Source organism: Protopterus annectens, chromosome 3.part1 (assembly GCF_019279795.1).
Source record: "Protopterus annectens isolate FY-2018-M chromosome 3.part1, PAN1.0, whole genome shotgun sequence".
Lineage (NCBI taxonomy): Eukaryota > Metazoa > Chordata > Ceratodontiformes > Protopteridae > Protopterus > Protopterus annectens.
The window spans coordinates 1,522,153,066-1,522,225,154 of record NC_056732.1 but is presented as its reverse complement, the minus strand read 5'-3'; positions in this window follow the sequence as shown (position 1 = coordinate 1,522,225,154).

Here is a 72,089-nt window from a genome sequence, read left to right as displayed (position 1 = left end):
GTCGAGTGGTAGAGTACTGGTGTCCGCTCCAGTTCAGCTGGTTAATCTGGGTATCTTGAGACAATGCTACAATTGTCTCATGTACACAGACAACCCTCTCCTCCTCCCAACAAACACAAATACATGTGAGAGATGCAACTATATAGACAAACTGGAGGCTGAACTCTCTCAACTCAGGTCTGGCATGACCAGACAGGAGGAGATGGTAACCACACACACAGCAAACCCAGTCCCACATAGCCCTACCACAACTGCAAACCAAACACATAAAAACACAAAGACATACTCGGAGGTTCTAATAAAAAACTTACCAAAACAACAGAGGCCCCCTAAGCAGACATCCATAAATCCACCACCTCAAAACAAAACACATGCAACACATACTTCAATAAATCAGTGTGTCAATCAATCACAGCCCTTAAGGCCAAACACCATGCCTGATACACTAGTAATAGGTGACTCTATAGTCAGACACACTGATGTCCCGCTTACCAGGCTGAGCAAGGAGAGGGTGACTGTGAGCTGCCTATTGGGAGCTAGGATCCGCCACATAACACACGCACTCAGGTCACTCCAAAGCAAGTACAAATATGACTCCGTCATTGTCCATGCTGGCGTGAATGACCTGAGACGTACCTCCCTGGACTACATGAAAAGAGACATAGAGGAGCTCTCTGATTATGTAGCCCAGGTTGGTGTGACCCTGACCCTGAGCAGCATCTTGCCCTCACCAAGAATGATGCCACAATACAAAGACAAGATGATCAGCTTTAATAACTGGCTCAAGTACTGGTGTCATTCTAAGGGGATCCAATGTCTGTCTGCCTGGGATGACATGTTGGACAAGCCACGCTGCTTCACAAGGGACGGCTTGCACCTGTCACCACTGGGCTTCCGGATATTGGCTAAGGCTCTTGCCACCCCCATAGTGCCTTTTTTAGGCAAGGCTCAAAAGACAAACCCACCTCCTTAGATAACAAAAATGGAAAAAAACTAAGGGTAATTCTGCTCAACGCCAGAAGTCTAAATCTCAAGATGCAGGCACTCGATGCACTCCTCAGTATGGAGAACATTGACGTCTGTGCAGTAACTGAAACCTGGTTCAAGGTTCCTGAGATCACCCCAGCGCTACCAGGCTATACCTCGTATCATGCTTTTTGGCCCCAAAACCCGGGCCGAACCACAAAGGGAGGGGGAGTGTCCATATTCATCAAGGACACCCACACCTCCAGGTTAGTAGCAACACATGAAGCATCGGAGACCATACAGGTGCAACTAACCATAGGCAAAACTGCTATACAACTGTTAGCATGTTACAGACCACCCTCCCAATCTCAGGAAACCCACTCAGCCTTCCTGAAGACATTGGAGGATATGAATGTATCACAAAATACCATCATACTGGGAGACTTCAACTACCCTAACATAGATTGGGTACATTATTCTAGCCGTAACACCCTAGCCCAAAGGTTCCTGGAATTCATAAATTCAAATACACTGGAACAACTAGTCACTTCTCCCACTAGGGGAGATAATATACTAGACCTGATCATCACAAACATGGGGACAAAATGCTCCACACTGGAGGTATACCCCTCACTAGTGAGATCTGACCACAAACTAATCACCCTGGATATACATATCCCACCTCCACCCCCAGCACAAAAGACCACAGTGAAAAAATTCTCAGAAGCAGACTTCACTCTTCTTAAGACTGAGATGGTACCCTTTAAGCCCACTGGACCAGTGGATACCACATCCCACAATGCTGAATCCTTCACAAATGCTTTCTATGGACATCTCCAAGAATGCATGGATCATGCAATCCCAAATAAATCCAATCCCCTCTCCACCAAAGGCAAGCGTCCTGTCTGGTGGACCTCAGCCATAAACAAATTGTATAACAAAAGAAGGAAGCTACTGCACGACAGAGCAAAATCCCATAAAGGGAAGACATCTCTGATCAACACTAGCAGAAAACTACGTTCTCTCATAAAAACATCCAAGGCCAACTTTGAGAGAAAAATCGTTAAGGACACTAAAGATAACCACAAAGCCTTCTTCAGCTATGTTAGAAACCTGGGCGGAAACCCTCAGATATGCTCAGAGTTAGTTCACAACAATAAAAAATACACTGAACCCACAGATATTGCCAACATTCTGAGTGACAGGTTCAGTGCAAATTTCTCCCCTCCCTCACCCCAATAGAAGAAATACTTATCCCAGCTGAATGTAATCTCCCTGTCATCTCAGATGTCCAGGTGAGAGCCGCCCTCAGCAAAGCTAAAACACAGCATCAATGGGACCTGACGGTATCCGGGTTGTGCTACGTGAACTCCAAGAGGAGCTAAACCCGCACATAAAAATGCTATTTAACCTTAGCCTTACTACAGGATATGTACCTGAACACTGGTGTACAGCAACAGTGGTCCCACTCCACAAAGGGGGTACCTCTACAGACCCTGGGAACTACCGCCCCATAAGCTTAACCAGCCTGGTCTGCAAAGCTATGGAAAGAATCATTATGGAACTCATAAACAGAGACATTGGGGACCTACGGACACTTGACCCCACCCAGTTCGGCTTTGTAAAGGGCAGATCCTGCCTTTTGAACCTGGTTGACTTTTTCAAAACAGTCACTAGAGCCATTGATGAGGGCAAAGCAGTCCATACAGCCTACCTGGACTTGCCTAAGGCCTTCGACACAATACCCCACTCAGGCATCATAGATAAGCTCAACAGCTTAAATGTAAACCCTTATGTCACTAGATGGGTTGCAAACTGGCTAAAGGACAGAACCCATAAAGTTAAAATTGCTGGAGCAATGTCAGACTCAAAGCCAGTCACAAGTGGTGTCCCACAGGGATCTGTCCTGGGACCCCTCTTGTTCGGCATTTATTTCTCAGATGTTAAAGCAAACATGGGAGGGTTGTGGCTGACAAAATTCGCAGATGACTGCAAACTAGGCGCCATAGTCGATACACCAGTGGACACATACATCCTACAAAAAGGCCTCACAGAAACGGCCAACTGGTGCCGGAGTCATGGCCTTAAACTAAATGCCAAAAAATGTATAGTCATCCCCTTTGGGAAAAACAAAGTACCCACAAATTATCACATAGACTGCAACCCACTGAGTATGGAAAAAATAATCAGAGACCTAGGGACCCAAGTCGACAGCGACCTCTCATTTGACACCCACGTTGCCAAACTGGTTAGAAAAACATTCTACCTTGCACACTTTATCATGAAGGGATTCACATCCAGATCCAAGGATGTCATTGTACCCCTATACTCCTCCCTCATCAGACCCATGATTGAGTACAATGCCCCATTTGGTATGTACCTCACCTGGCATTTGCAACAGCTGGAGAGACCACAAAAGTACCTCACCAAGAGGATCAAGGGTCTCCAACATATGTCTTATTCTGCCAGACTAAAGAAACTCCAGCTCTATTCAGTAGCATACCGCCTGCTCAGAGGTGATCTCTGCCTGACGTACAAGGCCATGTCCAGTCAGGAACTGATGGGCATGCTCCACGTCAAAAAATCCAAATCCATCAGAACCATGAGAGCTAAAGACTTAAACCTTGGCACAAGTATGAATAGGACACGCTGGAGGGGTAGATTCATAACCCAGAGGCTTCCCATGCTCTGGAACAAGATCACAGTTCATGTTAGGCAGAGCCCCTCACTGGCTCTCTTCAAGAGAAATCTTGATGAGTGGATGGGAGATCGTAAGTTTACCCCAGGGGTCACATCTGTGTCACTACTAGACAGGGGCACAGTAAACTAATTATATTATATATGGGGACCTTCACTGTGTTACTACTAGACAGAGGCACAGTATTCTAAATCTATTCTGTGCATTTTGTACCATTTTATGGGGTGGCGAAAGCCACATCACTATGGCTAGGCTTACAAATGCCCCAGGGCAGATAGCCTAGTACTAAACTATGAAACTATGAAACATGCAAGCACCAGTGTCAGTGCATGTGCAAGTGAGGGAGCGAGTGGGTATAAGCGTGTTTGGCTGCCAGTATGCGAGTATTGCACTGGTAAAGAAATGTGGAAGCTAACCAAGTGTAAGAAGCTGTAACCAGAGGTCAGCAGTGCTTAACACCGTGCAAACCCATGCACAGCCACAATGTGCCTTACTCCCTCCGTATCCAATGGGCTTGTTCTGCCCGCAGACAAATAACCGTCCTTTGCAAGTGTTGGTAGCAACACCCTGCACACACAGCTAATGTGAATTATCAATACACCATGGCAAATATACTGGCAATAGACAGTACCACACACATACCATACAGCGCAGTCATCCAACAGTATAGCAATGTACCGGCAGATATGTCCGGACCACTGGTGTTTGCAGACCTGGCCTTCTTGTGTTTGCGTGCTTAAGCATGCCCAGTATGGCCAACTGTATCACATGTGTTACATGTCCAGGTAGTCTGTAATGTGGTGCCGACCTCTTCGTTGTACACTGACAAGTGGTGTGCTGTGTCTGTAGGGTATACATTGGTCATGTGGCATTGACTGTTGCTACATTTCTGCACAGCATGGGAGGACATCCGACTCTATCCACATTCCTACACAGCACTGGGGGGGGTGCACCTGACTGTTGCTATATGTGTACATTGGAAGGGGGGCACACCTGACACTTTTACACTTTTGTTACTATTGTACTGGTATGTCAGGTACTCCATTTCAGTGTGTAGACCTAACTATTGTGCTGGCTAGAGGCATACCAGTGTACTCCAAATCTTAGCTTTAATTACCAACATATTAGTTTCAGACATCCTAGCCTTCACAACCTACATCCGACTGCAAGGCCTGCTGTAGTCTGTCTGTGTGGGTCTGGGGGGGGGGGGGAGTCATCCATAGGGCATACTCAGAGGCCATAGTACAGCATTTGTCTGTGTTGGCCTACACCTGTCCAGCTGGTTGAGACGTGTGTGGGCTGTATGGACACACATGATGCTCATCCCATTACCCAAAGTGGGTTATGACACCCTGTGTACTACTGGCTACTATGGTGACCCCCGTATGTGCTACAAATGTCATGGTACCACTATGGACATCTACTGTCTGCTGCCTTAACAGTCAGCCACCAAATTCCCTTGCATGCTCACATCCATACCATAGCTACAGGTACCAACACATTCTAATACAACTGCCAATTGGTAGGTTGATTGACTTACCTTGAGGGTGTGCCAGACCTGAGGATGGTGCTGGAAGGCTGCCTATGTCAGATGCACATAGTGCACTTCCTATACATGGCTGAGCACAGGTAGTGTCATGTATGGTATCCGTTTTACTGTCTGTGCGAGTCAAAGAGGGTGACATTCCCTGTGTCCCTACTGTGTCAGTGCATATGCTATGCATTGCCTCTTTGCCAAGGTCAGGTCATACTGGGCACACCTCCTTCCACCTACTGGGTCCAGCTCAGGTTGTTCCTCCTCTGAGTCACTTTGTGCCTGTACAGGCCTTGGCATTGGTGGGGGGCTGTGTGGCCCTGCCCCATGCTGTTCCTGCTGCAGCTGTTTCTGCAGGATCATATTGTGTAGCATAGCACATACCATAACAATTTGGGTGCATGTAGCTGGTGAATAATGTAAGGCTCCACCGGATGTGTCCAGACACCGGAACCGTGACCTGAGAATACCAAACACATGCTCTATTATATGTCTGGCCTGTGCTTGTGCCTCATTATGGCGTTGTTGTTCAGGTGTGTGTTCATTTCTGATGGGTGTCATCAGCAACAGCTCCAGTGGGTACCCAGCATCCCCCACTAGGTGACCGTAGGGGATGTCCATATTGGCAAAGCTGTGATACAGCTGCATCAAATGCCATATATCAGAATCATCATAGCTTCCAGGGCAGCCAGCGCACACATTCAGTATAATGCCTTGGGCATCGCATACAACCTGGCAGTCAATGGAGGGGATGCCCCTGTGGTTAATGTAGGCCCTACCCTGCTAACCGGGTGGTGCTTTGATGCATACATGCATGCAGGCTATAGCACCCACTACCCCAGAGTAGTCTGCCATTTGGTGGAAGGGACGCATATTGCTGGTCAACACCTCACGTGTGTTGAGGAAATGTACATGCTCACTGGCATGTGGTAACATGGCATCCAGGAACTGGTGGAATACCCTGGATGCAGATGCCTGTGAGATCCCCATGATATCCCCAGTTGTGCTTTGGGAGGTACCTGTGGCTAGTATACCTAGGCCTACACATACCTTGGTATCCACTGGGATGGGTTCCCCCTCAGCTTGTTTGATGTGTCAGGTGTGGCCGGCACAACTCAACAATCTGCTGTAGGAGGTCTCTGTCCACCCCATAGTGCTCCACCATCTCCAGCTCATGTAGCCCCTGGTAGGTTACCCTGGGTCTGTGCAGTCTTCTCTGTCTCCTCACTGAGGGTTGTTTGGCAGCATTCACATCCTCACCACCCTCAGCCTCCTGCACATGTTGGTCTGTGTTGCCTGCTGCAGCCCTTCTCATTTCGTAGGACTGTTTGTTAAAATGTCCCCGCATGTATACACCGGTGGTGTAGAGTGTGGAAAAACCCGAGGGGATGGTGCTTGCTCACCTTATCATAGTGTTCTGGGCCAGGCTGGTCTGCTGGGCCTGTAATCTGCTGATTTTGATAAATATCACCTGTTTGCCCAGCTTGTTCACCTTGACTACTCTCCTACTGCTGTTGTCCCTCCCAATTGCACTAGGCAGGTATAGACACACCCCTAGCTTAGGCGTGCTAAGCTAGGAGCAATCCCGAGACACAGGGCTCCAATCTACGTACAGTATGCCTGACACACCCCACACATGCTTTCACCTATATTCGAGTCCTGCACCCGGCTAGCTATACGCACACACTCTTGGGACCTGCATCACACCCTGGGGATAAACGGGATTCACTATTTTCCACCTCGTTTGCATAGTATTGTCTTCTAATGCATAATTACATGACCCATGTCATTCTATGAACACCTTCAGGAATGCATGGATCTTGCAATCCCAAATAAAACCAAGACCCGATCCTCCAAAGGCAGACATCCTGTCTGGTGGACCCAGCCATAAACAAACTATACAATAGAAGGAGGAAGCTACTACATGATAGAGCAAAATCCCAAAAAGGGAAGGCATCTCTGATCAGTATTAGCAAAAAACTATGGGCACTCATAAAATCGTCTAAGTCCAGCTTCGAGAGAAAAATTGCACAGGACACTAAGGATAATCACAAGGCTTTCTTTAGTTATGTTAGGAACTTGGGTGGGAATTCCCAGATATGCTCAGAATTAGTCCAAAATGACAAAAAATACACAGAACCCACAGACACTGCCAACATCCTAGCTGACAGGTTCAGCGCAAACTCCCCCCCTCCCCACCAAAAGGGCAAATATCTATCCCAGCAGAGTGCTGCCCCCCCTGACATCTCAGATGCTCAGGTAATAGCCGCCCTCTCCAAAGCAAAAAACACAGCATCAATGGGACCAGACGGTGTCCCAGGCTGCGTCTTACATGAACTCCAAGAAGAGCTAAACCCAAACATAAAACTACTGTTCAGTCTCAGCCTTACTACAGGATATGTACCCAAAGAGTGGCATACAGCAACAGTGGTGCCTCTCCACAAAGGTGGTGCCTCAATGGATCCTGGAAACTATCGCCCCATAAGCCTGACTAGCTTGGTCTGCAAAGCTATGGAAAGGATCATCATGGACCTCATAAATAAAGATATTGGGGACCTACAGACACTGGATCCTACCCAGTTTGGCTTTGTTAAGGGCAGATCCTGCCTCTTAAACCTGGTCGATTTCTTTGAAACAGTCACCAAGGCCATTTACGAGGAGAAGGTGGTCCACACAGCCTACCTGGACCTCGCAAAAGCCTTCGATACAATACCCCACTCGGGCATTATAGATAAGCTCACCAGCTTAAATATAAACCCCTATGTCACTAGATGGGTTGCAAACTGGCTCAAGGACAGAACCCACATGGTTAGAATTGCTGGAGCCATGTCAGACTCCAAACCAGTTACAATTGGTGTCCCACAAGGCTCAGTCCTGGGACCTCTCTTGTTTGGTATATATTTCTTGGAGGTACAGGCCAACACGGAAGGACTGTGGCTGACCAAGTTGCAGATGACTGCAAACTGGGCCATAATCGACTCTCCAGCCGACACAAGCATCCTCCAAAAGGGCCTCATAGAAACAGACAACTGGTGCCAGAGCCATGGCCTCAAGCTAAACGCCAAAAGTGTATAGTCATCCCTTTGGCAAAAACAAAGTGCCACAAATTACCACATAGGTGGTAATCCATTAAGTACAGAAGAAGTAATTAGGGACCTGGGGACCCAAGTTGATAGCAATCTCTCATTTGACAACCACGTGGCCAAAGTGGTTAGAAGAACATTTTATATAGCCCACCTAATCATGAAGGGATTCACATCTAGATCAGGGGAGGTCATCGTGCCTCTTTACTCATCCCATATCAGGCCCATAATTGAGTACAATGCCCCTTTTGGGATGTACCTTACCAGACACCTGCAGCAACTGGAAAGACCCCAAAAGTACCTCACCAAGAGGATCAAAGGGCTCAAACAGATGCCATATGCTGCCCGGTTAAAGAAACTCCAGCTCTACTCAGTGGCATACCGCCTGCTCAGATGCGATCTGTGCCTGACGTATAAAGCCATGTCCAACCCAGAATTAATGGATATGCTGCACCTCAGAAAATCCAAATCCCATTGAGCTACGCTCTCGAGAGACTTGAACCTCAGCACTGAAATAAATAGGACATGCTGAAGGGACAGATTCATAACCCAGAGGCTCCCTTCACTCTGGAATAAAATCCCAGTCCAGGTTAGGCAGAGTCCCTCATTGACTCTCTTCAAGAGGAATCTTGATGAGTGGATGGGAGATCATAGGTTTACCCCGGGTATCACTTCTGTGTCACTGTTAGACAGAGGCACAGTATACTAACCTCGAAAAAGGGTATAGCAAAATTAATTTAAAATGGGTGGTGAAAGCCAAACACACTCTGGCTAGGCTTATAAATGTCCTAGGGCAGATAGCCTAGTATGAACCTATGAACCTATGAACCTATGAACCATACTGAGCCTCCCCAAAAATAACCACTGCTTACTGTCACGCAGACTCGCACACAACTGGTTAAAAGCACCTTACTATCTCCATATTCAATGTCCCTTGTTCTTCCCAGCAACAAAACAACCGTCCTCTGCACGGCTCAAAACTGGGACCCTTCACACCACAGATGATGTGCTTTACCACTAAGCCATGGCAGAAATACATACATCTGAGGTTATCATGTACAAATCATCCAGCACAGGCATTCAACAGTATAGGACATGTATTCCATCATGTAGATTTATGTGTGCTAATGTCCACACACATATATATATATGCACACACATACGTAGATATAGAATATATATCTCAAAAGTGGACCACGTGACACCAAAGCATTAGACAAGAATGAAAAGGAAACCACATGCATCTCTTGCATTATGTATTGGTGTTAATATCAAGGCAAGTGTGTTTCTGTGCGTTACACGGGTTCAGACTGTATTAAGGGTAAGATTAGGGCTGCTGACATTACTCACCAGACCTATTGCCAAATGTATGTGTATGTCTTGCCAACCCAGTCTCTTGGTCGATTATGACATTTATGGCCACTATATAGGAAAACAACAAAACACGCTCCTTAACACATCCAATAGCTAGCCACTCACAGACACCAACACATAGGATATGACTGCGAAACGCACACACCTGTCATGCCTTGGAATAGAACACCTACCTGTCTATTCTATCACACTACAGCATTATGCAGTTACAGAATGTGCTACCGAGATTACTGGGACACAGCACTCCCGGAGGTGTACTTCTAGGTGGGTGACGTCATCAGCATTGGCAAAGACGGTGATAGGGATTGTATGGAGTGTGAGCAGTCTAAAAGCATTATTCTGTCCCCAGGCAGATGGAGACACATACATACACACACACACACGCATGGCTGGGATTAGAAAACTGACCTAACTACCTTATCACACTACAGCATTACGCAGTTACAGAATGCGCTACCGAGGTTACTGGGACACAGCACTCCCAGAGGTGTGTTTGTAGATGGGTGATATCATCGGCCTTGCTAACGGTGGGTATAAGAAATGCATGGAGTGTGAGCAGTATAAAGGTATTACTCAGTCCTCAGGCAAATGGGGAGACACACATACATACACACACACACACACACACACACACACACACACACACACACATACACATACACACCAAATGTGGGACTAGAACATCGACCTAACTACTTTATTGCATTACAGCATTACGCAGTTACAGAACGCGCTACCAAGATTACTGGGACACAGCACTCCCAGAGGTGTATTTGTAGATGGGTAACATCATCGGACTTGCTAACAGTGGGTATAAGAAATGTATGGAGTGTGGCCAGTCTAAAAGCAATTTAGAGTCCACCGGCAAATGGGGACAGACATACACACACACACGCCAGTGTTGGGTGCGGAACACCTGCCTATTTACAGATTGCTATTACAATACTACATATATACGAATCGCGCCACACAGACTACACATGCCAAGGCTGTCATTATGACCATCTGGGAATGCAAAAATCAACAGGGATGCTGGCAGTTAAGATGTATATACTTGTGAACCTGTGATTTAAAGTATGAATCCATCCTGACCTGGAGTATGCCCATCTGTGGAATGGATGACTACTACCACTATACAGGGTTACAATGGCCATGCCCATACACAGAGGCACATAACCAACACAAGGTGTCACTGGGCATGCTCACACACTTAGTAGCACAGGACTGTTCAGAATGCACTATGTGTCCATCTACACAAGGATATACTGGGCATGATCATACACTTAGTAGCACAGGGGGCATGCTCACACACTTAGTAGCACAGGGCTGGTCGGAATGCACTACTATGTGTCCATCTACACAAGGATATACTGGGCATGCTCATACTCCTAGTAGCACAGGGCTGACTGGGATGCACTCTGATGCTAAACACGGAGGGCCACAGTGGCCATGCTATTACAGGTAGACATAAATAACATATTGTAATGGGCTCTGGTGTTGGTAGTTGTCATTGTTAGCGGGAACGCTGCTCTACATATATTTGACACCGGTCTTTAACAAATCAGCTGTCATTCTGGGATGACATGGCTGACAGTAGGCAGGTCTTTGTCACATATCACATGCATCTATGATACAAGGGAGTGTGGACATTACCCAAGTCGCATCCGCCCACACAGTGCCATTCCAAGGCAAATGTCCTAAACACAGGTTAACTCCCATACACCTACAGGACGACTGCATTATTTTCTTATGCTAACCAGTGCTAGATGGGTAGCGTCCATATTCACAGCTGGCCACTGTAGATCCAACAATGGGGAGTACTGACATCTGTGCAGTGAGGAACACCTGGCTGATGTCTCTGTAGTGCACAATAGCACTACCACCATATACCACAGAACCTTGCACTACCACCATATACCTCAGAACCAGACATGTGGGCCATAACACAGGTATGGACCGCTCCAGGTGGTGTAACCATATACATAAAGGCCACTCACATGTACTGACTGTTCCCCCCACCAAAAGGCATCACAGATGAGCCATGTGCAGGACACAGTGTCACATGCTGCATTCTACGATGTAAACTGTAGACACCACCATGCCCTTGGACCACCACCATGCAACCATACATGTTGTATGACAGACAAGTACACCACCATGTGTACGCCACCTGTGTACTGTACTAAGCTCTACATCAACTGTAGACAGTACACATGTACTGACACAGTTGCATCATGTTTTATGCAATGCAATTATACCACTGTCTGTGACTAAGGCCCTCAGTACTGTCCACCATTAGCAGATGTCTGTTGCTGTACACCAGTACACACCCTCATGTATCGATATGACATACATGTACCTGCCCTGGGTATGTACATGCCACACACATAAAATACCTGTAAATAGCATAGTTGTTGTAGTCCTTTGTGCAAACAGGTGGCTACAGCCATTACACACATGCACATGGAATGTAGGTCCATGGCTGCTGAATGCAAACAGTACACAAGGTGTGATATCAATGTTGACAGAGGTAACATCCCCTCTGTACTGGTCACCCATCATATCATACAACAGCTCATGTGTCATGTATGCTATTGCACATATCCGCCAATTGCAATGCCTACAAACATGACCAAATGTCAGGATTGTAGGACCTAGGACTACACACCTGTACACAAAGTGTTGTGCATTCAGATAACATGCCTGTGCAGTTGCTGATGTATGCAGGTGGCGTGTATCCTAGTACATCATGCACCTGCAATGCAGCCTCAACATTGCCAACTGTACATGGTGATATGCTGAATGTACAGAAAGATGTACCACAGGTATGGACAGATGTGTTGAAATAACTAAGTGGCAGGGCATCTTTGCAGATGGATGTTTGTTGTGGACAGCTCACAGGTGTGTCAAAAGCAGTTCTACAATACCCTGTGTAACCGGTATGCAATGGTTTCGTTAATTGAAGGACATAACACACAACTTAGACAGTGGCCAGGGTGATAGCGAAGGTAAATCACTTGACACCTGTTAATAGATATGACGTCCCTAGTGCATATATCAGTATTGTTGTCACAGGAAGCGTCAGTACAGTTTGTAACACGTGCAATACTGCTATACGTCTGACATACATAACATGAGCTAGGCAGGTCTGAGATTCACAGTACTGGCATGTGTGGTTGTGTGTGTGTCCATATTTGTCATGTATTGTGGGTAATACATATCAATTGTTACTCTCGTGTACACTAGTGTACACATCTGTACAGCCTGCAATGTATAAAGCAGGACATAGGCAGGGACGTTTATCTCATACATGTGAGGTATCTATATGTGCATGACATAGGTGTATTAATTACTGAATGCCACAGTGTGTGTATGTAGGGCTGACTGGTCCCTGGGATGAGGATGTATGTTACCATACTGAACTGATAGGACCCCTCCCACCATCCAGGCAATGCATACAACTATCCATGTTCATGTCCCTGATCTTAGGCCGTACTAACTTCTGTTTATGTGTATTCTCTGTGGCACATCATGTAGGTGCACAGTACTGTAATGATGATTTGCACATAGGCAGGGGTCCTCAGAACACCAGTAGCAACTGTGTGCAAGTGTGTGTTACTGTGTCGGTGAAGCTGTGAGTGTGTGCGTGTGTGTTACAGTGTCACTGAATACATGTGTGTCAATACCTGAGTGTGTGGGTGCAGTTGTGTGTTGGCATCCTGTCATGGGAATGTGCATTACTGATTCCCATTGAGGCATCACACTTCCCACTGGCCTCTACCCTTGTAATCAGCTAGACCACTCTCTTACCTCACCACTCCATGTAACTGTACCTGTGATGTCACCCTTTATGGATGTCACGTCTGTGGCCACAGTAGCTTAATACACAGCCATCATGCTCTTGGAATGGTAGACGTGTTTGTAATGTGGGACATTCTCACTGGTATGTGGCAGCTACATGGTGCATGCTGGTATATTCATACATACCTGTGAGTAGTCCACACTGACATATAGGACACTTAACTGCAAACACTGACATCCACACGCACGTGCAATTATACCTGACAGCAGAACAACATGACCAACATGCATTTACTGTTGTTACACAAGACACATACTGTTAACAGTATTGTGCACCTGTACTACATGGTATATGTGCTGACTGACAACAGTCCTTAACATTTGTAAACTACACATCATCCTAGTCTGTTCACCCTGTGCATTAGTCCATATGAGCATGTCCCTACACTAATGGTGTGGATGTTAGGGATGCAGCACAGGCATCATCATATGCACAGGGTATTAATGTTTGCCAGAGGCCTAGGCTGCACCATTGGATGACATCATGTGTGTGGGTTTGGGCCTTTGCTCTAATTGGGCGTGTGTGGATGTTAAGCATGTGTGTGTTGTGGTGCCCTACATATGTGTCCAGTGTGGGCGTGTATGTCTGCACATAGTTCTCCCATGTGTCTGGCCTACACAGGGGTATTATTGACAGCTGCAGACTGTACAGGTGAGGTATTATAGTTCATGGTGTCCGGCCATGGACATGTGACCTGTGCCTGCCAGGGGTTGCACAGGCACTACCAGACAGGGGTGCATATTGGGTACTGTCTGATGTCACTAGTCCACTGGAACCGTGTCCCTGTTGGGACTGTCCTGGGCCATGTGCACGTGGCCTGCTGTGTCGTGGTGTGGACAGCACAGCACTAGATGCACTGCTGCTGCTACCGCCACTATGGGAGCAGGCATGTGAGGTAGCTTGTACACGTAGACCTGACACAGGTGATGTAGCAGGCCTACGTCCACATGCCCAATGCCTCAATCCTACCAGATGTTCCAACATAGACAGCTCATGCTTGCGGATTGTCATGCCATGGTCAAGGACTCCAACCATGTCACCCAAACATCTATCCAAAGCATCAGCAATCTGCTGTTAAGCATTTACCATTGCCTAGATGCTGTTGTTTAAAGAACGTACAGCAGCCCTCTGTAGTCTCTGATCTTCTCTGTTCACCATTCAGCACATGCCTGTGCCTCCATTACAGCCTGAAACATGCATCTAGTGACACCAGCTGCTGTGGTCTGTCTTGCAGAAGCATGTTGGCCAGAGGTCCTCCTACGAGCAGCACTGGCCATGTGCCTATGTGGGGCACCACCAGTACTTTGGCTGACATCATGGTGTGCAGGCACACCTGCCATAGCCCCCACATTTTCCTGTTCCAAGCTACCACACACCAACTGTCCTTCCTCTATGGCCACTGGTGATGGGGTATGTGCAGGTATGGGATCTGTGTGCAGGGATGAGGTGGATATAGATGGAATGGCAACCAATGGCACAGTTTTAGCCCCTGACAACTCTGCCTGTGACACAATCATATGTTCATCATCACTGCTAGAGTCTGTGGGATACTAACATCTGATGTACTGCAGGAGGGCAATGCACCTACATCACCTGTGAGGGCAGACAAGAGCTGTGCATTATAATCTGTACAACAGACACACACATACATGCATGTGATATGACAGAAGGCATGAAACATGCATGTAATATGGCAGACGGCATGCAGCACAGACAATAATAGTGGTAGTTATCATACATCCCTAGGTTGCACACAGCATGCATGTGTGATAGCAGACAGCATGCAAATTACACAATCATAGTAGTGGTTAGCATACATCCCTGTGTTACACCATGTGGACCAGCACAGGTTAACAGTACACCTGCCTGATGTGTGGCATATGACCTAGATAATCACATGGAGTATGACATGCGATCTGCTGATGTGTGCAATGACATGCATACATGTTTAACACAATGGTGTCCTTTCGAATACACAGTGTGGCAATGGTGTATCAATTCAGTGTTGTCTGTCCACCCTACAGATATACTGCAAATTTAGCTGATGTGCATGGCGATTGCAGGGAATAATGAGGAGTCTCTAGTGCTATACAATGTGAGTTACAGACAGGGTTCATAGCCATGACTGTGTTCAGATACAATACATATATTCTGTGAAATGTGACCCACGTCACTGAGGTGTATGCACACTAAACCATGATGTGGAAGTTGTGACACAGGTCACTGATGTGTTTACGGATGACACCCCTGCACATCTGCAACCATATTGCTGCAGCCTGGCAGCTATGGGCAGACATGGCAAACACGTTGATACACCATGTCCCGCATGACATCTGTGTACCACAAACACACACACACACACGAGGAGCTAGTATGGCATGTATGTCCATCACCAGCAACGGGAATGTACTGTATCTGTGGCTTGATGTGGATACTGTACAGGTAACTGCTGTCATGTTGCAACACCCTTAAGATGTTCAACACATCCTATATGATGGATTGATGTTGCACCTACACAAGATGTGCACAGGCCTGTAGGATGTCTAGTATTCCACATCTACATTATGACCATTATACAAAGGCCATGGCCAAACCATGTGTAGTCATTGTATGACAGGGTGTACACACAAGCACAACACTTCTAGTGTGTGTGTGTGTGTGTTGCACCATGTCTCTGGCCATCCTCCATGGCCATGTCTGTACATGTGTTGTCCAAATTATAGTGATGGGCATCTATTTCACATGACTGTGTTGTCCCATATGACATACATGTTCCACTGACAACAGGGCTATGCAGATAAAGGGTGGTATGTGGGATATGTTTTCAGGTTAGGTAGGCAGTGCAGCGGCCAGGCCAATAGATGTCATGGACATGTCAAGATAGCACATCACATTGTGTGACATTCATAGCAGGGCTATGATCCACACTGGTGAAACCTGTGTGCTGGCCATACTCCAGCCCACTGTGTAGTACTGTTTGTATTCACCACATGTGTAGATCAGATCTGTTGTACATTCCTAAAGTGAACAGCACCTCCACCATTGTATGCACAGCTGTCAACACATCTGGCAATAAAGTTTGTGAGGATTCAAGTCGGTGAGATGATTCACATAGTTTGCAAGTGTGGCACATGGATAGTCATTGTGATGCATTGCAAGTCCGAACTGTATATTGTGATAGGACCATACATTATGTGTACATGTTGTGAATGGCCACATGTCAGATAGATTTGTACATTACAGTTCCTGATAAATAATAACACTCTCACCTGCAATGGGCTGCTGTTGCCACAGAATGGCAGAGGTACCTAAATAGGAGTAACACAGCAGTTTGAGCATAATCCACCCCTGTATAAAAACTACAGGGAGCAATGTGCATAACACATACACCAGTACATTAGACTATACTATGGTGTATGCACATGTGTGCCTACACAGAGTAGCATACTATAGTATGCGGCATGTGTGTATACATGCCTTGCATATGATGTTACATCACATATTGTACAGTGACACATGCAGCTATATGGAATATAGTTGTTATAGGTGCAGTACTGACTTACCAGGCAACTCCAGGCTCAGTGGTTGAGAGACATCCACCTCCACAATATCAGCTAAGGCTTGTGGATGTGGTTCTGCAGGTGTCCCCAGATTGGCCAGTAGCTCCTCGGTACGTGTGAGTGGGGGCTGGGTTGGTGGTCCACCACCTGTTGCACCTTGTTCCCTGGTGATTGCATTCGCAAGCTGTTTTGCCCATCTAATGAGGTCTGTACAGTGTATGCACACCTGCTGGTATGTGCGGTTGTGGCCACCCACATCATTAACCCTCCTGCAAAGTTCCATCCACAGGTAATCCCATTACTGTGCATCCTGTGGCACATGGCTGAACAGGATGTCGTGATTATCGAATAGGTATGGGATGAGGGCCTCATCCTCCAAGCGTGCAAAAGGGGGAAGCCTTGCATGCAGCATACCTGGAAGACATAATGATGGAGACAAGTCACAGTACCTCAGAGACATGCATATGTATCGCATTACTTCAGTTTAAATAGTTGTATTTGCAAACCTACATGACACTGATGTGTTTGTGTCACACACATGTGACACTCAATGTTGAGTGGATATTATCACCATATATGTGTGTGTGTCACCTGATTACATTGTTCATACTCCATGTGGTTGCTGTCTTGATGCGGGCATGTCTGTTTGCCTGTACTGGCATTCCTACCTATCAGCACATGGCTGGATGTGTCCACATTAATGCAGTCGACCTTGATGCAGTGTATATGTCATATATAAGGACTTACACTGACTTAACAGACATGACCTGTGACCCTGCAGACAGGCTCACATAAGGTTTTACATGTATGTGTTCTGCCATATGCATCTACATGGCACTGTACAGCGATTCTACATCCTGCCATGCATCACCTGTGTTGCACGTGATACACATGGGACACTGGCTCGCCAGATGGTATTTGCAGGAATGGATATCAACTATGGCATGTACAGTCAAAGTCAACTAGTGGGCTATATGCCATGGGACATATATGCATCTAGGATGAAAGGTTACCTGGCAGTAGCTGACAGGCGGGTCTGTGGGGCCAGGTGGAGCAGTGCCATATTACTGATCCACAGGGTTAATGATACATATACCATGCATTACCATGAGGTCATCACACCATGTCTGAGAGGGGAGCAATGTGCAGCTTTGACAGACAGGAATGCATAGTATGGCAGGACTATGTCAAGTGTATGGGACAAGGATCTGTCCAGCATGTGGTAGGTGGATGTCCATGAAATATGTGTTCGAGATCAGGATGAGTACATGTAGAATGTCCGACATCACTGGGTTGGTCATGGATTTATTCAGGGTATGCATCATCCTACATAGTGGAGATGGGGAATGGGAAGGCTGGTGTAGGCCATCTGCACATGGCGAATACCCCTTAAAGGAAATATGTGATCTGATATGGGTCACTTGAGTGGTCTATATGGCTGGACAATGATCTCTATATTCATAAATGGCACCCTATTATTATTAGGGTTGCCGCATATGACTCCCTGATGGGTGTGGTGTCGTAGCTATCACAAGAAAGACAACTGCCCAGTTGCATCCCTCACACACAAGTGTCCATTATGATGACCGCTCCCTAGGTGGTAGTTCATGGGTACAGGGTTATTAACATAGGGGTGACAATGCGAGTCAGCTATTGCTCCTAGGTCATAGCCATTAGCATACTTCAATAGGCAGATGCCTTCTGTTTGTCTGTGAGGTATGGACTACAATGAGGGGGAATAGAATTCATTAATCCTGACATATTGTAGCTGCCACTGGTGTGATGATCACGTATTATTCAGACACCTTCTGTAGTGTTGTTTCTGCCAGCAGTCCTGATGCTAAACACACATGTGACATAGGAATGTACATCTAGTATACCAAGTGTAGGTGGTACACAGTATGGGTGATGTTGTCCTATGACCTGGCAAGGTTATGATATGCAGTGTGACATAAACCATACTGTCATCTACATCTGCACTGCTGGCATCACTTAAGTGATCAAGGTTCATGACCTTCCAGACCAGACTCAGCAGGGTAGTAGTGCAGTAGTTCCCAATATCAGTGGTGTCTCTCCCTTTGTTGGGTTGTGATACCTGTTGGTGTGCACCATTCAGTGTGTACACAACCTGACATGGTGGTATGTTTTACATGATGTGTACGTGGAGAGCATCTTGTTTTGCCATATGTGTATGATACAACCTGTGATGTGGGCAGGTCCCATGCAGACTGAGTGCAGCTTGTACCTGCATAGTTGTGTGTACAGGGGCCCTGTGGTGTACATGGATATATGTTTCTTTAACTGTTGGGGGGGGGGGCGTGTTTTTATATTATCCAAGACCCTATCTGGATTGCTTATTCATGCTAAGCACTTGTTCAGGACTTGTAAACAGTACGTAAGCTAATGATTACTATAGCCCTCAATCTTCCACATCACCTACAGGTAAGGGTGAACAGGTTTTGTACATACTTTTCTCACTTGCGTAGAGTAATGTAGCTGTTTTACTCACTTTCCTCACTTATCTAGGTGAATGTAGTTCTATATTCAGGCATGTCTAAGAGTCAACTGCCACTGTTCTCACCTGTCTGTCTGATGAATCTGGACCTCTTGAGGCAAAGTACACATTGCTTTATGCACAGAGACAAGCCTCTCCGCCTACCACCCAACACTACAACCTGTGAGAGATGCACTCATCTAGCCAAACTGGAGGTAAAGGTCTCTCCACCAAGCCTGACCCTGACTGTCATGTGGAGAAGGTACACAGTCGCACAACACCACACTCATCACATAAGCCTCACTGTATCTACCCCACCATTAACTGGGATAACTACTTGTGTATCAACACATTAGCTCAATGGTTTCTGGAATTGATATACACCAATGCCCTGACTCAACATATCCACACACCCACCAGGGGTAAAAATATCCTAGACCTAGTCATTACCAACATGAGTGACTGGTCCTCCACATGTGAAGCCAACTCCTCGTTGGTCCAATCAGACCATGTGCTGAACACCATTGATATCCACATCCCGCACCTTCCCCCCATTAAGCGAACTACAGTATAATATGTCTACAAGGCCAACTACATGCTTCTTTAGGCAGACATAGTGGATGTCATGGCACCCAAGCAGATGGACAGTACTGTTACAACTGCTGAATCCTACACAAATGCACTCTATACGCACTTGCAAGAGTGCATGGCTTGGGCTATCCAAAACAGAACCAGGACGCTATACTCATAAATAACTGAACCAATCTGGTGGTCCCCTGCCATAAACATATTGTACTACAGGAGGAAGACACTGTTGCAAACAGAGCACAATACCATGCGTGGAGGATATACCTGGTCAGCCTCAGTAAGAAGGTGAGATCCCTTATACGATACTCCAAAGCTAGCTACGAAAACTTTAACGCAACTAATACCAACAACAACCACAGAGCCTCGATGTCAACAACCAGCTCTGCTCTGAGTTACAGCACAAAGGCACGAACATTACAGAAACAATGGATATTGGCAACATCCTGGCAGATCCCTCTCAAAGCTGCACACTCTGAAGGCAATATCACAGCATCCATGGGACTGGACAACATCCCAGGCTGTGTTTTACATGAACTCCAGATCGTACTGTCTCCTCACCTACACACCATGTTCAATAATAGCCTCACATCAGGCATAGTGCCCCCTGAATGGAGCACAACAACAGTTATCCCACTCCACAAAGGTGGTGCCACAACGGACCATGGGACCTATTTCCCTATAGGCCTGACTAGCCTGGTCTGCAAGTCTATGGTGCACATCATGGATCACTGTCAGAGATATTGGGTACCTCCCAACCTTTGACCCCTCCCTGCTTGGCATTGTTAAGGCCAGACCATGCCTCCTAAACCTGGTGGGCTTCTTAGAGACAGTTACCAAGGCATTATATGAGGATAAGGAGGTCCACACAGCCTACCTAGATCTCTCATAGGCTTTTAACACCATTCCTTCTTCTGGTATTATTAACATACCCATCCACCTGAACATTAACCCCTATGTCATGTGATGGTTTGCAAAGTGGCTCATGGACAGAGCACACACAGTAGGAGTTGCATATCCTAGGTCCAGCTGTATACCAGTTACAACTGCCGTCCCACAGGGCTCAGTCCTAGGACCCCTCTTGTTCGGTATATACTTCTCTGACGTACAGACAAGCACAGGAGGGCTTTGGCTGAAAAGGTTTGCAGGATGACTGCAAACTAGGGGACATAATTGTTTCTCCAGCTGTTACAGACACCCTTCGGAAGGGTCGCACTGAGACGGATACCTGGTGTTAAAATCATGGCATCAAGCTGAATGCCTAAAAGTGCATAGTCATCCCCTTTGGATATAACTAATTACCCGTGGACTACCACATAGATGCTAGTCCCCTACATACAAAACAGGTAATATGGAATCAGGAAACACCAGTAGATAGCAATCTCTCCTTTGATACCCATAATGACAAGGTGGTTAGAATATCCTTCTACATGGCCCCCCTAATCTCTAATGGTGCGCATCCAGATCAGAGGAGCCATTGTGACTCTACACATGTCATATCAGACCCATTAAAGGATACAACACCCCATTTGGGATATATCTTACAAGACAACTGCAACAGCTTGGAAGACCACACCAGTACCACACCAGGAGGATTACTGACCTCAAACAGATGACCTATGCAGCCCAACCTACGAAACTGCAGCTGTACTCAGTTGCATACCGAATACTCACAGGTGATCTCTGCTTGACATACAAGGCCCATGTCCAACCCTGTATTGCTGGATATGCTCCACCTAAACAGAAGCCCCTGAGAGCCACATGCTTTAGAGATATACACCTAACCACAATGATGAGTAGGAAGTGCTGAACGGATAGATTCCTGACCCAGACACTCCCTATGCTTTGGAACATGATTCCAATGTAAATCAGGCAGGGCCCCTCATGAGCACTCTTCAAGGGAAACGTTGCCGTGTGGATGGGAGACAGATGTGTACCCAGGGATCACTGCAGTGGCTCTGCTGGACAGAGACACAGGGAAATATTGGCTCTGCCGTTCAGAGGCACAGGGAACCAAACTATGGGGATGGTGAAAGACAACACATGCTAGCTAGGCTTACAGATACCCTTGGTAAGACAGCCTAGTACCTACTTTTGCACATATTACATGTCTTATGTGCATGGATAGTTAAATAGCTCTTCCATTTTACTTTGCTATCATGCTGATAAACTGTTGGCTCACTAAAAGGCATATGTATCCTGTTATTGTGTATTGTAAATGCCGATTGACATAACTAATGTTTGCCTACCATTACAGTAATGCTATGTAGCTTGTAATACATATCTGCCTACAATACTGTACATTGTACAGTTATTGGCACAATATCCCACAATGCAAAACATACTTGCACAGTGGCCCAACATTCCACATGTTATTCTCTGTATTACACCCATACATATGGCTACAGTTACAATATATCAACATATACTATCCCCTGTTATAGCACATACTTGTTGGACCAACCCTGCCACTGACGTTGGCTGGTGAGGAGTATTTCTGTTCAAAGCCCTTATATATCATCCCTTGTGGTGTATGCGGTGTTTGCCTTGTGACCTACAGCAGTACACACAAATACTACAGGCTGACTATGCTCAACAATACATCACTACAAGATAACTGTTTCCACTATATGGATTGCATACACTTTAAATACTACAGAATAGTACTACATACACAGACATACTGACTGTTCTACATACCTTATTAGCAACCCGACGTATCGTTAGCAGTTGATACAATCCTTTTCAGTTTGTGTTTCAATGTTATTTGTAATGTTCCACTGGTATATACGGATGGTTTGAATGTGTGATGACACATCCTTTTCTAGTTACATATCGGTAACATGTGGTATCCTGTCCACCAATTGCTGTTCCAAAGTAGTTAACTGGATGCACATCAGCTGTGCAGCTACTGCATTAGCTGATACCATGGCAACAGTGGTGTATAAGTGAGTACTCCTTTTAGCGTTGTCCACTTGCCTTACTTTCAAGGGAGACGGCCTAGATGTGTTATTGCGATATATTTCAACAGCTATATGGAGACACACAGAGATATATTATCTTCATGACTCCCGTGGACTGTGTGTAATGGCTAGATGATTTAGTTCTACATGTGAGTACAGCTGTTATATTTCGGAACACTGCTACTTATGCAGGGTTTGTTTGTACCTGATACTTCTGCAGATGTTTAAGTCTGGCAGGGATGTTTGGCCAGCTCAAGGCCATATGGCTATGTACGAACTGTTATGTGGTATATAGTGTGCTCACCAGACATCCTTGATTTGGTGTACAAGTGTAGCATACTGTGCTGTTACTCACTAATTGCTAACACATCCCGGTGTACGCCCAACCCTCTGAAACAGGATTAGTGCAAACAAACCCTATTATATCAGCAGCTGTTCCATTGTATGACAGCCGCTATTTCACTTAGGGCCATGTTAGTGTGTCTCTGACAAGGTATGTTAAGGCTTCTGCAGATGTCGTACAGTGTGTGAATGATTTGTGATGTTATTACAGTTTGTACTGTAATATGTTTGGGTGTGGGGGTGATGTTGGTGGGTGTGCATAGAAAATTCAGGTCTGTAGGAACTGCTTTTATACATAATCGCTATGTGCGTGAGGGTTCCTTCCCTATTTGACCACCTATCCTTTTGTGGACTAATACAATGGTATTTGCAGGCTGATTCATTAAGGCACTGTTATGTGGTTCCTGTATAGCATGCAGATGATGTTAGCCCTTTAATCCCTTCAGTAATACATCTGAATGTAATAATGTGTTGCTACATGATAGCTGTGTATTTCTGTCATATGTATTTGCAGTCATCGTAGGTGTGTTGGTGACTGACCCTCTTTGGCTAGGGTTGCCATTTTTCATATGTCCATAGTGGGTCCTTTTTGGGACACACATCTGATTTTACAGGCTGACAAAAACCCACAGTCAGTACAAGGGATAGAACTTTCCTTTCTTGCCTAATTATTAACTTATACTTGTAGCAGTTTAGTAGCTTATCCTGTTTCCAGTACCATGTAGGTACTTTAGATATAGAAATAACTATTGTATGCAACTATTACAGTACATATGGGACATAATTAAGTCCTACAATCCCAGGGCATTTGCCACGTTTACTATATTTGGTCAGGACACAACCGCCCAAAGAGGGAGTGTCCCTCACAAAGTGGAACAGGTGGTAACACTATCATTGGCTCATGTCCATAGCACATATTTGTAATGGTGTATAGGCATATACTCTCCATATACTTTGTTCATAAAAGTTGGTAGTGGTGGAATGTGTGATTGCTATGGTCTATGTTATACACATATGTGAACACTTCAACCGCTGTATACGGGAGACCTACAGAATTCCAAAACCACAGTGTTCTGATGCGCACAGTCCCGGGAACAGACTCCCATATCTCACATTACTGACATCGACAGAAACTCACGAAGGTAACACGAACATGGAACACACACATGCACACACAGACAAACTGCTACCCAGCACATCCAAACAAACCATCCTACACTACGTATGAGCAGGTGGCCAAGCCCCCCTACACACCCCATGTAGGTGTCTGCGCCCCACACACCACCCACTACTTTAATATTCTACATCCTAGGTTGTGCAAATAGACGCACAAAGCTAACCCACAACCACACATTACAGCCCCCAACAACACACACCACACACAGAACACACACTTACACACACTACAGCACTAAGAAACACACGTACACACAGTAACCTACCCAAACCGCAACACCAGAAGCACTGACTAACTGTCCATTAACATCATGAGATTACACCTCATGCATCTGGTGTTTCGGTACTGTGTTCTTTAGGACCTTAAGCCTCGGGATTACGTGCATCGGTATGTAAAGCAGTCGGTATGTGGTAGGTATCCCATTTATATGTACCTCCATGGTTATGTAGATGCTGTTAACCTATCTATATATCTACATATATATGTATATCCCCATATATCGACATATCTCGCTCTCTCTCTCCCTCTCTCTCTCTATATATATATGATTGTGTAGGTAGCTTAGTGGTATATTACTGTGATGAATGTGTACATGGTTGCATGTTCTAATCCTGGCAGTGATATCTTACCTCTCAGAGCAGGCACTGGTAGTGCAAAAGTGATGAATGCACATTTCAGTGGTTGTGTGTTCCACATGTTTATTATTCTGTGGATAACTACCTATATATGCAAGCTGTGTTTAAGGTATACTATGTAACATGTACACATCTGTGAAGATTCCTGTCAGGAATACTCCCCATTATTTGAAAACACATCCCTGATTACATTATACAAAACCCCTCACTAACACTCCAGGGAATCCTTGCAGAATGGGTGGTGAACAGTAGCTAAACCCCAGGGATCCCTCAAGTGGCTCTGCTCCACAGTGGGACAGTTAGTTGATCGATGGGGTGGCAACAGCAGGCACATTTTGCCTATGCTTATGAGTGGCCTCAGCGGTTGGGCATGTACCAACCTATGTATCTATGAACCTGTACATACAGTATGGACACATGCTGGTAGCTTAATATACTGTTCAGTTATTGACTTACCTTGTGCCAATGGTGGAGAAGGGTGTCAGTCCATGAGTGCCTACACTGTCAGTGTATGTGCTACACGTTCCCTCTTTGCCAAGGCATGGGCATACTGGGCACGCCTCCATCTTCCTACTGGGGCTAGCACAGGGTGTTCGTGGTCGGAGCCCCCCTGTGCCTGTGGGTCCCTTGGCAATGGTGGTGGGCTGTGAGGGCTTTCACCATTCTGTCCCTGCTGCAGCTGTTTCCGCAGGATCATATTGTGTAGCATGGCACATACTATGAAGATGTGGGCACACATTCCTGGAGAGTACTGCAAGGCTCCACCAGATATGTCCAAGCAACAAAACCATGATTTCAGCATCCCAAATATGCACACTGTGATGATTCTGGTTTCTGCGCGTGCCTCATTATGGTGCTCTTGCGTGGCTGTGTGTGCATTTCTGATGGGTGTCATCATCCATGGTTCGGGTGCATAGCCAGCATCCCCCACCAGATGGCCAAATGGGATGTCCCCCTGGCAAATACCTGATACAGCTGTGAGGCATGCCAGATGTGGGAGTCGTGATAGCTTCCAGGACTGCTGGCACACACATCCATGATAATGCCCTGGGCATTGCACACGACCTGGCAGTTGATGGATGGGAATCCCTTGTGGTTTATGTAGCACCTACCCTGCTCACTGGGTGGTCACTTGATGTGTATGTGCGTGCAGTCTATTGCTCCCAGTACCTCTGGGTAGTCTGCCACACAGTGGAAGAGACACATATTGCTGTCCAACTCCTCCTGCATTCAGGGGAAGTGTATGTGCTCATTGGCATGTGGTAACATGGCATCAAGGAACTGGTGGAGTACCCTGGATGCTGATGCCTGTGAGATCCCCATGATATCCCCAGTTGGCCTTTGGAAGGTACCTGTGGCTAGCATTCTCAAGCTTATACATACCTTTGTGTCCACTGTGATGGGTTCCCCTCTGTTACTTCTGGCTCTGAGGCATGGCCGGCACAGCTCAACAAGTTGCTGTATGATGTCCCTGTCCACCCTGTAATGCTCTACTATCTCCAGATCATGTAGCCCCTGGTAGGTTACCCTGGGTCTGAACACTCGTCTCCTCCTCCGGTGCCTGAGATGGTTGTCAGCATCATCCTCCACACCACCGCCAGTCTCCAACACATGCTGGTGAATCAAATCTATGGCAGCCCCTAACATATACATATTAAAAGTTCCCCGTCTGTATACACCAATGGTGCAGAGTGTCTGGGAATACACAAGTGTGTGTGTGTGGGGCTTTTACACCTTATACTATTGTGCAATGGATGATGCTGGTGTAATTGGGTGTGTTTGTGCTATTCCAGCTGCAGGGTATCTTAATTATTGGTTTTACAGCAGGTACTGCTATAGTGGGGCCTTTGGTGTTGACTTACGCTTGTCTGCCATGTTTCATCTATTGCCCTTTACTTCTATTTTCAACCCGATTCACCTCCCATTGTCAGGCATGCATCCAGCTACTGCCTTTCTTGTTTTGTGCTTCCACAACCCAGGATTGTGTTGGGAAATGTGTTATGTAGGTGATCTACAGCAAGTTTGCTTTGTTCTGCTGTGACGGTTCTCTTTTCTTTGCTGTACGGCACCTCCCCTTTACTGTTCTGTAGGTAGCTGCTAGAAGGCTTGTTAGCTGTTGTCTATGGCCCACTGTACGTTTCTAGGTGTTAATTACTCATTTGTACTCCAATTACCATGCTGCAGCATTTCCTTATTGTCTTCCCGTATCCTTCCCATTTCAGCTGTGGTGCGCGCTGCGCGCATCCGTTTACCGGGGTTCATGCTCGTTTTCATCCATGTTCACATGAACTTTCGGTTACTTTGTGTGCTCTCAGCTAAGCAAAGCTATGGCTACTTCCACACCCCTATCCTGTGGCTTTGCTTAGCAACACCCAACATGGATTAGCAATGATCCAATGTGCTTACAGATACGGTGGCGCACCCCTCTCTTGATGTCATGTTTACCTCCAGGCCACTCCTCGGTGTTGTAACACTACACCGTGTGGTACATCTTTACACTGGCGGGACGTTTGCGATTCAGTATTACTTGACTCATTTACATGGCATTGACTACTAATTCCTAGTTACTGTGCAGAACACTGTCACAGACCCTTAGCAACCCTTGCGCCATGGTTGTGGTGTAGCATGCGTGCCATTGACTATTATGGGGAATTCATGAATTGTGTTACATTGCAGTTTTCTGACATCTAAATATATTTTCATTGTGATCCCGTTTGTGCACCGATGCACTGAGAATTTACTTTGCGTTAGTGTGGCCATGACATTAAATGTTATTTTTTATGTGTTGTGCATGTTTTTTTATGCCATTGGCTATACATTTAGCCATTGTCATATATTAACATTATAATATGTAAGTTTGGTCGGCTTTCATGGCTCCGATTTTATGTTTGAAAAAATGTAAACCTTTTTTTTGGTTTACATTTCTTCATGCTTACGCTATGCCTGCACCACTTCATGAATCACTATATACCTTCATTTGCATGCTACACTGCTGTGCATGGGGTAGTTAGCATACATGCGCCGGGAGCTGCGCAGCTCTGGCATACGCTGGTAGTGCACATGGAAACAGCTCGTACCTGAATTGCTCGGCGGCCATATTTGGCATTAGATCACTGACACTACTCCTGCGCCTGGCGCAAGCTTCATGAATCCCGGGGATTGTCTATGTATATAGCTAAAGGTGTCCTAGACCCTTTAGATTCTACTATAGGACTAAGTGAAGTATACTCTAGTGATTTGTGGATTATAAGAATGCCAAATATTACAGGAATATGCAGATACTCAACAATCAAAAACTCTAATAATTGTTTACTTATTACACCTTGTACAAAATGGTCTTTCAAAATATAATCTATTTTAGGCCTAAAATAGAGCCAGCTGGCAATCTGATTAGTTATAGAGGGTTTATCCCACTTCGGTGAGGTTCTCAACTATACCCGAGTGGAGTATTATATTGAATCCTTTAGCTAGGTTCAGGTAGGTGGTATGCACTTTTTTACCATTGTCCATTGCCTTAGTAACCTTCTCAAAGAAGTCCACCGTGTTTAGTAGGCATGATCTTCCCTTGAAAAAGCCAAACTGGGTTGGTTACAGTGTCTGAAATTTGCCTATCTCTTTTTTGATGATTTGTTAATTTGTTCCATGGCTTTGTATATTAGACAAGTCAGACTAATAGGTCTGCAGTTTCAGGGGTCAGTTTATTGTCCCCCCCCCCCATGGCATGGGATAACTGTTGCAGTCCTCCATTCTTGTAATACAAAGCCTGTTTTGAGGATATAGCTGAAAAGTGACTCAAGTGGTCCTAATGGGTTATGTCTCCAGTTATATAAGAGCCATCCCAGGATATTTATGGGACCCATTAAGGTTGTGTTTTGGCCTTAGGAAGCACCACCAAAACCTGGTCCCTGTTAATAATTGGGTTATGTAGGTATTTCATGGTGGGAGGCAGGGGAGGGGGAGGCGAAGTGTGAGCTGAATTTGACAGTTTTGCTCATTGAAGGTGGCACCATTGACCGCCAGCTTGGTACAGTAATGTGTGCTGCCTTTAAGGTTTTAAATATACCTGTAGAAGGCCTTGTAGTTGTCTTTGGCCTGTGAGGCTATCTTGACTGTAATTGGCCTTGTCGGATTTCATTATTCCTTTTAGTTGCCTGCTTAGTTTAATTAGAAAGCTTCTATCATTATGGGAGTGGCTTTTCCTGATTTTAGCCATGACTTTTTTATTTTTGTTATATATCCAATTAAGGTTAGGATTCCACCAGTATGGTTTGTTTTTAGAACTTGTTTTGGGCTTACTGCTAGTAAACACAGGAGCCTCTATACAGCCATTTACATACTTGTACAGTCTCTGTGAACAATTTTGCATAGGTTGTTATGAATTTGGGGTTGGGAGGGGCACTGAATTTTGGTAAATTATTGCTTAATAGGGTGTAGTTGCTTTGGAATAGTTCCTAACTGTTTCAGGGTTTGCTGGGTTTTCTTTTGAAGGACACAGCTTTGTGGTCTGACCACAGCAGTGAGAATGTGACACGTGGGGGGGGGGTGCAGAGTACCAGGTCCATTATGTTTTAACCTTTGGTGGGTGTATGACCTCTCTGGTCACATATAATTATGTTAGTAAAGTTCAGGAATCATTGCGCCTACAAATTGGAGACAATGCATGTTTCCTAGTCTACACAGGGGTAGGTAAATACTCCCATGAGTAGGATATTTGGTTTAATGGTCAGTGTCTCCAATAGGTTTATGTACAAGCTATGGACTGCTAGGGAAATAGAGGGTGACCTATAGCTTGCAAGGATATGATATGGGACTTTGTCTATGATGATTTGCACATTGATAAATTCCAGGGCATCGGCCTGTTTAGCCAGTGTAGACTTATGCTTGTTGCCAACATAGATTGAGACTCCTTCACATTTTGTCCATGACTGTGCAGCTGATGGTCTAAATGTGTAGAAGGCACTAAAGCCTTACATGGCTGGAGTACTTTATGCTAATTTAAAATTCATGTCTCCACCATGTTGTAGTACTTTGCATCCATTTAAACATATGTTTAATCTCTAGGTTCATAGGTAGACAGCAGGCATACAGTCGAGGAACTCATGGAGGAAACAATTCCAGCTTTCTGAAAATAAGTCCCATCAACTAAACTGCCCAGAGAAATACAATAGGGTGAGGCTGTTGGAGTCAAACCCCAGGCCATAAGAAGCAATCTGTCAACAACTTATAGTTTCAATCCAGTGCACCAATCACCAGCCATCAAATTCTCCTCAGCTCTTACATTGCTATTATTCCAAAGACTGCTCAAGTTCCACAAGTAAAGTCACATGCTATTTGTTCTGAAATCCAGACCCACCAACAGCTATCATTTTTGCAAAAGGCACTCACTCACACAAGAAACTTTTATCAACCTTACCTGAATGCTGAAAGCACACATATTTCCACCTCAAAAAGTGCATATATTATGGATTTAACTAATGTGTGCCAACAATATTGTACAGAAAAATGTTTTAACTTCATCTTCCCACATAGCAGCTTGTATCCATTTAAATACATATTCATTCTTGAGATTCATCTGTAGTCAACAGGCATGCAATCAAGAAGATCATCTAAGAGACAATACCATCCTCCCAAAATCACCAGAACTTTGTCTGGTCAAGTAACCTACTCAGTGGCATAAAACAGGCAGATAAAGACTGTGGGAATCAAACCTCAGATGATGAGACATCTTATCAACAGGTAATGGTTTCAGTCTGTTGCATTAACTGACAAACTTTAAATCTGTACTCAGCACTCACATTATCACTAATTTTCTTAAGACTGTTCAAACTTCATAAGTAAAATCATATAACATTTGCTCTGACATCAGCGGATATTATCCACCCTTATTTATGTGAAGCTAAAGGTATTTATATAAAAAAATATTTGAGTAATCCTATGTGAATGCTTAAAGCATATGCTTCCTTACTTTAAATAATATATTTTATTTTTTATAAAATATATTTATATTTTAATTGCTGGAGTCTGTGTTCTGAGAGACTGCCTTCCAATCTATCTGCAAATATACAGAGCTGAGTATATATTTTTTTGGTTTTGGAGTTTGTACTGTTAATTGTTGCTAAGATCTCTGTTGAAACTGTTGTCTCCCTGTTCTGGGAGACTGCTTTCCAATCTATTTGCAAATATACAGAGCTGAGTATATATTTTTTGGTTTTAGAGCTGTACTGTTAATTGTTGCTTAGATCTCTGTTGAAACTGTTTTGTCCCACCTCCCCCTATTTTCTGTCATATCTTCAGTTGGTATAACTGTTTTTTACAGCTTGTGTGTTATCTAACACAAGGATCACTTGCATAAAATTAGACCTGTTAGTAACAGCCTACATTTAATTGCTGGAACCTATGTTCTGAGAGACTGCTTTCCAATCTATCTGCAAATATACAGAGCTGAGTATATTTTTTTGGTTTTAGAGTTTGTACTGTTAATTGTTGCTTAGATCTCTGTTGAAACTGTTTTGTCCCACCTCCCCCTATTTTCTGCCGTGTCTTCAGTTGATATAACTGTTTTTTACAGCTTGTGCGTTATCTAACTCAAGGATCCTTGCATAAAATTAGATCTGTTAGTAACAGCCTGCATTTAATTGCTGGAACCTGTGTTCTGAGAGATTGCTTTCCAATCTATCTGCAAATATACAGAGCTGAGTATATTTTTTTGGTTGTAGTGTTTGTACTGTTAATCGTTGCTTAGATCTCTGTTGAAACTGTTTTGTCTCACCTCCCCCTATTTTCTGCCATGTCTTCAGTTGGTATAACTGGTTTTTACAGCTTGTGTGTTATCTAAATCAAGGATCACTTGCAGAAAATTAGACCTGTTAGTAACAGCCTGCATTTAATTGCTGGAACCTGTGTTCTGAGAGACTGCTTTCCAATCTATCTGCAAATATACAGAGCTGAGTATATATTTTTTGGTTTTAGAGTTTGCACTGTTAATTGTTGCTTAGATCTCTGTTGAAATTGTTTTGTCCCACCTCCCCCTATTTTCTGCCGTGTCTTCAGTTGGTATAACTGTTTTTTACAGCTTGTGTGTTATCTAACTCAAGGATCCTTGCATAAAATTAGACCTGTTAGTAACAGCCTGCATTTAACTGCTGGATCCTGTGTTCTGAGGGATTGCTTTCCAATCTATCTGCAAATATACAGAGCTGAGTATATTTTTTTGGTTTTAGAGTTTGTACTGTTAATTGTTGCTTAGATCTCTTTTGAAACTGTTTTGTCCCACCTCCCCCTATTTTCTGCCATGTCTTCAGTTGGTATAACTCTTTTTTACAGCTTATGTGTTATCTAAATCAAGGATCACTTGCATAAAATTCGACCTGTTAGTAACAGCCTGCATTTAATTGCTGGATCCTGTGTTCTGAGGGACTGTTTTCCAATCTATCTGCAAATATACAGAGCTGAGTATATTTTTTTGGTTTTAGAGTTTGTTCTGTTAATTGTTGCTTAGATCACTGTTAAAACTGTTTTGTCCCACCCACTCTCCCTATTTCTGGGTTGTAGATTACATTTTAATGGCTTTTGCCTGCCCTACTGTAGATCTGATCTGGGACACTCCCTCAGTCCCATCTCTTTACCACATTTTATCTAATAAACTCTTTCTACACTTGCTTTTAGTCCTTTTTAATTTAATTGCATTTTTTTAATCTGTGTTTTGGTCTAATATTGCTACATACTCAAGTGTGCTAGCTTGCACTGCATGTGAATTGTTTTTACTAGTGTTTTAGTTAATTTTCTGTAAAAAAAACTGTAAGCCTGTTTCCTACCTTTCCTGTAACTAGTGTTCCAGATACACATTTGCTATATCTAGGACTGCATGTAAGCTTCTGAGCCCCCCAAGCCTGTTTGTGTTGGAGGGAAGCCTTCTAGCTTATCAGTGGGAGTGGTAAGCACTAGGTAACCTGTCTACCACATAAGGAGTGATTCTGGCCCAGAAATTGTAGTCATTGGCCATTTGGGCAATCTTTTCCATCTCTCTCAACTTTCTGATATGAAAGCCTGCATTTGCACTTGTTTCTGTCCTGTAACTCGTCTAGTGCAGATACAGATTCTTAGTTTTAGCATTTAAATTTGCTTATTCATGCTCAGCACTTGTTCAGAACTTGTAAACACTAAATAAGCTACAAAATACTATAGCACTCAACCTTCCTCATTACCTAGAGGAAAACAGTTTTTGTACTTACTTTTCTCACTTGCTTAGAGAAAAACAGCTCTTGTACTCACTTTCCTCACTTATCTAGAGGGAAATACGTTTTTATTCAGGCATGTCCAAGAGTCAGCTCACAGTGTTCTCTCCTGTCTATCTGATGAATCTGGGTATCGTGAGGCAATGTAGAAATTGCCTCATGTACACAGACAACCCTCTCTTTCTTCCACCCAACACTACAACCTGTGAGAGATGCACTTAACTAGCCAAACTGGAGGTAAAGCTCTCTCCAACCAAGACTGAACTTGACAGTCATGAGGAGAAGGTAAACATTTGCACCACACCACACTCATCACATAGTCTCACTAAATCTACACTACCAAAATCCACACATAGTAACACAAAAACATTTGCGGAGGCTCTCACTAATAATCTGTCTAAGCAACAGAGACCTCCAAAGCAGAAACACAAGCAACATCCATCCTCCAACACAACCCAAATGACACATAGCCCACAGGCTCAGTGTGTCACTCAACCACAGCCAATAAGGCAAAACAATGTACCCAACACACTAGTCATAGGTGACTCTATAGTCAGGCACATTGATGTCCCACTTACCAGGCTAAACAAGGAGAAGGTTACTGTCAGCTGCTTGTCAGGTGCCAGGATCCGCCACATAATGCACTCACTCAGGTCACTCCACAACAAGTACAAATATGACTCTGTCATTGTCCATGTTGGTGTGAATGACCTGAGACTTACCCCCCTGGACTACATGAAAAGAGACATGGAGGAACTCTCCGATCTTCTAGCCCAGGCCGGAATGACCCTAGCCCTGAGTAGTATCCTGCCATCACCCAGAATGACACCACAGTACAAGGACAAAATGATTGACTTTAACAATTGGCTAAGCTTTTGGTGTCATTCTAAGGGAATCCAGTATCTGTTTGCCTGGGATGACATGATCGACAGACCACACTGCTTTGCCAGAGATGGCCTGCACCTGTCGCCCTTGGGATTCCGGATACTGGCAAAGGCTCTTTCCACCCCTATAGTGCCTTTTTTTAGGCAAGGTTCAAATGACAAATTCACCACCATAACAGGTACAAGCAAGCAAAATCTGAGGGTAATGCTACTCAATGCTAGATGTCTAAACCTCAAAATGCACTCACTCAAGGAACTCCTTAAAATGGAGAACATTGACATCTGTGCAGTGACAGAGACCTAGTTCAAAGCTCCAGAGAGCACCCCTGCATTACCAGGCTACAATTCATACCACACCTTTCAGCCACCAAACCCGGACCTAAACACTAAAGGTGGAGGCGTGTCCATATTCATTAAGGATATCCACACCTCCAAGCTAGTTGCTCAGCATAATGCATCCGAGATTATCCAAGTTCAACTAACTCTGGGTAAAACCGCAATCCAGATTGTAGCTTGCTACAGACCCCCCACCATGCCCCAGGATTCCCACTCCTCTTTTCTTGATACACTGGAAAATATTAAGGTACAACCCAACACTCTAATAATGGGGGATTTCAACTACCCTACCATTAACTGGGAAAACTACTCATGTCCCAAATCTTTTGCTCAATGGTTTCAGGAAATCATCAATTCCAATGCCTTGGATCAACTTATCCAAACCCCCACCAGGGGCAGCAATATCCTAGAACTGGTCATCACCAACATGGGTGACCAGTGTTCCACACCAGAGGTCAGCTCCTCGTTGGTCAGATATGACCATGAGCTAATCACCCTAGACATCCACATCCTGCTCCCACCTCCCATTAGGAAAACAACCGTAAAAAAATTCTCCAAAGCCAACTTCACGCTTCTTAAGACAGAAGTGGCAAACTTCATGACACCCATGCAGAAGGACAATAGAGGTACAACTGCTGAATCCTACACAAATGCACTTTATAAGCACTTACACGAGTGCATGGATTGTGCTATCCCTAACATAACCAAGATGCTAGCCTCCAAAAAAAGGAAGCCAATCTGGTGGTCTTCTGCCATAAACAAACAACAGAAGAAAGAAACTGTTGCAAAAAAGAGTAAAATCCCATGACTGGAGGAACTCCCTGGTCAGCCTCAGTAAGAAGCTGAGATCCCTCATAAAATCCTCCAAAGCTAGTTATGAAAAAAAAATTGCCACTGATTCTAAAGACAACCACAAAGCATTTTATAGCTATGTCAAAAATCTCAATGGCAACACTCAGATGTGCTCTGAGTTACAGCACAAGGACACAAAATATACAGAACCAACTGATATTGCCAACATCCTGGCAGATAGGTTCAGTGCTAACTTTACCCCCCTCTCACCCCCTAAAGGGCCCATCTTTATACCGGAAGAATGCAAAGTTCCTGTAATCACGGCTGCACAGGTAAAAACCTCACTCTCCAAAGCCAAGAATGCAGCATCCATGGAACCTAACAACATCCCAGGCTGCCTTCTACATGAACTACAGAATGAACTGTCACCCCACCTAAGTACCATGTTCAATAATAGCCTCACCTCAGGCTTTGTGCCCATTGAATGGCACACCATGACAGTTATCCCACTTCACAAAGGGGGGGCCACAACAGAGTCTGGATACTACGGCCCCATTAGCCTGACGAGCCTCATCTGCAAGGCCATGGAACGTATCATCATGGAACTCATAAACAAAGACATTGGAGATCTCCAAACTCTGGACCCCACACAGTTTGGGTTTGTAAAAGGCAGATCATGTCTCCTAAACCTGATAGACTTCTTTGAAGTAGTCAACAAAGCCATAGATGAGGGTAAGGTGGTTCACACAGCCTATCTAGATCTCGCCAAAGCGTTCAACACCATCCCCCACTCTGGAATTATAGATAAACTCACTAAACTAGGTATAAATCCTTATGTCACAAGATGGGTTGCCAACTGGCTTACTGACAGAACCCACGCTGTGAAAGTAGCAGACTCCAAATCAGACTTCAGACCAGTGACAAGTGGAGTATCACAGGGTTCAGTCCTGGGTCCTCTCCTGTTTGGTATCTACTTCTCTGAAGTACAGGCTAACACAGAAGGTCTTTGGCTAACTAAATTTGCAGATGACTGCAAACTAGGAGCCATAATCAAAACTCCTAACAATGTGGACATTCTACAAAAGGGCTTCACTAAGACAGATGCCTGGTGTCAAAGACATGGTCTCAAGCTCAATGCCAAAAAGTGCATTGTCATCCCCTTTGGTAAAAACTCTGTACCATTGAACTACCACATAGGCTGTAGTCTACTTAATACTGAAAGTGTGATAAGAGACCTTGGGACACAGGTGGACAGTATTCTCTCCTTTGATAATCACATTGCCACAGTTGTCAGGAAATCCTTCTACGTGACACACCTCATCACAAAAGGTTTCTCATCCAGAAAAAAAGAGGTCATTGTTCCCCACTACTCATCACTCATTAGACCCATTATAGAGTACAATGCCCCTTTTGGTATGTACCTCACAAGACATCTACAACAACTGGAAAGGCTGCAAAAATACCTCACAAAGAGGATTACTGGCGTCAAACGGATGCCTTACACAGACCATCTCAAAAACCTGCAGCTTTACTCCGTCACATATCGCCTACTCAGAGGCATTCTCTGCCTAACATACAAAGCTATGTCAAACCCAGAGCTGTTGGACATGCTCCACTTAAAGAAATCCCAATCCCTCTGAGCTACATGCTCTAGGGACCTAAACCTTGTCACCACAATAAACAGAACATGCTGGAGGGATAGATTCCTGTCCCAGAGACTTCCCATACTCTGGAACAAACTACCTATCTATGTCAAGCAGAGCTCCTCATTAGCACTCTTCAAGAAAAATCTTGATGATTGGATGGGTAATAGGAAATTCACCCTGGGGATCAATTCTGTGGTTCTGCTTGACAGGGGCACAGGAAAATAATTTTCTTGGGTGGCGAAAGCCAGGGTACCTTTTTGGCTAGGCTTGTATAGGCCCTCGGGCCAATAGCCTAGTACCTACCTATGAACCTATGCCTACCTGTTAACCCACAAATTGGCTTGCTTTACAGGGCCTGCTGATGTCATCCACCTTAGAAGCACAATGAGACACTCTTCAAATGCAAGAGCTCCATAGCTGATGCAATATGTATTTACTACTATAGTATAAATAACTACATAGGTAGGGGTTCTATTCTCACAACCGGCAACTCTGTGAGTCTATGTGTGTGTGTAAGGATATCCCCTTGCAACAGTGCAGCTGTCTTGCCTGTGTGTGTGATGGTTATACAGTTTTAAGGGCCTGTTAAATTCCCCCATGGGCAACCTTTCAGGGCCTACTGATGTCATCCACCTTAGAAGCACAGTTAGACACCCTCCAAACACACTAGCTCTGGGGTGCATCCAATAAGTATGTAGTACTCCAATATATGTAACTAGATAGTAGGGGTTCTACTCTCAAAACTGTCTACTCTGCAAGCGTATGTATGTGTGTAAGTATATCCCCTTGCAGCAGAGCAACTGTCTTGCGTGTGTGTGTGTGTGAGATAGTTATACAATTATAAGGGGCTGTTAACCCCCTCATTGGCACCCTTTTCAGGGCCTACTGATGTCATCCACGGGGTTCTACTTTCAACAAGGGCAGTTTGTATGTGTGTGTGTGTGTGTGTGTGTGTGTGTGTGTGTGTGTGTGTGTGTGTGTGTGTACGTATATTCCCTTGCAGCAGTGTGACTGTGTTATGGTTATGACCTATCCCACTGTGAAAATTGCAGTTACCACCTATCCCACTGTACAAGTTGCAGTCTATGTCTGGACAGGTATGTCCTGTAAAAAGTAAAGCAACACAAATGCCTCAAGAGTGTAGGACAACAAATATTTCTTACATTATTCTAATAGTTGCATAAAACAGTCATTTTCCAGCACAAGAACCTAAATGTTATGAGAAATAGTGTAATCTAGTCAAATGGTGCAAAAGTAAGCTGTTATATTGTCAAAAAATGAGGTTGTATCTATTGCACTCGCTGTGGGCATGGTTTCTCCATCCAACTCTCACGTTACTACAAAAAGTATCCCACACTGGGCATTTGATAAGGTGGAAAACCTTGTCTGTCTTGCCTATGTGTGTGCAATATGCATACATTTTGAGGCCATGTGAGTATCTGCTGCCCCAAATAACCCACATGTATGTAGAAATAAATGCTACCAGCCACCACCTACATTTGTAGGTACTGACTAATTCTGTGGACAACTGTAAGTTGGATGCTGTCTGTCAGTGACTCCCCATATGATGTTAACATACTGCAAGAGGGTCTTACATCAACTATGGACTGGTGCCAAGGTCCTGGCTTCAAGCTAAATGCAAAAACCTGGATCATTGTACCATTCGGCAAAGACACGGCCCCACTGTTTATCACATCAATGGCATCCCCCTAAACACACAACCTGTGTTGAGAGACCTGGGTGCTCAGGCTGATAACAATTTCCCATTCAACCATCATGTAGTGGCAGTTGTCAGTAAAGCCTTGTACATGGTTCATCTCACAGGTAAAGGGATTGCATCCAGAAAAAAGGTGGTCATTACTACTGTATAGTCATCACTCCATACTACAATATTTTACTATAATGCTCAGTTTGTTTTTTACTTATCCAAACATCTTGCACCAAGTAGAAAGGCCATGGAATTATCTCACAAAGGTAATCCATGGCCTTCAACACCTGTCCCATGCAGACAGACTCAAATCACTATTGCTCCACTCAGTATCGGACAGGTTGTTCAGAGGTGGAGTATGTCACACATACAAGGCAATGTTGTACTCTGCCCTACTACAGCTGCCCCATATCCATCAGTCTAATCCCTCACACATTACCTGCATGACAGTCCTGAATCTGATATGCAACATCAACACAACTTACTGGTGAGACAGGTTTATCTCCCTGATGCTGTCCTTTCTCAGGAATACACTTCCCATACATGTTAAACAGAGTACCATGCTGACCCTCTTCAAGTTCAACCATGATGAGTAGATGGGAAACCACAATCCTGTCCCAGGGGCCCCACCTGTGTCCCTCAATGACAGGGGCAACAGGTGCTGACTGATGTTTCTTTCTTGGGATAAAATCATAGCTAGCCTTATATGTCACCCTGGGACTTTATTCTAGTAACCTCCTTTGATCCTATGAACCTATGATCCTACTGAACTCCCAGGTGACATGTATTATGAGTAGCATATTGTGTCATGGGGTATGCATGAAAGATCATGCTGTCTGCTGCCATTGCCCCTGACACACTGTTCTACACATATGCACCTCCGTAAATATGCACATATACAGCTGTACCTTGGCTAAGTCATTTCTGCATTGCCACATGCCATCCTGAGCCGCTGCATTGGCACCAGCTCTCCACGGATTAGACACACAGTCCCCTGGAATAGAAACAGAAAAAGGTGTGGGACACAACAGTCAGTCAGCAATACTACCACCAATGCAGCATCATGGAACAAAGATACATACGCTTTGATGTGTACTCATGATACATGCCAGCAGACAGCACCTTACATGGCATAACACTACTGCACTACAAACTGTCATTAAATGTACTATAGTCACTCTGTGTCTCAGACACATATTAGCATGTCTCTGCATCGATGGTATGGAGGGCAGGGATGTGGCACAGGTATCATCACATGCACAGGGTGTGGTGTGGTGTTGCCAAAGGCCTAGATTGTGCCATACAGTTGACATTGTGTGTGGGTGTGTCTGTAGGGGTGCTGGTCAGCTGGGCCATCAAGAAGAGCTGTGTGTGCCTGTTTGTGACCTGCATGTGACAAGGATGTGTGTGTGTGTGCATGTACACAGTCAAGCCATCTGCTAGCCCTACATGAGAGTATGTTGGACAGCTGTGGAGTGTACGTGGCAGAATGTACAGTTCACCGTCTCCGGCCATGGACATGAGAACTGGCTCTGCCAGGGGGGCACTGGTATCACCATGCCCAGGGTCAGATGCAATACTACTTGAAACAACACAGAAAATAAATCTCCTGAAGTTAAAGAGCTTCCAGAACACCATGCCAATGTAAAGAAGCAAAAACAGCTGAAAGCCCACCACAGTTGCCTTTATTACACAACAGACAGTGATGCATCCATGATCCTGAGCATCTGTCTGGTGTTGCAATCAGAATATGCCTGTGCCTCCATGATGGAGCAAAACATGCATCAAGTGACTCATGATGTGACATCTGTGACAGGTGGTGGATGGGCAGCAGTTCTCCTTTGAGCACCCCTGTCAATCTGCCTGTGTGGGACCTCCCCATTTCTATGGCTATGGCCAGTGTCTACAGTCATAGATGCCATAGTCCCTACACTCTCCTGTTCAATGCCACCACCTTCTGACTGTCCATTATCTGTGGGCGCAAGGGACTGGGTAGTGTGGGCATATTGACTGTGTGTAGGGAGATTCAGGGAGGAAGTGGGATGTCAACTCATGGGACAGATTCAACTCCCAACAACCACACCTGTGCCTTACTATAGCCACCGTCATCATCAGAGTCTGATGAGACACTGACATTTGATTGTGAGGGAGACACACTCCAACCCCCATGGTCACCTGTGAGGAGGAAGACAACATAACTACATTAATACATGCACTATTATGTCTGCTGATACACATGCACACACACACACACACACACACACACACACACACACACACACACACATACACACACACACACACACACACACACACACACACACACACACACACACACACAAACACGCACATATATACAGGTGAGGTGCCACAACCACATTATACATACCACATGCAGTGCAGCTAGTCCAGTTAATGGTGCTAGTACTAAACATCTGTAAGATAAGCAACATATCAGTGTATGTGATGGACCTTCACCTGAAAATCAGTGCACCTATCTCCACCATACTATTGCCCCCTGTATAGTAGACTGCATACACCTTCACATAAATATGTGCAAATATGTTACAGCTCCTGCAAATATGCTACTGTGATTACCAAGTCAGTGCACTGCAGTGAACCCCTCCACAAATGAACATACAAGTATTGTACTGTGGCTAAACTAAACAGATGTGTCCATGACAAACTGGCAGCCCTTAACATCCCTATGGTATAGATGAGCCAACAGTTTCACACTCACTGGCTACAGGATATTGGACTCTGGCCACATCAGATGTACCTATGAAATTCTGGGGAAGAGGTATTGTCAGCAAACACAAATGTGGCACTGGTACAGGATAGTATGCACATATACCAACATGTGTAGTACAAACTGTGATACTGGCACATTGCTGACAGTTGAGTATGTGTCCACACATGTGCATTACAACCCCCCCAAAATGCAGATTGACCTGACATTTGTGTACAGGTTTGCAGAGGCTGCCACTATGACTGCTACAGAATTAAAGTGATGACAACAGGAGGCTTACCTGGACACTCCTCTACTGTGGAAGTTGTGCCACCCACCTCCACAATGTATGAGATGATGGATGCTTGGGAGCTGGTGGCTGAACCCAGGTTTGCAATGAAGTCCTCAGTGGCTGAGAGTGGTTGTTGTGTTGCAGGCCCTCCACTGGTGCCAGCATGGCCGTTGGCCAGAGCTGCAGCCCTTTGCCATGCAGCATTTATCATATCGGTGGCCTACTGTCAGACCTGCTCATAGCTTTTGTCCTGTAGCCTGATGTGATTTACTGATGCAACAAGGTCTGCCCACAGTGCAGCACATTGTTCCTGATTATGGAAACTCCTCGACAGCAGATTAGCATAATGCAGTCTGAGGCCATCAACTATGACTTTATTCTTGGCTGCAGAAAAAGGTGGCTTCCTCCTTCTGTACATCAGTCCTGAAAGACAAGAACAGGGGAACATGTCACAGGACCACATACATTGCTCTCCATTATGTGCACACCCTGCACATCCATATTTGCCAGCACTATCCTCCTCTAACTCCCACTTCATACGCTGTCATCTCTCACCACAGTATGTATGTGGCTATCAGCAATATAGTGGCAATACATCATGCATTTCCATCCTCATCCTGCTGTTTCCTGCTACTTGCTGCATGTTCTCTAAGGTGTTGAACTGCATCTTTTCTGTTGCACCTATTACTGCTTGTCTATAGGCTGTCTACATTGTATGCGGTAGTGTAAGCTTCCTACATTTCTTTTAAGTACCAAGGCTGTAGGGCCACCTCTTTGGTCTCCCTGGCCTTCCTCCCTCAGATTCTGAAAAATATGGCTGGACAATGTCCTACAGTTTCCCCTGCCAGTATGGTTGATATGGGCATCCTGACAGAATGTAGCAACTGACACATGTACATGGGCAACCATCTACAAACACCACCAAGGAACACAATTTGGGAGAGATGCAATAACATTAGGAACCTGCAGTCCATGCTCACTCCCTCTCAAGCCCATATATCTGGCACTGAAAAGGTTGTCAACACAATCAGTACATCTAACACACCACCCACATCTACACAACACACACCTACATATGTAGAAGTCCTCAACATAAATGTCCCCAAAGAAAGGAGGCCTCCAAGGCAGAAACACACACAAAATCCACAGCCCTGCACACCACATACCACACATAGCCACACTCTTGTGTCCCTCAATCACAAATGCTTCACCATATATCAAACATATTAGTCATAGCTGGCTCTATTGTGAGACACACAGCTGTGCATTTTACCAGACTGTGTATGGAGAAGGTCATGGTTACTTGTATGTCAGGTGCCAGAATCTGCCATATCACATACACACTGCTGTTTCTCAACAACAGTTACTGTTATGAGTCTGTCATAGTCCATGTTGGCATGCCTGACCTGATACTTACCTCACTGGACTATATGACATGACACATGACTGAACCTGCAGAGTATGTGTCCCAGGCAGGTATGTCCTAGCCTTAAGCAGCAGTCTGCTATCATCCAGAATGATGCTGCAATACACTCAGGAAATGACTGACCTTAACAATTGTCTTGGTTTCAGGTGCCATTCCAGGGGGATCCTGTACTGACAGCCTGAGATGATATGATTAACACACCATGATGCTTTGCCAAAGATGGCCTTCATGTGTTTTACCTGGCCATTAGGCTTCTGGCCATGGTTCTTGTTACCACAATAGTGCCTTTATTTGGAAAAGTGATGGTAACACTAAGAACATGAAACTGTCAACAAATCACAAATTGAAGGCCATGCTGCTAAATGCTAGGAGTCGGAACTTGAATCTGCACCCACTGCAAGCAGTGTCAACCCTAGAGAATGCTGACATCTGTGCATTGACAGATGCATGGTTTAAAGCTGCAGAGAGCACCACAGCCTTACATGGTCACCCATTCTATCATGCAGTCAGACCCCAAGGTGTGGGCAGTAAAGTCAAGAGAAGTGAGGTTTTACTATATATGAAAGACATACACCTCCAGGCTGGTCAAACAGTAAGATGTATAGGAGACACTCCAAGTGCAGTTTACCATTGCCAAGACACCTATTCAAATCATAGCTAGCTACTAGCTACCAGGCCCCACATGTGACCAGGAAGCCCATTCTGCCTATATGGACCTGTTCAACTTTATAAGGGTTTGACTCTGTACTCTGATCCTGGATTACTCTAAGTACCCAAACATACATTGGAAGATTACCAGCCTCAAACAGGTGCCCTAAGCAGATCATCTCAAAAAACTCCAGCTTTACTCCGTCTCATATCGTCTACTCAGATGCATTCTCTGCCTAACATACAATGCTATGTCAAACCCAGAGTTGTTGGACATGCTCCACTTAAAGAAATCCCAATCCCTCAGAGCTACATGCTCTAGGGACCTAAACCTTGTCACTACAATAAACAGAACATTCTGGAGGGATAGATTCCTGTCCCAGAGACTTCCCATACTCTGGAACAAACTACCTATCTATATGAAACAAAGCTCCTCATTAGCACTCTTCAAGAAAAATCTTGATGATTGGATGGGAGATAGGAAATTCACCCCGGGGATCACTTCTGTAGCTCTGCTCAACAGGGGCACAGGAAAATAATTTTCTTGGGTGGCGAAAGCCAGGGTACTGCTTAGCTAGGCTTATATAGGCCCTAGGGCCAATAGCCTAGTACCTACCTATGAACCTATGAACAACTCATGCTAGCACACAAATGCCGAGAGATTCATGGAATTTTACAATGCAGACACCTTGGAACTGCTAGTTGCTACTCGCACATGAGGTGAAGATCGCTGGGAGTTGATAATAGACTACATGGGTAACCTCTGCAGCATTTCTACAGTATCATCCTCCATGGTAAAACCAACCATAAAGTGTTCACATTTGTAGTCAACATCTCCCACAATACCCATCCTACTTGGGTCAAACATACAAACATCTCCAAAGTTGATTACAGCCTCCTGGATGATGGTATAACAGCTTCACAGTCCCCTCCCCCTCTGTAGGAACGGGCAACAATATCCACAAATGCACCAAAGCAATATACGTGCATTTGTATAGATGCATGGAGTCAGGTATACCCGACAGGACAATATTATCCACTGCAAGGATAGGTAAACTTGTGTGGTGGACATCTGCAATAAATACACTCTATAACAGGAGTAAAATATTGCTGTCCAAAACCAAGGAGGAGCAGGTGCCCAATTTAAAGCAGTGTAGTCTTAGCCTGTGCAAACAAATAAGATCAATACTGAAATACTGCAAAGCAAACTCCAAGCCCACATTGGAGACATCCACTACAGGCAGTCATATCTCCTTCTTCACATATGTCTGCAACCTCAAAAGAAGCACCCAGACCTGCTCAGACGTGGTGGTCAGGGACACCCGATATACAAGTGCTGCAGATATACCAGACTTGCTGTCTGGCAAGAGTCAGTGAAAGCTTCACCCCCTGTCCCCCCTGTCAGTACATCAGGACATCCCAAGTACCTGCCTCCTTTCCCTTATATCTAGGGAACAGGTCATCACTGGCATCTCAAAGTCATGGAATACAGCCTCCATGGGACCCAATGGCATTGCAGGATGCATCCTACATGACCTCAAACATGAATCTGCAGTAACATTAGGCACTGTATTCAACCAAAGCCTGAATACTGCCTTTATCCCAGTCGAGTGGAGGACACCCACTGTCATCCCTTTACACTAAGGTGGTGCATCCACTCCTTTGGCATATTATAAAACCATCAGCCTAACTAGCCTGATCTGCAAGGCCATGAAACAGATTATCATAAACTTGATTAACAAAGACATTGGCAACCTCCACACACTCAATCACATACAGTTTGGCTTTGTCAAGCGGGATCATGTCTGTTATATTTGGCTGACTTCTTTGGCACAATTACCAAAGCCATGGATGATGGGGAGACAGTGCACATTGCCTATCTTGACCTGGCCAAAGACTTTCACAGTATTCCCCTCTTGGCCATAAAAGATATACACTCTTAACTGGTTTACTATCAAAAGGATGAAAATCACGTCCGCGAACGGTGATTTCCGTGACAAATAATGTCGACTCATGAATATGAAGTAGGTTGTATGATCAATGCACCAACTATGACAAATTCTGTCGACCTTAAGGTGGAACTCTCCCAAAGAAATCCATGCTATAACTCCCTGCCCTGTGTACATCCTTCTAAATGGATGTACAAATGAACGTTGACATTCTGACAGTTGCTCCTACTATGGTTGAGGAGGTGGCTGTCGAGTATGTCCCTGTCGACCTTTTGATTGTAAACCCTCTCAACTAGGCATCAATCCATATGTTACTAGATGGGTAGCACACTGACAGCACCCACCTACTCAATATAGGGAAAGCCACCTCAAGCGGTAGACGGTGTTTTGTTTGCTGATGTGCGTCACTGATACTCAAGATATGTGTATGTAAACACCCACTGCTTTGCTGAGCTGAGTAGCATAGTGGGCTAATGAACTGTATTGTAGTGGATGGGGTTCTGGGTTTGAGACTTGGCAGGGGTGAATGTTTTACTGATGTGCACCACTGATACTCATGATATGTTTATGGAGACACATGATACTGTTCAGAGCTGTGTGGCCTAGTGTGCTGATGCACTGTGCCCTAGTTGGCAGGGTTCTGAGCTTGAGGCTTGCCAGTGATAATCATTTTGCGGGTGTCCATAACAATGTCAGAAAGACAGAAGATGATTAAACAGCTTTAAGTGAGTTTGCACAACAACTCTGCTTAAACCCATGCTAGTTCCAAAAAAGAAAGGAAAAAAGGGGTGATAGGAAAGTGGTGAAATGGGGGCAACCAGGGGGAAAACAATGTGAAAGGCAGGTAAGGATGTGCAGGATGGGTGTAGGAAAGGACAATAGCTCTCAATTTCTTGTACAGCAACAACTGTGCAGGTTGTGGACAATTTGGAATTTGGAGCCTCACATCCCAGAAAGAGGGGTGCGGGTGACATAACTGTGTTGATTAATTGCTATAATAATTAATTCAGGCAGTACATGTGGGTGCAAAATGGAGAGCTATGTATGGGGCGATACTGATTTTTTTTGTGGGACAGATGCCCATTTTTTTTTTTTAAGGAGAGAGTGGAATGTTGGGGAAGGGATATAGGTACATGTGGGGAGGTACGTTGGGTAGGAGATGTAGCATATGCAAACAGACAAGACAGAAAAGACAGCAGACAGGGGTGATGTATGACACATGAGTGGGGTAAATATCTTGGATGTGGAAGATGTTGCGGAATGGGAAAGCCATGTGCTCCCAGACAGCAGCAGTAGGACTAAGCTCCCCACTCATGGGCAGTCACCACTGCTACTTCACAGCCCTGAAGGTGGCTGTGCTGGGGGATGGGTGGTGGGGCCAGCCTGCCCCTCCAAGTTGACCAGTCTGCCCTCAATCTGGTGCAGTTTATCATCAAACCTTTGATGCATGATCCTACGCACCACACCTGTTAGCTGATACTGAGTGACCATTCCCTCTCCACGCCCACTTCCAGTAGTGGGATGGTTTCCATCCCATGAGGTGGTTTCACACATAGGTGATGCAGGACTGGCAGAGGGGGCAGCTCCAGGTTGGGACCCAAATGTGCTTGGACCCGATGCCATGGTTAGTTGAGGTAGGGTAGGTGCATCCGTGGGAACCGACCTACCCAGTTGAGCTATGGTTTTGAGGTTTTTCAAAGTGTATAGGTTAGTAATGAAGAGAACATGTGGTTAGTTGTAAGAGCATGCCAGAACAAATCACATAATCCAGTAACATAATATGTCATAGCATATAGAACAAACAATAATTGGGAAAACAGTCAGTATTGCAACCGCATGCCAGTAACAGTTATGGCATAAGGTCAGTAACATAGGTAATTCAACAAGGTATGTTAGTATGCAACCAGTATAATACATGACAATAATAAAACACAAGGCCCAACATAATGTCTTGAAAACAACATATGTTAAAACTGAACCATACCTGATGTATAAGTATAATAATTTATGATGCAGATAAGGGGTGAAGGAAGAGAGAAATATGTGCCATTACTACCAATATAGACTATACTGTTTGCAACAGAACTCTTATATACTCTACAGGTCTGCCCTTAATTTATGTATACAAGTGCTCTACATACCTCTCAAGCTATCCGCATGGGACAGTATGGGCCATGTTATAACACCTCCAGGTGCACAACTACAGGGGACTTTTACATGTCAGGGGAACACATGTGACTACCAAGATGTACTGTGGACTGATGTAGTATGACTGTGCTATTGAAATAAATCAAGTGGCTGTTAAATCTGTGTCCCATGGATTTGGCAACAGTAATCACAGTCCATGACAGTGTGACACCTGAGAGACATATATCGTCCATAGTGCAGAGAGTTTATGCTTATCATGCCATCCTTTGCAGGCAAGGGGTTAGACTATCAGCAGACATTCACAAACACATCAGGCATACAGCTGTACCAAGATTAAACAGTTTTATTTGTTTTAATAACTTGTATCAGTATTGTACTTGTTGACTTTTTATTTATTGCAGTCTTATCATCTTGATGAGCAATGCTGTTAACACTGTGGTACATCTGGGCACACAAATTAGTAACTCATTTGAACAGCTACTACAGCTATTTATTTACCTGTAATTCCTGTGGGAAGAAAATCTGTTAACAATACATAACAGTTTTTATTAATATCTAGTAGTACTTGCCCCTGGATTCGAACCCCGGTCGGTGTGACAAAATGTATAATTTACCTCATGCTTATCAGACTGACATACTAAGCCACTGCTGAATATTGATTGATTAATATATGCCTAGAGCTCACCTGGAAAACAAACTGTGACCTGATAATAGAGGTAGAGTGTCATACAAGCCTGCGGGGACACTTGAACACACATGCATGAGATCCATGCATGTCAGTGATAGTAGGTGAACTGTGTATTAATAGGTTCATAGGTTCATAGGCAGGTACTAAGCTATCTGCCCAAAGGCATTTATAAGCCTAGCCAGAATGTGTTGGCTTACGCCACCCCCTTACATTAGTTCCCTGTGCCTCTGTCCAGCAGAGCCTCTGAAGTGATCTCCGGGGTAAACTTTCTGTTTCCCATCCACTTGTCAAGGTTTCTCTTGAAGAGTGTTAACGAGGAGCTCTGCCTAATGTAGACTGGAATCTTGTTCCAAAGCATGGGAAGTCTCTGGGACAGGAATCTATCCCTCCAGCATGTCCTATTTATTGTTGTGGAGAGGTTTAGATCCCTAGACCGTGTGGCTCGAAGGGATATGGTTTTCTTTGGGTGGAGTATGTCCATCAATTCTGGGTTGTACATGGCCTTGTTTGTCAGGCAAAGATCACCTCTGAGTAGGTGGTATGCAACTGAGTACAGCTGGAGTTTCTTCAGTCGAGATGCATAGGGCTTCTTTTGAGGCCAGTGATCCTCTTGGTGAGGTACTTCTGTGGTCTTTCCAGCTGTTGCAGGTGTCTTGTAAGGTACATCCTAAATGGGGTGTTTTACTCTATGATGGGTCTGATGAGTGATGAGCAGAGGGGCACAATGACCTCTTTTGATCTGGATGCGAACCCTTTTGTGATTAGATGGGCCACATAGCATTTTCCAACCACTTTGGAAATGTTATTATCAAAGGAGAGATTACTATCTACTTGGATACCCAGATCTCTTATTACGTCTACCGTATTTAGGGGACTACCACCTATGTGGTAGTTTGTGTTTACTTTGTTTTTTCCAAAGGGGATGACTATGCACCTTTTGGCATTTAGCTTGAGGCCATGATTTTGACACCAGGTATCTGTCTCAGTGAGACCCTTTTGGAGCATGTCTGTGTCAGCCAGAGAGTCAATTATAGTCCCTAGTTTGCAGTCGTCTGCGAACTTGGTCAGCCATAGTCCTCCTGTGCTTGCCTGTAACTCTGAGAAGTATATGCCAAACAGGAGGGGTCCTAGGACTGAGCAATGGGGAATGCAACTTGTAATCATTTCAGAGTTGGACCTAGCTCCCAAAACTCTCACCATGTGGGTTCTGTCCATGAGCCAGTTGGCAACCCATCTTGTGATGTAGGGGTTTATGTTCAGGCTGGTGAGCTTGTCTATATTACCAGAATGGCGAATGGTGTTGATGGCCTTTGTGAGGTCTAGGTAGGCTGTGTGTACCACCTTTCCCTCATCTATAGCCTTGGTAACTGTCTCAAAAAAGTCCACCAGGTTTAGGAGGCATGATCTGCCCTTAACAAAGCCGAGCTGGGTAGGGCCCAGTGTTTGGAGGTTCCCAATGTCTCTGTTAATGAGTTCCATAATGATGTGCTCCATAACCTTGCAGACCAAGCTACTCAGGCTTATAGGGCAACAGTTCCTGGGGACTGTTGTGGCTCCACCTTTGTGGAGCAGAATAACTGTTGCTGTGCACCACTCTATGGGTACATAGCCTGTGGAGAGGCTGAGTGTGAACAGTGTGTTTAGGTGAGGGGTTAGTTCGCCTTTGAGCTCGTGTAGGACGCAGCCTGGGACACCATCCGGTCCTATTGATGCTGTGTTTTTGGCTTTGGAGAGGGCTGTTTTAACCTGAGTGTCTGTGATTTTAGGGGCTCTACATTCTTCTGGTATGGTTATGGGTCCTTTTGGAGGTGAGTGGGGGGTGAAGTTTGCACTGAACCTGTCTGCCAGGATGTTGGCGATATTGGTCGGTTCAGTGTATTTTGTGCCATTCTGCACAAACTCTGAGTAGATCTGAGCATTGCCACTTAGATTCTTGACATAACCAAAGAATGCCTTGTGGTTATCTTTGGAGTCCTTGGCAATTTTTCTTTCGAAGCTCGCCTTGGATGATTTTATGAGGGATAGTAGTTTCTTGCTGATACTGATTGGGATGTCTTCCTTTCTTAGGATTTTACTCTTTTCTGTACTAGTTTCCTCCTTCTATTGTATAGTTTGTTTATGGCAGGGGTCCACCAGACTGGTTTCCTTTTCTTGGAGGAGTGAGTCTTGGTTTTGCGCGGGATAGCATGATCCATGCATTCTTGTAGGGTGCCCATAGAATGCATTAGTAAAGGATTTTGCAGCTTGTACAGCATTATCATTTAGCATGGGGGCTTTGAAACTTTCCATCTCAGTCTTAGATAACGTGAAGTTTGCTTTTGAAAAGTTTTTCACAGTGGTTTCCTTGTCCGGGAATGGGGGCGGAATGTGAATATCCAAAGTGATTTGTTTATGGTCAGATCTAACATGCGAGGGGTTGACCTCCAGTGTGGAACACCAGTCGCCCATGTTGGTGATGACCAGGTCCAATATGTTGTCACCTTTGGTGGGAGTGTTGACCAGTTGATCCAGGGTGTTTGAGTTTATAAATTCTAAGAAATGTTGGGCAAGGGAGTTAGTACTTGAGTAGTTCTCCCAGTTAATGTTTGGGTAATTGAAATCACCCAATATTAGGGTGTTTGGTAGACCTTTATGTTTCCCAGTGTTTCCAGAAATGCAGAATGGGGGTCCTGGGACATGGTGGGTGATCCGAAGCAAGCTACAATTTGAATTGCAGTGTTGCCTGTTGTTAGTTGCACGTGGATGATCTCTGAAGCATTGTGCTGTGCCACTAACCTGGAGGTGTGTGTATCCTTGATGAATGTGGATACGTCCCCACCTTTTGTATTTTGGTCCGGGTTCTGTGACAAAAATGTATGGTATGAGTTGTAGCCTGGTAGTGCTGGGGTGTTTTCTGGAGCCTTAAACCAGGTTTCTGTTTCTGCACATATATAGATTTTCTCTATACTGAGGAGTGCCTCGAGTGCATGCATTTTGAGGTTTAGACTTCTGGCATTGAGTAGCATTGCCCTCAGTTTTTTGTTACTTGTGCTATTTACAGCGGTGAGTTTGTCTTTTGAGCCTTGCCTAAAAAAGGCACTATGGGTGTGACAAGAGCCTTGGCCAGTATTCAAAAGCCTAAGGGTGACAGGTGTAAGCCATCTCTAGCGAAGCAGCGTGGCTTGTCGAGCATGTCATCCCAGGTGGACAGACACTGGATCCCCTTTGAATGACACCAGAAACTAAGCCAATTGTTGAAATTGATAATTTTTTTTATACTGTGGTATCATTCTTAATGAGGGCAGGATGCTACTCAGGATCAGGGTCATTCTGGCCTGGGCTATGTGATCAGAGAGCTCTTCCATGTCTCTTTTCATGTAGTCCAGGGAGGTACAGCTCAGGTCATTCACACCAACATGGACAATGACAGAGTCATATTTGTACTTGTTCTGAAGTGACCTGAATTCTTGTGTTATGTGATGGATCCTGGCATCTGACAGGCAGCTGACAGTAATCTTCACCTTATTCAGCCTAGTTAATGGGACATCAGTGTGCCTGACTATAAAGTCACCTATTACTAGTATGTTGGGTATGTTATTTTGCCTTAAGGGCTGTGATTGCGTGGCCCATTGGTATTGTGAATTATGTGTTTCATGGTTTGTGTTTGGGGGGTGGAGGTTGCTTGGATGTCTGCTTTGGAGGTCTCTGTTGCTTTTGCAGATTTTTATTTAGAGCCTCCGAGTATGTTTTTGTGGATTTATGTATATTTTTTGCTGGTGCTAGTTTGATGGGTCTATGTGAGACTGGTGGTGTGATGCAAGTATTTCCCTTCCCCTCTTGACTCTATGATCCAGTATTGGATTAAGAAAGCTTAGCCTCCAGTTTGGCTGTATAATTGCATCTCTCACATGTATTAGTGTTTGGTGGTAGGAGGAAAGGGTTATCTGTGTACATGAGGCAGTTATAACATTGCCTCAAAATGCCCAGATTCACCAGTTGGACTGGAGAGTACAACTGCCCTTTGGACATGCCTGGATAGGTACAGTGAACTGTTTTACTGAATGGCTGGTAAGGTCGAATAGAGAGCCTCATCCTTCTGTACAGTATAGGGGGGTCTAGTGCTAGGGTTTATAAGTGCTTGCTATGAGATTTGAGCAAGTGCCAGGCTGAGAAATGAATGGTTTGAGTGCTTAAGTTGAAAGTTTGCCTAGTTGCAAGGGAAAAGTTGAAGAGTAGACTTTGTGGAGCCGGGAATATTTATACCCTTGCTAACAGGCACTGCCCGGCACACAAAACTGGGCAAATGCATTTTTTATAGTAGGGGAATGAAAGAGATAGAAATTAGCCTGAAATGGCCAAATGAACTACTAATTTCTGAGCTGAAACCACTCCTCCAGGGACAGATAGGCTGCTCAAAGCTCCCCTCTCTCACAGGTGAACAGAGAAACTTCCTTCTATCCAAGTAAGGTATGGGCAAACACAGAGATTTGTAGCACAGCCCTGAATTCAGCACTATCCTGAAAACTGGACTATACTAGCATAGAAAGGCAGGGAAGAAGTATATATGTTTTTCAGGAAATAAAGCAGATACAATCAAAAAGCACTTTAAATGAACAGAAAAGGATACTTATTGTTATATATCTTAGATCAGAGTTGTAGTCAATGCCCCTAGTAATAAAGTATGAAGAAACACAAATACAGTAAAAGCAGATGAATAAAGTGCTATATATATATATATATATATATATATATATATATATATATATATATATATAAACAATAGAACACGAGCAAACTGGTTTAAACAAGTTACCCAATTAACCAGAAAAAAACTCAAAACCGAGCCCTGTTCCAACAGTCTTCAATCAGACAAGTTCTAACTGCACACCCCTGCCACTAGGGTGCAGGGGAACCTTCTCCAAAAAAAAGATGACCTGGATCAGTGCTCAAGTTATACAAACAAAGCTAGATTCAGCAGGCCTGAATCTGATCTGTGCTACAGCAACAAGGTGCACCAATTTCAGAAAGAAACAGTTCAAATAAGCAGACACAATGAGCCTGTAAACAGAAATTCCCAGCTCAGAAGAGCATAATCCAGCCCCTCCTCCCACAAGAGTGCAGACCACAAACCTTCTTAATGTAGAATAATTGGCCTGAAGCCCAAGTGCTTAAACCAGAACTAATACACTTTTAAAATAGTAAACACTGAGCCTTCAATCAGCAATTCCCAGCTTAGAAGGATGTAAGCTACCTGTTCTGCCACAACAGTGCAGACCACAAACCTTCTTAATGTAAAACAACCAGTATGAAGCCCAAGTACTTAAACCAAAAGACTTAGAATAACAGTTACAATTTAATCAGGCTACTACCAAGCAGTAATAAATGCAGCAGAATAAATAAAATCGAGTACTTTTAAGAAGAGGCAAAAGCAAAATAAAGTAGAAGGAAACACAAATACAGTAAAAGCAGATGAATAAAGTGCATTTTTTGTTAGTAAAGTGCAAGGAGAGAGGAAGGAAGAACCTAAGTGGGTTGGCCTTCTCAAATCTTCTCTCTGTATTAAGTAGAGTGAACACTAGACTCAGGATATGATCTCACTGTACACGGTTAAGTGAGCAATGAGATGGACCCAGGAGGAGTGTTCAAATACAGACTTACAGGAGGGGCAGGCAATTCAAGAGCCACCAACACTAACACCAAGACAAGAACAGGGAGGCTGGGTGGGGAACAAACTGCAGGGAGACACACAGCACAATATTCTGTGAAAACAATTAGGTAACAGAAAAAATGAAATGCAGTACTTTTAAAACTGCAAGTTTATACTTAACAGAAGACTAAAATACAATACTGCAACTTTGCACTTAACTTCAGCTTCTAATGCAGATGATTGTAGCCAAGCAAGTCTCTCAGAGGTTGAGAATAAAATGAATTCTCAAACTTTGTGGCTAGCACTTAAAGTACAGATGAAGCCATTTAAGCTAACAGTTAAATATCAGATAACAAAGAAGTGAGAAGACCACCACCCCCTCTTACAGCAGAGAGACACACAGCACATTATTCTGTGAAAACAATTAGGTAACAGAAAAAAATGAAATACAGTACTTTTGAAACTGCAAGTCTGTACTTAACAGAATACTAAAATACAGCACTGCAAGTCTGCACTTAACTTCAGCTTCTAATGCAGGTGATTGTAGCCAAGCAAGTCTTTCATAAGTTAATACTTGGAATGCAGCTGTACACATTTAATCCCCAGTAGATGGGACTATGTGTGATGTGTATAGACCATATCAGAGTGCTGGGTTGCCTACCTGACCCATATACAGTTGCAGATGGTATATTTGCAGTCTACAGCTATTGCAATTTTATATTTGCCCGCAGCAGCATAACTAAGTTCAGGAATGTATAGACAGTCCTGCGATAAACATACTATTATAACTTAGCCACTACTATTCTAGGTTCAGATCTTAGTGTAGAACAAATATCATAATGCATTATATCTTGTAGTACAGCTCCACATCTACACTTTAGCAAAACAGTTCTTTATCAGCTAACCTTCAGTCACTTCATGGTATTATTCCTGTGTTTACTTCACAGCACTTGTAATACTCAATTTCTTGACCAACAGCCCAGAAAACACACATTTTGCACAACACAGCTTTATTAGGGGTGACATGAAACAGTGATTGGTATACATCTAACAGTCTTTATTGATGAACACTTTAAATAATACAGGTGTTGCAAGACAGCTCTTATTCCACAATGTATGCAGTACTAACTTTATTTCCTTAACAATTCTGAATGCAATTGAACTTCATTTCCTTAAAATTATGAATGCAGTTGAATTTATTTTCTTAACATTATGAATGCAGTTGTACTTTATTACCCAAACATTACTGACACAATATAAACATTTATTTTCTTAACATTATTAATACAGTAGTAACTTTCTTTCCTTAACATTAGCAGATTTCACGCCTTCATCTATATTGAACTGTACCTGGCATTACTCACTTATATCAGTCCAGGTCTATGACCACATTTATTGCAGTACAGTCAAAACAGAATATTTCTACTGGCAGTTACTACTGTACTCTTTCTTATTTATATTACTACAGATTGCAAGATATATCTGTACTCACCACAGTCACTGTGCAACCTGGCCTGGCACCCTGCATGGCCTCCAGGTTACACGCTCTCTCCTCTGCAGCTCTGGGGAGAGAAACACACCATTATGCATACCTGTCTCTCACACATGCAGATTACTTATTGGTAAAACAACGCAAACAATGCTTACAAACTTGTGGGACATTGTCATCCCGAGCATCTTGGATCCAAGTGGCCAGGATATCCCCCTTCTTATGCTTCAGGTCATCAAAATGGTGACACACCTGCTCACCTGCGCGGTGGATACCAGTTGTACTGGTGAGGTCACATGCCAGATGGTCAGAAGCCTCTGATTTGTATTTCAACCCCTGGTACTGTCCCTGCAGCAGCTGGATGTCATGTTTTTTATTAGGTGTCCAGCCATCACCCTGGACTCTAGAATGCTCCACTGCTGCACCCAGAAGCACGAACCCTCTCCAGCACCTGCTATAGTCTTTGCCAAGATCAAACTCCAACAGATACTGGCTGTATTTCCACATTATCATCTTAAATAAGGCAGTTTTCTCACCCTTTGCTGTCATTGGGCCATTTTAAAAAATGCAGTGCTCCACTTAGCACTGTGCAAACCCGATGAGCTCAGCTGAGCAGTGCTTAAACCGGCAATGCTTATCAATGCTTAGCGGTACAAAAACCAGCTTAGCTGAGCTGAGGATTGCTTAAACAGGCTTTGCTTAACAGTGCCCAAACCAGCTAAGGGGAGTGCTAAGCAGTGCTAAAATGGATCCTGTTTAAGCACTGATTGGCTTGGTCTAGTAGCGCTTAGCAGAGCTTAGCTAAGGGCAAGTCAGATTAAAAAAAATAAAAATTAAATTATTTGTTCAATACTACTGCTTTATTATTATGCATGTATATATTGCTCTTCTATATTTCCTGACCTTATGCATTTTAGGTATTGTAAACTTGTGTGCAACTGGATCTTTTCTCATCAGGTCTCCACTGATAATGGGCTTCTGGCCCAGCTGGACTAACTCAGTTAACAAATGTTAATACATACATCAATTAAAAAAATATTTATAAAACTTTGCTATCAGATGAAAAGCTGAATGGCCTGTCTGTGTATTTGAATTGTACACCTACTGTGCACACCATGACTCTAACCATTCAGCTGTGTGGATATGATGACTACTGCTGTACATTTCTATATAGCTCTCAAATATGTTTAAGCACTGCTGAGCACTGTGTGGTACTGTGCCATGCAAACACACTCAACTATGCTTAAAAATGACCTTTGAAGAAAAACTAAAAGTATCTGGTTTCTATTTTTAGATGTCTGGCATGTGTCCTTTGCTAAGAGCTACACCGCACAAACACACACACAAAAAAAAAAGAAAATATTTAACTTATATATTTAAGTGCCATCCAGCACTTTGGCAGTGCAAGGGGTGTGTTACTCATCTCTGGACACTGTAACATACCCCCTACACTGACTCAGTAACTGTGTATACATGGATCTTCCTCAGTAGCGTGCCTTCATTAATATGCAAGGCACACTGCCAAGGGGGAGCTGCAGACATGGCCATGGTACCGTCTGTGTAGGACTTACCCTATTCCTACATGGAGTTTATTAAATTCCCACCATACTGGTACATGTGATTCAGTATAATATATAAAGCCACACTGTATATGTTTTTCACACCTCCCTGCCACCTTACATTGTGTCATACCTCTTAACCTCTTTGTGCAAGAAATCTAGACAAAGCCTAAAATAATGGAGAGACAAAGACCCCAAAAGAGGGGAACATTTTAAATATTGCTCTTATAAATTTAGAAATCTGCTAGAATAACATGATTTATGTTAGCATGCATTTTCTAAATGATATGAAGTCTGCAATTCAAATGTATGTTATTTAGTGACTTCAGGCCTCAATGATTTGCCAGAAACCACTAATTTTATGAGCAACAATGGCCTGATTGATCAATTTTATGGATCTAGCACTGTCCACTGTTAATCGCTAGAATTAGATCTGATGTTAATAACACTTAGGTGCCATAACAGGCTTTTGTTAAGCAGTCCTAAGTGCTGTTAAGTTTAAATGCTAGACTGTAGCAGATATTACAGGAATGCAATACAGATGGTCTAGAAGAATTCAGTGAAGCCTATAATAAATGTATGATATCCTTCTTGCTGCATGTTTTGTGTATCCTAGCCATATTGTCTAATGTGAGCCATGGTATGACCTTGAACTCCAGGCACTCTGGAAGACCAAATGCTGGCTTGAGAATAGATGACACTGCGGCAGTTTGTTACAGGACAGGATTTGAATGGTCAGCCATTATTCTTTCTACCATTCAGAGTTTTCTTGCAGGGAATCTGTGTTTCTGTCCTTGGAAATCTCTATTGCAAAAAAAAAAAAAAAAAAGATACACTCTTCTTGGTCACTGAGAGATTGTGCAGCCCATCATATCTTGATACCCATAAGAAGATTTTCTCATGATATACTGGTGAATTTCAACTAGTTGCAGTTGTTTGGGGCAAAGCAAATATGGGGGTCCAGTGACCAAGTCAAATATGCAGTCAGCTTGAAGTTAAGGTGAGTTTCTATTGCTGTATTACACTGATTTTACATTAGTGATTTCTTGCTATTGCCAGTCCACATGTGATCTTCAGCTGTGTGCAGCCAAATGGTTCATCACTTGTTTGGACAGGCTTTTCCTTGTCTGATATCCAATCATTACTTTTTTCTTTAGAGTCATATTTTTTCCATAGTTACTAAAGGATGATTTGTTTTTCTTATTTAAATAAAATCAAGTTTGACTCCAGATGACCTGAAAACTGCAAGGTGCTGGGAGATGGAGATGCATGTGCGAGGATATTTTCCCTAGGACTTTGTGATCTAAATTCCATTTCAGTCCAGATTCTGGACACAAGTATTTACTTTGATGACTTTTATGCTGATTCTGATTGATCTCATTAAGATTAATACACCAACTCATATAAATTGCTGCTTAACCCCTTGTCATGGTCTGATACAGTTGATAATGAGATTTCACTAGGATGTTTAAATCAATGTGGTAATATTACAGGTGGCTCTTTCATATCCAGTCTCTCTGAATGGATTGTTTCTAATATTAATTCATCTTCTTTACATCACTTGACTGCAGGGATCCACACGTTTCTGGTTTGGGTTCTGGGTTGTTCACTGTGTGCATGTTCCCATTGGAAGAATTCATTCAAAGGAAGGATTTATACTTCCATTGCTATGTTGATGGTGGACACTATACCTCTCTTTCTGTTAGTAGTCTGCACCTGTCTGAATATTATTTGAAGGGTTATCTAGACTGCACTCACAAGTGGATGACTTGTTATCTGCCAAAGATCAAACTTTCAAAGGCAGTTGCTAAAACAATTCAGGCTAATGTCCATTACTTAGGTTTTCCAGTTCTAGCTTTAAACTACTATATTCATTTATTTAATCTTTGTTGAATTTGTTAGTCCTACTGGGTGCAAGTGGTATTTTTCAAGATATTCACTCTGACTTGGTGCAATTTGACCAGGGCACCAGATAACCTGTGTTACTGTTTTCTGTAAGTAATGAATGATCTTCACTATCCACATGTGCTACCACCAACTCAGGGAATGGGACCTTGGTTTAACATCTCATCTGAAGGATGACATACTCAGGGGTGCAACCCCCTCTTATGGTACATGGCAGTGTCACTACAGGAAAATAAATCCAAGCACTGCAGTGGGAATAAAACCTACAGCCAACTGATCTTCCAACCAGTGGTGGCTGGTGACTTCAAATCAAAGGGGGGGGCTGCAGGAGACAGCTCAATGGGTGGAGCCAACAGGAAGGGGTGGGGCCAAAAAGAAAGGGGTGGAGCTATGCTCACAACCACAAACACTGGGACTTTAATTAAATATGCTGCCTTGGGTGCCAAACCACCATTATGAGAGTCCAATTGGGACAAAATGAAGTGTAGAAGAAAAAAATATTTTAATGCATTGGCTGCATGACAGCTTACTTAATATCTAGATGGAAACAAAAAGGTTGTGAGGCATGAAAAAATAAATTACTTTTTAAATACATTACTGGAATACCAGTCAAAATCAAGTATAAAAAACGAGCAGCACTCAACTCAAACCACTTCTTCTTGCACTGCAGTTCTAATTATAATTTATATTCAGCTTTATAAAGGTACCAAGTAACATGTAGAAAGTAGCAATCTCTGTGATACCCCCACTTATAAAAATGTTTCTTATCCAAAAAAGACCTGCTGCCTTACAACAACTATCTACTTGTTTCATGGGGAAAACATGATCAAAGTAAAAAATGAACAGCAAACAAGAAATAAGCTCAACATAAATTGCTTAAAGGATTACTGCACAGATTATGGACCACACATGATAGATTGGCATTCTGTTTGGTTTACAGGTAAAGCCTGCAAAGATGACTACCAGTCTCCAACAAATGTAATGAGCATCTGAAAATACTGTAATATTGTCCTTTATTACAAAATCTGTCATATGCCTTTCAATACCCAAGGCTTATACGTTATCTAGTTATGTAAATATTATCTGCATGGCAACATAAAAGGCTTTCAATGTTGGTAATTCTTTAACAGTATGCTTATTAAAGATTACTTGCATCTTACAATCTCAGACAAGCTTACTTAAACACAGAGCAAGAGGCAGTGCAACATCATGCATTTTCTGAATAATAAGCATAAATCAACAGTATAAAAATATGACAGAAAACTAGAACATTCTGTAAAATCAAGGACAGATGAAAAGCCACTGCAGTACTTGCATCTACCTTGGATGGAGGGATATTTTGCACACTTACACTGCATAACTGCTCCTTGCCTTGCTTGGACACATCCAGAGTCACTACCTGAAGAGTGAAGTGCAACAAGTATGTCACACTTTGAAATGTCTCTGGCTAATGGTGATGGCCCTGACACGTTTTTCATACCTCTCAAGAAATATGGACAAAGCCATGAATAGAAGTGGGACAAAGGCCCAAAAATAAGGACAATTTTTAAATATTGTTCTTACAAACTTAGAAAGATAACAGAATAGTAGGTCTTGCATTAGTATGAATTTTCTGAAGGGTATGAATTCTGGAACTCAAATGTCTGTCATTATTTTCTAACTTCAATCTTTAATGATTTGCCACTGATTTGCCAGAAAACCACAATTTTATGAAAAACGGACCAATAATGTGATGCAAAAATATAAAATAGCTACACAATATAGCTGGGAACCTGTCAAAGAAGGGACACTTTTTTAATATTAGTACTGTTAAGTTGAGCAGCTGACAAAATACGAGAATCTACATGCATTTCTGAAATAAAAGTAATCTATAACTTTGATCATTACAATTAATTTATTGTTTGTTAACTGTGAAAGTCCGACTTCGAACAAAGCCAATTTTCAGCGGAGGCCCAGGGAGAAACACTCCAGATGCATGTCTTTTTAATGTGGGAGAAAACCGGAGCACCCAGAGGAAGCCCACACAAACATAGGGAGGACATGCAGACTCCGCACAGACGGCACCACAGCTGAGAATCAAACCAGAGAACCTCTTGCTGTGAGATGACAACGCTAATGTTGCACCACTGTACCATCCGTATTTTTGTTTATTATTAAAATTATTTATTAATTGTAAACTCTCCATGTTTTCTTCCAAAATTGCCATTTTGCAGAGGGATTATTAGGGGGAGAGCAACATTTTGAGCCAAAATCGGGGACAGTTGAAAGGTTTGGATATTCCTATTTCTATAAAGCAATTTATTTGCGTGTGCCTCTCAACCTCTTAATGCAGGAAATCTGGACAAGGCCAAATATACTGGGGGAACATACAAACTGTACTAAAAATTGCTCTTGTATAAACTTAGACAGTTGATAGAATAATAGGTCTTGCTTTAGCATGCATTTTTCTGAAGGGTGTGAAGTCTGAAACTCAATGACTGTCATTATTTAGTGACTTCATTCCTAAATGATTCACCAGAAAGTCACAAATTTTATGAGGAACAAACCAAAAATAAGCATAAATCTATTCATTCTGTGAAAATCTGGACAGTTGAGAGGCATAGTTCAGGCAAGGCTGTCTTTGAGTTTGCTGCCTTCCCCCATCACCAAATCATGGTTGAATGGAGCCTCCACCCTGCAGCCATTCATTGTCCCATTACATGGCTATTTCACCTCATTTACCAGTAACACTGTAATGTACATACTGCTTTACTTCTTTTATGATTTGGATTTCATTTAAAAGTTTTATTTTACATTTTACAGCACAAATACTAATAAACTTCTGCTAAACAAAGCAATGCAGCCTCACAATGAAAACAGACTTAGCATTAAAACTTCTCTGCCCTGGAAACTCACATTCATTGAAATAGCATTGAAACCCACATTCAAAGAAAATAACATCTGGCAGTAGCAGATAAAGATCAACTTTGGGCTGTTTTCAAATCATAGCCCCTTGCACATAAAACATACATGTGTTAGTTGATACACCTTCCTGGTTGTACTAAATTATATTCCTTGTATAATACAGTAGAGTTGTTAGAGAATGTTTTAAATTTATTGTTTTGAACATTTTTCCAGTAAACAATGAAACAAAATGCATGCACCAATAATGACAAAACTGCCCAATTCAGAACATTTCCATCATAAAAGTCTGCTGAAACTTCTACAATCCACCAGCATCAGTAAATATGCACAATATCTGCAGACGTAAACGTCATCTAAATAATTCCACATTAAAGAGATCTGTAACTAATGAAGAGATTGCTGCTAGCAAACAACTTTATATTTCATTGTTCCATCTACAAATAAAGTGCCCATTGCCCTTGAAGAATAAATTTCCTATGTTACATTAAAAAATAATAAGCTAGTAATACTGCAAGAAGGAATGGATGGCAAACTGATAACAGGTTTATAGTTACTAGGTATCTGCAACAAAGAGGACATTATCAGGTCTGTAGCATCCACCCCCTTTAAAAGTACAACACAGTTCAGTATTAGCAATAAATCTACATACTGTGGGAGTGGAATCCAGAGCCTTCTTCATCAGAAGCAAGTACACTACCTGCTGTGCTATTAATACAAGCTGACTCAGCATAAGCAGCACTAAACTTCTCTTCCCCTGAAGCTCTCAGCTCCTTGTAAAATCCATTCAACACATAATTGTATCTCTCAACTTTGCAGCACAAGAAATCTGGAAAAAGACAAAAAATACTGGGTTGGGGGACAAAAGCCCAAAAACCAGGGACATATTTCAAATATTGTTTGTATAATCTTGGAAACTTGTGAGAATAACATGCTGTGTTACCACCATGCATTTCTCTGTCAAGTCTTGAGCCCAGGACCCTGTGCACTACAATCAGAGCAACATACCACTATGCCAAATCAGCTGTTTCATGAAACACAGAAAGACTGAAACTTAAATGGGTATCATTTAGTGAATTCAGTTCTCACCATAGCTTAGAACCTCTTAGCACAAAAAACCTGGACAAAGCCAATAATGGGGGAATACAGCCCCAAAAAATAGGAACATGTTTCACATATTGATTTTATAAACTTAGAAATTTGCTAGAATAAAAGGTTTTGTGTTACCGTGTACTTTCTGAAGAATATGAAGTCCGAAATTCAAATGCCTGTCATTATTTAGTGAATTCAAAATCCAGAAAACCACATATTTTATGAGGAACAGAACAGAACAGAACAAAAATATGAGGCAAAATTCTGAATAATTTTCACAAGTGGTGGTGGGTAGGGAATTCAGGCTCTTGCTACCTGCACCCAAGGTACAGGGTTTGAGCCTGAGTTATTTTCTAGCCACAAGGTATATCCTTGTGTTTACTGAGTTTCTCTCTAGCCACCAGGTATGTTTAACTGGGGTATTACACACACACATACTACCTGGGTTTGGAGTCTGTCCCAGCTGAAATTCCTGCAGCAGCTTGTTTCAAAATCCTAGCATTGCAGTCTGCTTTCAAGTCTGTCTTTCCCACAATTGCAACAGCTTGCTTCAAAGTTCCAGCATTGCAGTCATAGGTTCATAGGTTCATAGGTTGGTACTAGGCTATCAGCCCTAGGGCCTATACAAGCCTAGCCATAACAATTCCCTGGCTATTTCTTCCCACATTATTTACTTTCCTGGACCCCTGTCTAGCAGGGCAACTGACATGATCCCTGGGGTGAATTTCCTTTCTCCCATCCAAACGTCAAGGTTCCTCTTAAAGAGGTCCAAAGAGGCATTCTGCTTGACATGTATGGGCAATCTATTCCAGAGTCTGGGGAGTCTCTGGGTCAGGAACCTATCCCTCCAGCATGTTTTGTTTATTGTGATGACAAGGTTTAGATCCCTGAAGCGTGTAGCTCTGAGGGATTGGGATTTCTTTAAGTGTAGCATGTCCAACAGCTCTGGGTTTGACATGGCCTTGTATGTTAAGCAGAGATCGCCTCTGAGTAGACGATATGCGACAGAGTATAGCTGGAGTTTTTTAAGGCAGTCAGCGTAGGGCATCTGCTTTAGGCCTGTGATTCTTTTACTGAGGTATTTCTGAGGCCTTTCCAGTTGTTGCAGATGTTTTGAGAGGTACATACCAAATGGGGCATTGTATTCTATAATGGGTCTAATGAGGGATGAGTACAGTGGGACAATGACCTCCTTTTTTCTGGATGAAAAGCCCTTTGTGATGAGGTGTGCCACATAGAAGGATTTCCTGACTGTTGTGGCAATGTGGTTATCGAAGGTGAGACCACTGTCCACCTGTGTCCCTAAGTCTCTTATCACACTTTCTGTGTTTAGTGTACTGCCACCTATATGGTAATTCATGGATACATGTTTTTTCCCAAAGGGGATAACAATACATTTCTTGGCATTGAGCTTGAGCCCATGGCTCTGGCACCAAGCATCTGTTTCTGTAAGGCCCTTTTGTAGAGTATCCACATCATTTGGGGATTCAATATTAGCTCCCAGTTTGCAGTCATCTGCAAACTTTGTTAGCCAGAGTCCCTTAGTGTTGACCTGTACTTCAGAGAAGTAGATGCCAAACAAGAGCGGCCCCAGGACTGAACCCTGAGGTACTCAGTCCACTTTCAAGTCTGTCTTTCCCACAATTGCTTCAAAGTCCCAGCCCCAATTACAACAGCTTGCTTTAAAGTCCCACCATTGCAGTCCAGTTTCTAGTCTATCTTTCCCACAATTGCTTCAAAGTGCCAGACCCTGAGTTTGCCAACCTGCATATGTTGCAGCCAAGTCCCATCTGTCTTTCCCGCAAGAGCAGGCTCCAGCCTGCAGATATTGCAGTCCGATCCCCTTCCAGTCTATGTGGTTATAACCTCATAGACTTCTGGGCATTTCTGCAAGTCTGATGCCTTCTTCTAATCTGGACTGGTTAAATGGCAGTCTGGATTCCTGCAGAGTTCCGAGAACACCAAGCATGTATGCGCTGAGGTCTGGGGCTATTCATTTTATTTTAATGTTCATTTTTCCTTTTCTTTTGTTTTTCTTTTGTTTTTTTTTTCTTTTTACAGCTTGGGGGTGGGGGTTGCAGTCCAATAACATGAGCCGCCCCTGCTTCCAACACAAAATGTGAATGTGCTACCCGTTAAACCACTGACAGGAAGTAACAAACTGGAACCTGTGAATAATACGTGGGTAATCCTTGGTGAAAGATTGATTCATAAGCATAAGATGTTAACTGTGATTAAGCCATTGTGCTTCCAATAAAGAAGTGCCTTTTTAAGCTTCTTATTCAATATCACATCATCACAGTAGTAGTTCATGCCCTGATTCCTCTTTAATGGATTACTGCAAATCCCTTGTTCCTTAGGCTACCAGGATGCAGAAATTGACTGATAACAGCTACTATAAAACTCCACAGCTTAGGCATCAACTGGTACTCTTTACTATTGTTACATTTTGCTAGTTTTTATGAAATGCACATGCTACAGATGTAGTCATATATTACTTGTAAAGGTCTGTTTCTGGTCTGCTTGTCCCTATATTGCATGTGTCTCATATCTTTGAGCTATTGGTTTAATACCAACATGCTTTGCACCTTCTGATCTGCCACCTTGGGTCAGCTGGTTGTTGAAAAGCTGTACTGTGAATTCTATATTCTCTTCTTGAAATTTCAGATCCCTCCCCTTCGGAATATACTGACCTGGTATCTCATGAACTCTGATTGGATTTCAAGAGGTCTCTAAACTCTTACCCAGTTGTTACCCATTTGATATAGTTTTTAACTTTTGATTTTGACACACTTGCTCATTTAGATTATATGTGTGTACTTGACTCATACAGCATTGTTTACTTGAATTATTTTTTACATTTGCTCTTCTGATAATGTGCAGTACTTAGTATTTTAAATACATACGTTTGAATTTCAGTTTGAATATAATCGCAGGAGCTTGTCAGCTCTTCTGTTTGCAGAAGTGTTGTTGGACTAGATCTAGGAGTGTGAATAAAACTTGGTGTGATTTTTGAATGAGATGGGTTTCCTGACTAGAACCTTAAATTGAAATGCAGTATATGAGAAAAGGCGGGGACTAAAATATGTTCATCACAATGCACATATTTAGTTCTCCAGTCCTTTGATTTATTTATCTTTCTGATATTAGAATACAGAATAAAAAATGGTGGTCAAGTACTCATTATTTCCTTTCATGTTTATTCAGTTTTTTCTTTTTGTTTAGTTTCTTTTCTCTCTTCTGTCTTCCTCTTTGTTCAACGCTAACAGCTAGAATTAATCAGAAAATATAAAAACACTAATGATATGAAAAGACGCAGCAGATTTTATATATTTGACATTATCAAATTGATATTAATTTTTGTGAAATATGCTATATCTGCTAATATGATTGGATAATTTACTAATTACTGTTGATGGTGTTATAGTTGGAATAATTGTAATGTTTTAGGCAAGTATGACACTGCAACAATTTTCTTACAGCTTAGCTAAGACATCAAACAGAAATGCCTAAAGATGTTCTGCAAACATTCTGTAACATGGGCGTAGCATTGCCCATTCAGGACAATACAGTGTAGACTTTAACTGGAACATTGTTGGAAAGTGGAAGAAAAACCTTGAGGAATCTGAGAATCCACAGGACATACCCTTGTGTCGGGAACTGCCCAAAGTAACCATTATCATTGAGACTATTGCTTTAGAATGTGCTCACTAAAAAAGTAAAACAAATTTAGCCTATGGCCTTATTCAGAGGAAACCTGAAATATAACACAGTTAAGTTTTTTTGTATTTCACGTTAACATGACCACAGGCCAAAATGCTAGTTCAGACCCTGAACTTCTGTTTGCATCATGCATACTTAACTTGATTTTTTTATATAGTCCAATAACAAAATGACAACACTTTCCTGAAGGAGGCTTAAAAAGTGTAATCAAGCATGTGGCTACCCTTTTAAAGTGTGTCATACTACTGTTTAGATAATAAATCATTTTCTATTAGAAATTTTGAAAGAAAAGATTCTTCTGTTCAGCAAATAGAGAAACTTCTGAACTACGCCACTGAAACTGAAACTCTTTAAGGTACTTCCAGTCATTAAAATCCAGATTTTTTCATATCTATTTTATTTTAAAACTTTATTAACTCATTACAGTATATCAAATTCATGTGTAGTCCACATAAATGATGAATCATATATCACCAGCTGTAGGCTTCTTCATTTTGTGTCCTATTCCTTTTCTCTCTTCCCACTGGTTTCCCTGTGGGGTCCCTTTTTCTTCCCCTGGTATAATTTCCATTCTTGTAGTATTCATATACCTGTTTTCATTGCTTTTCATTTTTCCCCTTATCTGCTTTCCTCATATCAGTCAGCCTTGCCACCTTCGCCCCACGTCCATAACTCTATTTTATAGTTCATCAGCCTGTACTGTTGTTCAGAAGCGTAGGTGGTTGAACCAGTGCCCTGGGCCAGTACTATGAAACAGTGCCCACCCCTTCAGCTCTTCTAGTGAAGAGAGAAAAAAAGCACTTCACTGTTGTTATCAGTTTATTGCAGTTAAATCTATGACCCCCTCACCAGCTCTTCCATTAAAGTGCAAAAAAAAAAAAAAAAACAGACATTCCTCCTACTGGCACACCAGCCATGTGGCCATATGCATCACACACACACACACACACACACACACACACACACACACACACACACCTCCTGCCCCAACCATTCAGGCCCCATGTCTGTGCTCTGCCCACAACTGTACTACAACTTATTTTATTAACAAAAGAAATATATTCTTAAACTGTAGCAAATGGCTTGCTATGAATGTAGCAAACTGTTTCTACAGTTAATAATCTTCCTGCATGGAGTCCTATAGTGCTCAGATTTTACTTGGAAAAAAAAACCACTGTAGCAAGAAACTGCTGCAGTTTAGACCACACATGGAGTGCAAGAGTGTTCAGGTTTGACCACAAATGCAATATTGGCTTTGCAACTGGGGCAGTTGCTCCTCTCACCCCACCTTAGCTACTCTACTGTTGTTTTTGTCCCCTTCCAGTTTTAAATATTAATGGTTTTAACATCAGTGCTCAACAGTCTGATAATGTTCATTTTTCTTTCTTTCCAGATACTGTCCACTTTCTTTATGCCCATATACAAAATTCCCAAGTATGCTCTGCTTCCTTTTGAAATAAGTCTCTCCAAATCTTCTGTGCCTGCTTCCAGACTTCAAGAGTCCAGCCCCAGACCCAAAACATGTATCATTCACACCTCTTCCTCCTGATGCCTTCAGCATCTACTACCCTCCTTTCTCACTTACCATGTATGCAGTAGTCTCAGGATTTGATCTCCCATTCTGAGCACATTCTGCGTGTACCTCGTGGATGTCTTCTGTTAGCATTCTTCTACTCCTTTCCATCTTTTGCCCATTCCAAATTCTTTCTCATCGTGTCTTTTTTGACATTGTTCCTTCTCTCCCTTAATGCTTTGCACAGTTGTTTAGTTCATTACCTCCTTCACGCCTTCCATTTCCTGCAGGATGACATCCTCTCTCCTCTTGTTCTCCCTAGATACTTGATCCTTTCTCCTGATGCCCTGTCTGTATTCTTTTTTCCAGTTATCCCTGAGTACCAAGTAGTTCCACCACTGGGCTTCTGGTAGTCTGTATTTCTAAATGAACTCTCCAGTTGTTTTAAATCTTCACCACCATCCTAATCTCTGCGTACCATATGTCACCCTTGAGGTATTCCACTTCTCCTCCAGTTTTTTTCTTTTTTCTTCACTATTTTTATCCTCACCCTCCCTATATTTCTTGATGTTTCCTTTACCCCACTTCAAGCATCCTGCTTCTTTCATGGTGCTTTATGCATGTCCTTTAGTATGCTTCTCAAACCCCCAACTACCACCACACACACCTTACTCTATTTTGCTTCATCTCCTTCTCTTCTCTTTCTATCCATTGAATGATGCATAGCGGTCCCCCACCCTTTCCTCTTCATTCTCATTTTGGCTTGCTCAATCTTTTCCCCTTTCTTTTATTGACCCAGTTATCTCTGTCTTTTTGCAATTGTGTAGCCTATTATCTGTAAGGTATATTTCTATGTTGTGGAATAAGTAAAGATGATTGGAAGTACCATCATCTTTGTGCATTAGGTCTCCCAAGCAATATACAAGTCTTATTCCCCTCTCCCATTACTTTTTTCAACTTCCCTTAAGTTGATCTCCATTGTCTCTCACACTGTGCTCCCAACATACAGTTCTAGATACATGGAGATACCTCTTTTATCTCACCTTTCCCCCTTTCTACTTCCCATTCCTTTATCATACTCCTATTCTATTTCTATTACTGGACGTGAGTCATACCATTTCCCTAAACATGTGTAATGTTTCTCTTATAGTTCCCATTGCTGCAGCCACATCTTCTGACCTGCAGTCATCTGGATATAGCACAAGCAGAGAATTTTATTCATTCTTTTTTTCAAGCATTACTAAATTATGTCTGACTTCCATTGCCACCTCATCAATGACAAGAGTGAATAGGGATGAGGATAGTGGGCACCCTTTTCTGGTCCTCATCTCTAGCCTTGTCTCCTCAGATATCTGGTCCCCATCTTTAGCCTTGTCTCCCCAGGTATTCCTCAAGTATCAGTATTTCAGTTTCTTGGTGTATGCCCTTCTTCCAATGTAAAAAAATGTTCCCTACCTGCCTTGCTGCAACACCTTTCATAGGAATTCCCACCTCACCATATTAAAGGATTTCTGCAGTTCAGACAGAACAATTGCACCTTTCTCATCTGGTTTCTGATCATATTCATGCATAAATTCAAGCTGATCACACCTGCCTTACATGCCATTAACAAAGTCATTTTGTCCAAACTTCTATTATTTTTGGCAATGTTTTATCCAGCCGTCTTGCTAATACCTCTACCAAAATTTTCAAATATGCATCATTCAAATAGATAGGCTTATAATTTTCCCCTTCCTCTTTTTCTCTTCCCCTTTAGATATCATGGTTACCATGACACTCCTCATACTATTAGATATTTTGCCTGAGTTCTGTATTCTCTTTATTCCTCCTCTAAGACCTTCTACATTTCCCCTTCTCCTCATTTGTAAAACTCTAGGGGGAATCCATCTGCCCCTCCAACTTTCCTCTCCGTCATCTTGTATATTGCTTTCCTTATCTCACCCTTGTTATCTCTGTGCTCAGCTTGTCTCTTTGTTCATCTGCAATATATTTCCCACTGCATTCTTTCCCCAGTTTCAGTTGTGACTTCTGTTACTTCTATCATTTGTAAATCTCTTTGTAGCCTTCCTTAAATCTTTCTTTGGTTAGCACATTTCTCCTAAATATTGTCCCTCTCCTACTCTTATTTGCTTTACCTTTCTCTCTCTCTCTCGCTCTCTTTCTGTATTTCATGGTTAGTTGTTTCCCTTGTGTCTCCCCCTGTCCACCAGTAATCCTTCCATTACCAGTGCTGAGTTTCTTGCACTGTAATAACTTTACTCACTAAATCTAATCTTATTGCTTTTTCTCTGATTTGTAGTGTTTCCTTCATTTCTTCCTGCCTCCTTCTGTACCACCTCTAACACTCTCGCTATAATTCATCAATCACTCCTTTTTCTTCTCTTTTTCCTTCTGCAGGTATCAGCTTTGCCCTGACAGTGACCTTGATCTCAGCCCACCAGCTCATAGGCTGCTTTGTCCCTGTTTTAGAGATTGTCCTGTAACGACTTCTTTATAGTCCTTGCAGTGTCTCTTTGTCCTCTGCCTCCTTCCATTTGTAGCTAGCCTACCTCCACCATACTCTTATTGTTTTCTGCTCCTGCACACTTGCCCTAAATCTCAGTGTTGCATGATTAGATAAATATGTCACCAATATATAAATCACTTCCATTATTTCCATTAGGTTTCCCTTCCATAAGAACCTATCTAACCTACTTGCCTATAGCAAAATCTTTCCTATGGAAGTGTATTCCTTCTCAGTTAGAAACCTATTCTCCCATATGTCAAGATATCTCCCATCTTTCATTTCTTGGGCTAGTTCTTGTCTCACCTTTCATTATGGCCCCCTTCTTCTGCCCAACCTGTTGCTTTTCAGTACTATGGTGATTACTATCTCTATTTCATCTCTTTGTGTCTCTGCTCAGGTGGCAAAAAAAGTTACTGTAGAGTCCTTCTTCATCTCTCTGTGGTGCATATGTGTTTCCTACTGACCAGGATACATCTTTCACCCTTTCCTGACAGATGATCCATCTACTTATCTCACTTTTTATCGTTTTCTTTGTGGTTGTCTGAAGCCCTCTACTAAATGTAATTGTTAATCTGTTCTTTCTCTTTCCTCCTGCCTTGTTGTCCATGTCTGCCTTTGGATATTCATAACATAGAATATTCTTCCATCTCTGATTTTCTATTTGTTCTAATACGTAATTTATATATATATATATATATATATATATAGATACATCTATATATATATATATATATATATATATTTTATTTTATTTTTATTTATTTTACATTTGTTAACCGGGCTAGTCTAACTGGATATATTTCCATTTTCAGCAGAGGCCCGGGGAGAAAAGCTCCACATATAGAGATAAGAGATATATCATGAGCACAAATAACAGATTACAGACTGGTAGGACTTGGACAATGAAAATTGTTACCCAAAAAAGAATAGGACTTAAAAATTTCTAGACAATCTAAATTACATCATAATAAATATTATTACATAGTTTAAAACAAGAAAAAAATGTAAGACCAAGGAAAGAGA